General features: G+C 47.1%; 5 protein-coding genes across 8 annotated transcripts in view; 3 read left to right on the plus strand and 2 right to left on the minus strand.

Annotated features, from left to right (window-relative positions):
- The window catches only part of LOC136496424 (serine/threonine-protein kinase PBS1-like), a 7965-nt gene extending 2083 nt beyond the window's left edge, over nucleotides 1–5882 (plus strand). The window contains exons 3-5 of the mRNA XM_066492091.1: nucleotides 2401–2590; nucleotides 4132–4523; nucleotides 5146–5882. Coding sequence (XP_066348188.1) covers nucleotides 2401–2590; nucleotides 4132–4523; nucleotides 5146–5625 — 1062 coding nt within the window. The 3' untranslated portion in view covers nucleotides 5626–5882. The remainder of the gene's footprint in view (nucleotides 1–2400; nucleotides 2591–4131; nucleotides 4524–5145) is intronic.
- A 26045-nt stretch (nucleotides 5883–31927) lies between these two features.
- On the plus strand, nucleotides 31928–34708 carry LOC136497525 (glycerophosphodiester phosphodiesterase GDPD2-like). The gene is made up of 7 exons (XM_066493358.1): nucleotides 31928–32478; nucleotides 33068–33127; nucleotides 33236–33316; nucleotides 33393–33593; nucleotides 33695–33790; nucleotides 33881–34080; nucleotides 34181–34708. The coding sequence occupies exons 1-6, from the start codon at nucleotides 32146–32148 to the stop codon at nucleotides 33953–33955; spliced, it is 846 nt and encodes a 281-aa protein (XP_066349455.1). The 5' UTR covers nucleotides 31928–32145; the 3' UTR covers nucleotides 33956–34080; nucleotides 34181–34708.
- Nucleotides 34709–39218: 4510 nt separating this feature from the next.
- Nucleotides 39219–39647, plus strand: LOC136495691 (uncharacterized). Its single transcript, XM_066491554.1, has one exon. It carries the CDS (start codon nucleotides 39219–39221, stop codon nucleotides 39645–39647), a length of 429 nt encoding a protein of 142 aa, XP_066347651.1.
- Nucleotides 39648–49877: 10230 nt separating this feature from the next.
- LOC136497898 (uncharacterized) lies at nucleotides 49878–50476 on the minus strand. The gene has a single exon (XM_066493786.1). It carries the CDS (start codon nucleotides 50474–50476, stop codon nucleotides 50042–50044), a length of 435 nt encoding a protein of 144 aa, XP_066349883.1. The 3' UTR covers nucleotides 49878–50041.
- LOC136497897 (cysteine-rich receptor-like protein kinase 6) lies at nucleotides 50436–55656 on the minus strand. Of its 4 annotated transcripts, XM_066493785.1 has the most exons (8): nucleotides 54259–55652; nucleotides 53980–54144; nucleotides 53654–53874; nucleotides 53349–53559; nucleotides 53015–53243; nucleotides 51555–51708; nucleotides 51188–51468; nucleotides 50436–50511 (listed from the first exon to the last, which is right to left on the minus strand). In XM_066493785.1, the coding sequence occupies exons 1-8, from the start codon at nucleotides 55454–55456 to the stop codon at nucleotides 50436–50438; spliced, it is 2535 nt and encodes an 844-aa protein (XP_066349882.1). In that variant the 5' UTR covers nucleotides 55457–55652. The 4 variants fall into 4 exon arrangements, with proteins under 4 accessions (XP_066349882.1, XP_066349880.1, XP_066349878.1 ...); XM_066493783.1 differs by lacking the exon at nucleotides 50436–50511 and having other exon boundaries at nucleotides 50604–51468; nucleotides 53015–53189; nucleotides 53349–53571; nucleotides 54259–55656; XM_066493781.1 differs by lacking the exon at nucleotides 50436–50511 and having other exon boundaries at nucleotides 50604–51468; nucleotides 53349–53571; nucleotides 54259–55651.
- Nucleotides 55657–70585: the final 14929 nt, after the last annotated feature.

Genomic DNA, 70585 nt, shown 5'->3' on the forward strand with positions numbered 1-70585 from the left:
TCTTTACGTTACTATCCTAGCTTAGGATTTCACTACGCACTGGTGCCTCTGGAGGTCTCCGTTGGACATGTCCAAACCATCTCATCCAGTGTTGGATAAGCTTTTCTTCAATTGGTGCTACCCCTAATCTATCACATATATCATCGTTTCGAACTTGATCCCTTCTTGTATGACCGCAAATCCAACGCAACATACTCATTTCCGCGACACTTATCTGTTGAACATGTCGTCTTTTCGTAGGCCAACATTCTGCACCATACAACATAGCAGGTTTAATCGTCGTCCTATAAAACTTGCCTTTTAGTTTTTGTGGTACCCTTTTGTCACATAGGATACCAGATGCTTAACGCCACTTCATCCACCCTACTTTGATTTTATGGCTAACATCTTCATCAATATCTCCGTCTCTCTGTAATATTGATCCTAAATATCGAAATGTATCATTCCTAGGCACTACTTGACCTTCTAAACTAATATCTTTCTCCTCCCGAGTAGTAGTGCTGAAGTCACGTCTCATATACTCAGTTTTAGTTCTACCGAGTCTAAAACCTTTGGACTCCAAAGTCTCCTGCCATAACTCTAGTTTCTGATTCACTCCTATCTGGCTTTCATCAACTAGCACTACATCGTCCACGAAAAACATACACCAAGGGATGTCCCCTTGTATGTTCCTTGTGACCTCATCCATCACTAAGGCAAACAGATAAGGGCTCAAAGCTGACCCTTGATGTAGTCATATCCTAATCGGGAAGTCATCCGTGTCTCCATCACTTGTTCAAACACTAGTAACAACATTGTTGTACATGTCCTTAATGAGCCCGACGTACTTCGTTGGGACTTTATGTTTGTCTAAAGCCCACCACATAACATTCATTGGTATTTTATCATAAGCCTTCTCCAAGTCAATAAAAACCATGTATATGTCCTTCTTCTCCCTATACCGCTCCATAACTTGTCTTATTAAGAAAATGGCTTCCTATGGTTGACCTTCCGGGCATAAAACCAAATTGGTTCATAGAGACCCGCGTTATTGCTCTCAAGCGATGCTCGATAACTCTCTCCCATAGCTTCATAGTATGGCTCATCAACCTAATTCCCCGGTAATTAGTACAACTTTGAATATCCCCTTTATTCTTATAGATCGGTACCAATATACTTCTCCACTCGTTCAGGCATCTTGTTCGATCGAAAAAATTTCTTTTTTAGTTTTTATTACATTCCTCCCCCTCTTGATTCTACTACTATACCCAAAACCTTCGTGAACTGCCTCGAAACCTGCGCTTGTAGTACCTACATGTCCATTAAGATCCCCTCTTATAAAAAGCTTCTCACTACTAGGTACAGCTCTAATCAGACCATCTAAGTATTCCTAGAACTGTCTCTTAGCACTCTCGTCGAGGCCTACTTGGGGGCATACACACTAATTACGTTCAATACCATATCACCAACGACAAGCTTGACTAAGATAATCCTATCTCCTTGCCTTTTCACTCCCACCACACCATTCTTGAGGCTCTTATCAATCAAAACTCCTACTCTATTTCTATTCGCGACTGTCCCTGTGTACCAAATCTTAAAACCTGTATTGTCCATCTCCTTCGCCTTCTGACCCTTCCATTTAGTCTCTTGAACACATAATATATTTACACGTCTTTTAGTCGCGGTATCAACTAATTCTCTTAACTTACCTGTAAGCGACCCTACATTCCAACTACCTAAACGGATCTTAGTTGGTTCGACTAGCTTCCTTACCCTTCGCACCCGTTGACTTAGATGTGAAGACCCATGCTCATTTTTCACTACACCCTGGGCGCCGATGTAGCGCGCCACTAAGGAAGCGACGACCCGATCCTTGCTCACTTGACACCATGCCCAGATCGCGACACGGCGAGTCACCAAGGGGGTGCTGACCTGGCCCTTGCCCATTTAACACCATACCCGGGTTCCGATATGGCGCGTCGCTAAGAGGGTTACGCCCCAACGGTTTTCTTTCGGGTTTCATCTCCATTAGAATGGCTAGATTTAACGTTGGCTCGCCACGCCTATCATAACCCTCCTCCTTTACCAAGGCTTGAGACAACATAGGCGGAGTTATTGATCTGTCTAGGACATTCAAGAAAAAGCAGCTGTATGCACTCTGCACATGTGTAGTGGATGCCCATAGGCACAAAAAAATCTGTGTTCACTTATAGCTGATCCAACTTATACTGACCTGATAAATGAGGGCACTTTAGACTGTTTCATAGGTCCTTCATTTTAAATTCACAAGATGAATGACATGAAACAGACAAACAAGTTTTATGCATGCCATTTGATTCGTATACAATTACTTGAAATCCTGAATTGTAAGATGAGGCACTGCATTAGTATTTTACTGAAATGATGAATAATCTGTTGCAGGTTGTTGCTATCAAACAGCTGAATAGGGATGGTAATCAAGGAAACAAAGAGTTTCTAGTGGAAGTTCTTATGCTTAGTTTGCTGCATCATCAAAACCTTGTCAATTTGGTTGGTTATTGTGCTGATGGAGATCAACGCCTTCTCGTGTATGAGTACATGCCACTTGGATCATTGGAGGACCATTTGCATGGTAAGACTGTTCGTTTCTTTTCTATATTTGTCTTTTGCATATTAGTGCCTGTTAAGTTTCCTGTTTATGGTTACTTGCTGCTACTGTGTGCTGTTCAGTGCATGCTAGTACTTGTCTTTCACATGCCTATTGGAGTATATGCTGCCAATCTGCCATGCTGTCTGGCCCCATCTTTCTGCCAATGTGTTTCATTTTGTCCATGTGCATTAATGCATATTTCCATGATTGTGAGACACTTTTCTCCCATGTCCTTTTGTCCATGCAGCAGAACATAATGTACCCAGTAGCCAATAGTTTTTTTTTTCAATAGTCAATCATGGCCGTGCCTTCCTAATTTCCATCGTTACCTTATTTGGGTGTACTTTTCATATTTGCATCTTGATTACAGGCACAGTAGAATTAAGTGCAGTAGTAGCTCGTTTACATCAACCATTTGAGAGGTTTTCTACATGGCTCTTTATCACAATTTATAAAACAAACAAAAAAAATCAGGTTCCAATAGAATCTCTTAACCACTCTCCATCTCTTCCGCTCTCCAAAACCACCCTTCTCGCTCTCCACTAATGGAGAGGTTGTATCATTCTCTAAATTCAATACATGGTAGTTCTCTTATGATTTTTTCATAGAAGGAAAATTTGATAAACCATTGGAGTATAGAGAATGAAACTGAGAGAGTCCGTTGGAGAGACGGGATATATAAAGAGAATATTCATGGGATCTCTCTAAATAGAGAAATAGAGATTGAAGTTTGGAGAGACTCATAGAGTTGCAACTATTTATTGTACCTTTCTAGGGAAATCTCTAAACAGAGTAAATAAGGGAATTATATCATTTTTCTGTGGAATTTGTTTACAGATTTGGAGTTAAAACTTCAAAAATTGTTCACTTATATATGATTATACTACCGATGGCATATCCTTATTCTTCATGTGACTGAAAATGTGTTCGAAAAATTACCTTTGTTTAGGTTCATTTTTGTTGCTTATTTCATTTCCCCCTTTATAATTCCTTGGATTGGAATACAATTACTGCTGTGTTACACTTACGTGATAATTAATTTGATTACTCAGATAAAAAGGTCATGTATAATTACTTAGTTGACAGACAGAAGGCGCCTCCTGTTACATAAGAATACAGTATTTATAGCAGTTCTGTCATGGCAGTTATTGGAGCCTAGGAAAGAAATAGATCACCAAATCAACAGTAACCCAATTAAGATTTCTTGTGAACTTGGTGTGGTCTACCAATATTGTGCCCGGAAAGGTCATATTTGAACTTTGTCATATACTCATGTCAGATGTTCCCAAGAGTGTAGTGGCAACTGTGCACTAGAAACATTTTCTTTTGGGTCAATATTGGGAACAGGAACCAATAATCTGCCAATGTTTGAAGTATTCGTTGTGCAGATCTGCAGTTTCTACAAAATCTGCTGAGAAATTCATTCATATTATAAGCACTTTGACTTTGTTGCAGTTAAGTGTTGTAGTACTATCAGCAGTGGTATATTTTCTATCTCTGAATCAACTTAGCACTTAATGCAGATCTCCCTCCTGACAAGGAGCCCTTGGATTGGAACACTAGGATGAAAATTGCTGCAGGTGCTGCTAAAGGGCTGGAGTACCTGCATGACAAGGCACAGCCACCAGTTATTTACAGGGATTTCAAGTCATCAAATATTCTATTGGGTGAGAGCTTCCATCCAAAGCTATCAGACTTCGGTCTTGCTAAGTTGGGTCCTGTTGGTGACAAGTCTCATGTCTCAACGCGTGTTATGGGAACATATGGCTATTGTGCCCCAGAATATGCTATGACAGGACAACTTACAGTTAAGTCAGATGTTTACAGCTTTGGAGTTGTCTTGCTTGAGTTGATTACTGGCCGGAAGGCCATTGACAGCACCAGACCAGCGTCAGAGCAAAACCTTGTGTCATGGGTAAGTTTGTTCAAACTGTTCATGAATCATTTGTTGAATACGCTAAACTGTTGGGTAACCAGTATTTTCTTTGTTGATGTTGGCCTTCCAAGGATTTGTTTGGAAAGTGTATCTAATTTTGATATGGAACTTGAACTGGAACTGAAACTGAATCTAGGAGGTGTATAAGAATAATCAGTCTTTTATATGATTAGGCATAAGTTCTATGATTGTGATAGCTCTTCATTTCGATGTTAAACTGTTGGATCTGATTGTGATAGAAAACTATGTTAGACTCTAGAAATGCAGTCTGAAGTTCTACCTTTAGTTTTCTTAAAAAATGTAACGAGTATATTTGGTAGTTAGGATTGTAATCAGATATTGGTATATGTATCCAGGGAGGTGAATTGCGCCTCAAATCTCTGTATTATATACTGCCCAAGAGGCTCAATGCAATACATCCTGCTTACAGTCTCAAATAATATCTGGTTGCTTAGATAAATATATGCATACAAGCACATATTACGTCTTGGAAGAGAATGAACATTAGCCATCCTTCTATGATGGTCAATGATTATGATCTTCCATATGCCTTTTTCAGTTGATTGATGACAATGTAATGAAGTTGATTCTTTATTGGCAGGCACGGCCCCTTTTCAATGACAGGCGGAAGCTCCCAAAGATGGCTGACCCGGGCCTGGAGGGGCGATTCCCTACACGGGGGCTTTACCAGGCGCTTGCGGTGGCATCAATGTGCATCCAGTCAGAGGCTGCATCGCGCCCACTCATTGCCGACGTTGTGACCGCTCTGTCATACCTTGCAAACCAGATTTATGATCCTAGCTTGGCGCACACATCCAAGAAAGCAGGCAGCAGCGACCAGCGGAACCAGGTTGCTGACAGTGGAAGGGTGCTTTCCAAGAATGACGATGCAGGCAGCTCTGGCCACAGGTCGCCGAGCAAGGACCGGGCCGACTCCCCCAGAGAGCAGATCCCAGGGGCCGCTAACAGGGGCCAGGACAGGGAGCGAATGGTGGCCGAGGCAAAGATGTGGGGCGAGAACTGGCGGGAGAAGCGGCGAGCTGCTCAGGGGAGCCTGGATTCTCCGACCGGAGGTGGGTAGCGTCGGTCACCAAGGACTGTTTCGCCTGTGCGTGCTGTCTGACTGTTTTTGCCTTTGTGTGGTGAGGATGAAGACAATTGGGTTTCCCCTTTCCCGTGTTTGTTAGGTGTACATTTGTAGGTGTAAAACAAAAGAAAAAGGAACGTTGGGGGGAAACGGAGGGAGAAGGATGCTTGTTCTGGATGTGTATGAGTCGTGCCTGTAAATCCTCGGAAAATTTTGCAACGGTGAAGGACTAGTTGGAACCCATTCTGTCACATTCGTCCTTTGAGGTCTTCCCCTCTGCCTGTTTAAGCAGTGTCTTTTGTTGTTCTGTCGGAAAAAAATGTCGGCTTGGCTAGCACTGATCTAAGTGGGCCAGCTTCACATCCATTTGCCCCTGATATGTCTTCAGTGACAGCGCTATGTACGGCGCTATGTGCTTGTTCCAGCGTGTGGACACCGGTTCTAGAATCAATCAGAAAGTTTGGGATTCGGGTTCAGGAATCAATCGGAAATTTTGGGATCCAACTCGAGGACCTGGCCCTGGGTTCCTTGCTCAGGCACGTTGAAGAGGCTCTGAGAGCTGCTTGGCCAGGTGCTGTTCCGAGATCACAAGCAAACAGGGGTATGTACTTTCTTTTTAGAAAAAAGTTGAAGCCTTTATTAATTATAGTATTTTAGAAAGGACGTGGCTAGCGCCCGGACTTTGGACACTGTCCCCCCTTTGGCCGGCCGCGCTGCTGCCCCCTGTTTCGCATCCTGCACCTACCCATCCACGTCTCGCTTACTACGCTCGCCCGCAAGCACGTGGGGGCCTGCCCGTGCCAGTGGGGACCACCTTCGCCTTCCCGCGTCTGACACCGAGGCGAGACAGCAGAAAGGCGAGGATAGATATGCAACACTCAATCTAGTTTTTGAAACATCCAGATACAACAATTGCAACATACGTGTGAAACAAATGAAATATGTGTCTGGAATACTTGCAAAACACATAAAACACTTGAAAACTATTGAAACATATGCAACATCAGCATAAAACACTTGTATCATATGTGTGAAAAGCATATGCAACATCGAGGTAAACACACTTGTAACATACGTCGAAAAAAACAGATAAAACATTGAGAACAGAAGCTTGCAACATACGTGTACAACCATTGTAACATGTGCAATATCCCGATCTACACTTTGCAACATACCTCTGAAACACTTGCAAAATACATCTGAAACATTTAAAACAGGATGCTTGCAACATATAGTTTCAACGCAAACATCTCCTTGCTGCTTGAAGAATGGAGGCTCGTCGGCATATGGAGTTCACCTGAGGCAGCAGCCCGGCGATGCTTGTGGGCAGCCGCGTGCTGCATCTGGTGGGGCTGGCAGTCGAGCGCCGCATGCGGGAGCGAAGAAGAGCGCTGCGTGTGGGAGCGAAGCAGAGCAGAGCAGAGGCGTGCAAAAGTTGATTTGGTTTTTTATTAGGTGAGCGACGCATGCGGTAGTGAGTGGAGTGAGGCATCTGACCGAACGTCTTAATGGTAGCATTGTTGTTTTAAAAATAGCATACAAATACAAAGGATGCAACATAGGCTTATTTATGTGCAGATTCCTATACAATAATTCTTTCTTTTTATTGAGCAATATGTGGATGTTAAAGCCCTCTTAGTGTCGGTGTTTTGAGTTGCCACCAACAAGTAAATTTATATTATCGCGCATTTGGCTCGGAAGGTGTGCTAAAAGGACACAAGGTTTATACTGGTTCGGGCAGAATGTCCCTACGTCCAGTTCGTTGCTATTGCTCGGGTTACTAGCACTGAAAGTTCATAGTAGGGGTTACAAACGGTCGAGGGAGGGACTGGTCCTAAGTCTCTGGTGGTGTGTAGTGGTGAGCTCTGATTCGAGTCGAGTCGAGTCAAGTTTGGATGCGGATGTGTTGCGATCGTTCGTTCGATGCCCCATAATAGGGATGCCCTGCTTTCCCTTTTATAGGCAAAGGAAAAGCAGAGGTTACAAGTAGAGGGAGAAGAGGAGAATCAGAAGGAGAAAGAAGTCCCCCAATATTCGACGGGTCCTTCTCTCTTCTATGCGGGTCCCACCGACCCTAGTAGACGTCAATAGGGATAGCTCCACGTCGCGGCCCTATCCGTCACTAGCACCATGTGCAGGCATCGTCTGCCGGTCATAGGCGCTCCACTCCGTCCTGGCAGTCGTGATGAAGGACATCACTTTTTCAGAGGTACCCGCTGATCCTCCAACCGTCATGCAAGGTCCAATGACCCTGGGCTCGAAAGCGACAACTCAATTTAGAGGCGAGCTCGTTCTTAAGCGATACTTTTCATACTTTTGATAATAGACTACTACCTAATGATGTTATCTTGCTTAGAAACATTGGAGAGGGTCATGAAGGACTTAGAGGAAGTGGTGGAGGTGATGATGACCAGCAAGGACGTTCAACACAAGCCGGAGGCCCAGTCCAACAAGAATTCGAGTCTGTCTCGGCCTCCAGGACCAGTCTGCCTTAAACTGGTCACCCAGGACGCATCCGAACTCCGTTTTCGATGATCCACATATGGATGGAAAGCTAATTTGATAAGAAAGCCAATACAAGTGGTTTCACATCAAAAGCTATTCGTAATCAACGGAAATCATCGAAACAAGTCAGTGTCCAGAATCTGCCAGGGTGCTGCGGCACCATTTTTTGGTCCGTTGGACCATGTATCGAGTTTGGGCCATTAGGGGCGCGTCCAGGGGTCTTGCACGACCCTAAAGTCTTCATAAACAACCGCCGTCCCTCCATTAGGGTTTAGGTTTTGCTTACATTAATCTGTCAAGAACAGTTTCGCTGTTCATCGGTTTATGAGACCCCAACTTCGTGAGATTAATCATTCATCTATAATTTGGTTGCGTTCTTTCTTATTCTTGCTTGTGTTCTTCGTTGCGCAGGCAGGGATTAGCCTTCTTAGCGAGGTCAACTGGATCCGTGTCTTGGTTGATAACCAGAGGAGTTGTGGTGCTAAGATTACAGGGTTTGATCTTTCAATCTGAAGCCGGATCGGTGTGTCATTCTCTGCCACAACGATAGTTACCTCTACCTGACGAAAGATCAGGATCCCATCTCCATTAAGTGGTAATCAGAGCTAAGGTATACCGTTAGGTTTACATTTATTTCCTAGTTTGAGTGTTTCGCATTCGTCCCATAGTCCAGTGCCATACTCGTTTTTCCTGTCCGAGAACCTTCCGCGCCATAGCTTTTGCATATTTCAGTTTCAGAGTCCGTCGTGTTGAGTTTGTGTCCTGGTCGAGGTCTTATTGCTGGTTAGGTCGTGTTTGAGTCCAGTTCGTGTGTTTTCTCCCATCGTTTCCATCAAATCTTTGCTGTTGTGACCAGTTTTGCGCACATTGTTCCCGTTTTGTCCTCTAATTCGAAGCCAATTCTTAAAACTGGTCTAGTTTTCGCAAATCGATCAGAAAATCAATCAGAAAAAAATTTTAGATCCGTCCATCCCCGGCAACACCGGGGTTTGAAAATTTTAGATTGGTCAAAAAGGGGTCACAAGATCCTCTTTTCGTGGTCACAAGGTTTTTGTCGATTTTGAGCAAGTTTTCTGAAAATTCCACAGGCCACGTCTTACACTTGTTTGAGCTCATATTTTCTGTGGTTACTTCTTTTGTGCTCCTAAGTAAAGGAAAAATATCAAAAAAATAAAATAAAAAGTCAAAATTTCCTAAAAAAACAACGACAACCCAAAAAATAAAAAAAAGAGAAGGGCAAAAGATGAACAATATCTAGAGAAGCACATAGAGAAGACCAAAGTGAGCTGTGTTTGCGTGTGTTGTCTGGTTCCTTGTTTGTGTTGCTATTTCCATCCACTATACTTATTTTTCACACACCTGTCAGCTTGCGTTCCACCATACTTTTGTCACACACCTGGTACTTGGAATATTTTAGACCAGCAACGAGAACAAGTACTTTGGACTATAATTCAGCATTACTTTTCTGTTACTGACTTGTGTGCTAGATATACATATTACTCTTTGTGTACCTTCCAAGCTCCACAAACTCTTCAGATCAGTACAGACAAAGGGCCTTGCAATCTCGGTACCACTGCCTCATAGGTATCATGAACCAGCCGCCGGTTGTACCGCCCACTGCTTGTGTTGGTAAGAACTTTGTAAGAGCTTGGTAAGACGCTTCCACTTGTTGTGAAAAGTGACACCACTACAACCATGTAGTCATTTGGTAGGGATAACTTTCATCTATTTGTTTCTGTTTTTGTGTTTTCAATGGCAGGAGGTGAACAGACTGGAGATAACAATCCTAAGGGTTTCAGCGAGTGTGTCAGCCAAGAGCAACTACAAGCTATTATAGAGGATGCCTAAAAAAGGATGAATGAGGCCGTCAGAAGGCCGTCACTGACTGCACTCACTGAACTCAACATTGGCAATAGCATGGAGAGATTGAACAAGCTAATTTCCACGCTAACCGACAAGGTACTGAGTTGGAAACCTTTATGGCGGGCAACAACGACGTCTCCGACAGCAACACCGATGGTCAAGACACTGGTGTATGATGCCAACGAGAACATAGGTCGAGCAGCTTTTCTGACAAGAGAGATTACGACAACAGTCTTCGCCGCAACACGACAGGTATGGGTGGTGTCCACCACCACCACGTCAAGGTAATAATCACCGTGTGCCCGATGATCCTTATGCTAAGATTAAGTTCACAATACCATCTTTTTCGGGTCATTATGATGCTGAGGGATATCTTGATTGGGAGATGATGGTAGAACAAAAGTTTAGTGCCCACCTTGTACCTGAGCAGCATAGCGTTAGACAAGCTACTAGTGAGTTTAAGGAATTTTGCCATTATTTGGTGGAATGGGCTAGCTGCACAGAATGCTTTACCTGATACGTGGGAAGAACTTAAGGTAGCTATGCGTGATCGTTTTGTTCCTCCTTCTTATCATAGAGACTTGCGTAAGAAATTGATGCGTTTAGAACAAGGAGATAAATCTGTACAGGATTACTATGGTGAGCTCCAAAAGGGATTGATGCGTTGTAGTGTTGTGGAGGGAAACGAAGATGCTATTTGTCGTTTTTATTCAGGTTTAAGACGTGAGATTCAGGACATTGTTGATTATAAAGAATTTAACACTGTCAACCAGTTGTTTCAGTTTGCTATGCTTGTAGAAAAGGAATTGCAGGGGCGTGAACAGCAGAGCAAGAGCAAGGTCAGCACCAGCACATACACTGCCATGCTCGGCACCATCTTCGGGGCTAACCAAGCCAACCACTTTTTGGGCGCCTCCACCAGCAAGCAAGCGACTAGCAGCCTCTAGAGTTTCCTGCTACACCTAAGGCACCTCCCTGCACGACCTTCAGATTCAGGTGAAAATTCTTTGCAGGTGCCTACCAAGAGTTCCTCATCCGTTGCATCGACGGGACGCACTTCGGGTATTCAGTGCCACCGCTGCCATGGCATTGGCCATGTGTAGAAGGACTGCCCAAGTCAGCGGGTATATATTGCTACAAAAGATAGTTACATCAGCACCTCTAACATTGAGGATGAAGAAGACCATGATGCAGATGAGGACGACGGCGAAGTCCTTGGTGATGAGGCCACGATGTCCTATAGGAGCATCATTGTATAGTGGGTGCTCAGCTCACAAGTCCAGCAACCTGAGAAGCTACAACGCCATAACTTGTTCTAGATTTTCTTCATCATCAGCGACCATCGAGCACGTGTCATTATTGATGGAGGTAGCTGCAACAATTTGGTGAGTTCTGATTTGGTCAAGAAGCTTGGCTTGACCACATGCCCACACCCACGTCCATACCATATTCAGTGGCTAAATGATTCTGGTAAAGCAAAGGTAACACAAACTTAGAGTTTTATTTTCCATTGGTTCTTATGCTGATTCTGTTGATTGTGATGTGGTATCTATGCAAGCTTGTTCACTCTTATTGGGTCATCCTTGGGAACATGATAATGATACTACACACCATGATAGAAGTAATAAATACACTTTGTGCATAAAGGAAAGAAAATTACTTTGGTACCTTTGACTCCTGCTCAAATTGTATAAGCTGATAGAGAACGCGCTGCTAGTTTCAATGATGTTCAATCTAAAAATCAGCAAGTTGCTAATTCTATTTTCCCACCTAAAAAGGATAAGTCTACATCTATTTCTAAGGCTGAGGGGATTAAATTAAAGGGTGGTGTTATGCTTGCAACAAAATATGACTTTGCTGAAATTTCTGATGATGATATTTGCTATGCTTTGGTATGCAAACGAGCTATGTTTTCGCTTGATGATATTGTTAGCTCGGTACCTTCTGCTGTCACTAACCTTTTGCAGGAGTATGAGGACATTTTTCCAGCTGAGATACCCCTGGGGCTGCCACCTATGAGAGGGATAGAGCATCAAATCGATTTGATTCTGGGAGCAACCTTACCCAACTGAGCTGCCTATCGAACCGAATCCTGAGGAGACTAAGGAAATTCAGCGGCAAGTCCAAGATCTTTTGGACCGTTGGTATGTACAGTGAAAGCCTTAGTCCTTGTGCTGTTCTTGTACTTTTAATTCCTAAGAAAGATGGAACTTGGCGTATGTGTGTTGATTGTAGAGCCATCAATAATATTACTATTCGGTATCATCATCCTATTCCTAGGCTAGACGATATGCTAGATGAGTTGTGTGGTTCTATAATTTTCACTAAGATTGACTTGCGAAGTGACTACCACCAAATTAGAATGAAACTTGGAGATTAATGGAAAATTGCGTTTAAAACCAAATTCGGGTTGTATGAGTGGTTAGTAATACCTTTTGGTTTAACAAATGCACCTAGCACTTTCATGCGCTTAATGAATGAGGTTTTAAGAGCTTTTATTGGACATTTTGTGGTAGTTTACTTTGATGATATATTGATTTACAGCAAGTCTTTTGATGAACATATGGATCACTTACAGTGCTGTTTTTAATGCTTTACGTGATGCACGTCTATTTGGTAATCCTTGAGAAGTGCATCTTTTGCATGAATCGAGTTTCTTTTCTTGGCTATGTTGTAACTCCATAGGAAATTGAGGTGGACGAGATAAAATTGAAGCCATAAAGAGCTGGCCGGTTCCCCAAACTGTCACATAGGTGAGGAGTTTTCTTGGTCTTGCAGGATTTTACCGCCATTTCGTCAAAGATTTCAGCACCATTGCTGCCCCATTGCATGAGTTGACGAAGAAAGGAGTGGTGTTTCATTGGGGAGAGGCACAAGAGGAGTCCTTTAACACTTTGAAGGACAAGCTTACACACGCACCATTGCTGTAACTTCCAAATTTTGGTAAGACTTTTGAGCTAGAATGTGATGCTAGTGGAGTTGGCATTGGTGGTGTTTTGATGCAAGATGGTAAATCAGTTGCTTACTTTAGTGAAAAATTGCATGGTCCTATTCTTAATTATTCCACATATGATAAAGAATTGTATGCACTTGTTCGTTCTTTAGAGACGTGGCGTCATTATTTAGTGGCCTAAAGAATTTATTATTCATTATGATCATGAATCGCTTAAGTATCTTCGCTCTCAAAATAATCTGAATCGTAGGCATGCTAAATGGGTAGAATTTATTGAATCTTTTCCTTATATTATCAAACACAAGAAAGGGAAGGATAATGTGATTGCTGATGCTTTGTCTAGAAGATATACATTGCTGTCCCAACTTGATTGCCTAGATTTTTGGTCTTCAATCTATTAAAGAACAATATGCAGTTTGATCCTGATTTTAAGGAATGTGTTGCTTAATTGTAGAGAGAGACTGCACATGGAATAAGTTTATGATCAGCGATGGGTTTTTTTTAGAGCTAACCGCCTATGCATTCCAGTTGGTTCTGTTTGTCTTTTGTTGTTGTAGGAGGCACATGGAGATGGATTGATGGGACATTTTGGTGCCAAGAAGACGGAGGAGGTGCTATCCACACACTTCTTTTGGCCAAGGATGAGGCGAGATGTAGAGCGGTACGTGGCTCGGTGTGCCACATGTCAAAAAGCTAAGTCGCGGTTGAACCCGCATGGTTTGTATATGCCTCTTCCTGTTCCTTCTACTCCTTGGGCAGATATATCTATGGATTTTGTGTTGGGATTGCCAAGTACTAAGAGGGGAGAGGGATAGTATTTTTGTGGTGGTTGATCATTTTTCTAAGATGGCACATTTTATTCCTTATCATAAGAGCGACGATGCTGTTCATATTGCTGATCTTTTCTTTCAAGAAATCGTTCGCTTGCATGGTATGCCTTCTACTATTGTTTTAGATCGCGATGCAAAATTCTTGAGTCATTTTTGGCGCATGCTGTGGAATAAATTGGGGACCAAGCTACTGTTTTCTACAACATATCATCCCCAACTGATGGGCAAACTGAGGTTGTGAATCGAACATTGTCCACCATGTTGAGAGCCATTTTGAAGCATAATTTGAAGATGTGGGAAGAGTGTTTGCCGCATGTGGAGTTTGCATATAACAGGGCGGAACATTCCACCACCAAGGTAAGTCCTTTTCAGGTAGTGTATGGTTTTAACCCCCGTGCTCCTATTGATCTTTTGCCTTTACCTACCACTGAGAGAATACATAGTGATGCTAGAGAGCGTGCTGATTTTATTCGTAAGTTGCACGAAACAACGAAAGCAAATATTGAAAGAATGAATGAAAAGTATAGAATTACTGGTAGTAAAGGTAGAAAAGAGATTAAACTTGAACTGGATGATTTGGTTTGGTTATATTTGAGAAAAGATAGATTTCTAGAGCTGCGTAAGTCTAAATTAATGCCAAGAGTAGCTGGTCCTTATAAGATCAATGAGAAAATAAATGATAATGCCTACAAACTTGAATTGCCACCCGAGTTCGGGGTTAGTCCCACCTTTAACATTGCAGATTTGAAACCTTATTTGGGAGAAGAAGATGAGCTTGAGTCGAGGATGACTCCAATTCAAGAGGGGTAGGATGATGAGGACATCACTTTTTCAAAGGTACCCGCTGATTCCTCCAACCATCATGCAAGGTCCAATGACCCGGGCTCGAAAAGCGACAACTCAATTTAGAGGTAAGCTCGTTCTTAAGCGATACTTTTCATACTTTTGAGAATAGACTACTACTTAATGATGTTATCTTGCTTAGGAACATTGGAGAGGGTCATGAACGACTTAGAGGAAGTGGTGGAGGTGATGATGACCAGCAAGGACGTCCAACACAAGCCAGGAGACCCTAGTCCAACAAGAATTCGAGTCTGCCTTGGCCTCTAGGACCAGTCTGCCTTAAACTGGTCACCCAGGACGCATCTGGACTCCGTTTTCGATGATCCACATATGGATGGAAAGCTAATTTGATAAGGAAGCCAATACAAGTGGTTTCACATTAAAATCTAGTTCGGAATCAACAGGAATCGTCAAAACAAGTCAGCATCCAGAATCTGCCAGGGTGCTGCGATGCCGTCTTTTGGTCCGTTGGACCATGTATCGAGTTTGGGCCATTAGGGGCGCGTCCAGGGGTCTTGCACGACCCTAGAGTCTTCATAAACAGCCGCCGCCCCTCCATTAGGGTTCGGGTTTTGCTTAGATTAATCTATCAAGAATAGTTTCACCGTTCATCGGTTTGTGAGACCTCAACTTTATGAGATTAATCATTCATCTACAATTTGGTTGCGTTCTTTCTTGTTCTTGCTTGTGTTCTTCATTGCGCAGGCAGGGATTAGCCTTCTTGGCGAGGTCAACCGAATCCGTGTCTTGGTTGATAACCAAAGGAGTTATGGTGCTAAGATTGCAGGGTTCAATCTTTTGATCTGAAGCCAGATCAGTGTGTCATTCTCCACCACAACGATAGTTACCTCTACCTGACAGAAGATTAGGATCTCCGTCTCCATTAAGTCATCATGGTGAACTGACTCACCTGTCAGTGTTCGTACAGGGCTTTGGTAGAACAATACTGCTACGCCCGACGCTGTTCCTGACATGAACCCCTAGGTATGGCCCGTCGAGGGTCGCGAGCTATGTCGTGGCGTGCCAGTCTCTTCCATGGTGTCAGAGCTTTAACCCAAACCCATACGCTTGGACTTGGATTGGTTGGCGGTGGTATGGGTCTTCGTCGAGCGGAGCCCCTAGCCTCGGGGTCGGGCGAGGCGCAGTCCTCCCCCAGAGGCTGGGCGAGGCGAAGCATAGACCCAGGGGGTCGGGCAAGGCGGAGTCCTCTTTGAGAGGCCAGGTGAGGCAGAGCGCAGACCCAAGGGTTGGGCGAGGCGGAGCGTAGACTCAGGGGTTGAGTGAGGCGGAGTCCTCCCTAGGGGCCGGGCGAGGTAGAGCCCGCGACCTCAGGGTCGGGCGAGGTGGAATCCCCCCAAGAGGTCGAGCGAGGCAGAGCCCGTGGCCTCGAGGTCAGGCGAGGCAGAGCGCAGACCCAAGGGTCGAGCGAGGCAGAGCATAGACCCAGGGGTCGGGCAAGGTGGAGTCCTCCCCCAGAGGCCGGGTGAGGTAGAGCCAGCCCTTAGGGATCGGGCAAGGCAGAGTCCTCCCCTAAGGGTCGGGCAAGGTGGAGCATGCATACCTAGGGGTCGGCAAGAGCTATAGTCACGCTCTTGACTGCTTGGATGAATTAATGTTGATGGTTATTAGCTCCTCCTCTTTGGGTACCCTTGTATTGGTCCCCGATAGTAGCCCTGAGCCTGTGAAGGAGTAGAATACTCCTTCAGAGGTTCTTCCAAATGGGAGGACTCTGAGGGCCCTGGCCTTCTTTTGTGGCCCATGGCATGTCCCGGGGATGGTGATTCCCTCTCGTCGAGGTCAGACCCTTTGTGGGTATGGCCATGAGATTTGGTGGGTTGTTAGCTGGCTAGTTTGAGTGGGATCCCGGCATCCTATTCGTGGGGATTCAGCCAGGGCCAGCTTAGTGATCAACTCTAGATTCTTGGCGGTCGATCCGTATAGGTCTTGGGTCTATTCGAGTGGTCCCGAGGGCTATGCGCCTTTCTTTGAGGAAACACCATGGATCGTGACCGGCCAAGACTTGACCGTGAGCCAGGATGTCCATGGCGCTCATGCGCCTAGGTGTTGGCCGCTTACGGGCCCATCACTTTCCATCCCTTACTCTAAGGGTGCCTAGAGCGGTTGTCAAATCTGTTGATGGGCCGACCTTCGAACTCCTAGGCCTAGGCGGGCCATAGAGGTGTTGTTTGATCCGTATTTCTCATACTTGTGATGAGTTGTGGCCTGTCCGAAGAGGCAAAATGTCCAGCAAGTTTTCCAAGGGGACGGACAGAGATTGCGTGTGCACTTCCCATGGCGGGACGTTGCGGCAGATCATGGTGGGCACAGAGATCCTAGCAAACAGTTGGTTTCCTCGCATCCGTCACCCCTATAAAACCAAAGGGTTTGCCCCCATGGTTCTATACCCTATATCCTTGCCTCCGCAGCCATGACCACCACCACCAATCACCTAGGGTTCCTTGCATCCATATCCCCAACGCCGTCGAGCTCACATCCAACCGCCCCCACCTCCAATGGATCCGTGGTGCCGCTCTAACATCACCTTCTAGCGCATGGAAGGTCTCGTCCATCGCGGTCTTCTCCGTGCACGAACCTCGGCCGAGGAGTGGCTGCTGCCCGGCGAGGAGGAACTGTCGTCGCCGCCCGATGGCTATGTGGTGTCGTTCGCCCACTTCCATGAGCATGGGTTCACAACCCCTGCCCATAGATTTCTTCGGGGGCTACTGCATTACTACAAGATTGAGCTACATCACCTCAATCCCAATGGGATCCAGCATATGGTGGTGTTTGTCGCCCTGTGCAAGGGATTCCTGGGGATCAGTCCCCACTTTGATCTGTGGAGGCACTTCTTCTCCATCATCCTCTAGAAGAAGAGGGAGAAGAGTGGCAGGCAGGAACTGCACACATCGATGGGGTGCGCCGGCATTCACCTCTAGAACAATTAGGTCGGCGAGTACCCGTCGATGCGGCTATCAACATCTAACAAGGGGTGGCATTCACAGTGGTTCTACCTCAAGAATGACGCCATGCCCCTCTATCGAAGTTCACCGGGCACCTGATCGAAGTGGCCCCAGAGTCGTGGAGGAAGTGGAGTGTCTTAGAGAAGGACAAGAAGAAGATTCAGGACCACATCACCGCCATCTAGATCTTGAAGGAGAGTGGCCTAAAGGGGTTGGGCATCATAGGGGCCTACCATGCAAGGAGGGTGGCGCCATTGGTGATGCGCGTGCTACCGCTGTACGCGATGGCACTCGCCGAGGGGGTGCTCCCCAACTCTAAGATCATGCAACGCATTAAGGAGGCAATGGAGCCCTCGTGGGACAGCGCAGGTGCCCCCTCGATTTCGTTTACCCAGTGCCGAGGCATCCTTCGATGTGGTCGGAACTAGGCCACATCATCTTTGTAAGTTTCCCCTCCTTATGACTCCTCTTTGATTGATTTCCCGACCTCTTGATACTAACCTTGAGAGGGGCGAGACCAGCCAAGGGACCTCGTCTTCATGGATCACCCGCCTCCATTGTCGAGGGATTCATCCATGAGGGCGACGAATCACGTCGAGGGCGAGTGGCTAAGGAAGGCGAAGGAGGACAAGAGGAAGAAGAAACAGCAAAAGCTGTAGGCGCAGGAGCGAGGGGAGGACACTGACAGTGATGACGATGATGATGATGGAGATGACGATGAGGTAGTCGACGACATCGAGTGGGATGACCTAGAGAACAAGGATGTGCTGACAGGTATCGGTTCGTCCTTGCAGGGGTCGGCACCCTTCCCATTCCACGGAGGGTAGGGTACGTCTGGGGAGCCCATGGAGACAGGATGTACCGTCGGCCTACCCCAGGAGCCAAGAGGGATGAGTGGCTCGGTAGCCACACCTGAGGTGCTGGTGGAGGCAGGTGGCTCCGCTATCGCGCCCCAAGATCCAAGGGGAGCGAGCCCCTCTGCCTAGGAGCAGGGGGTGCGCTCTAAACAGCCTCGCCCCAACGAGGTGGAGCAGAGGTCTGGGGGTTCACCCCCCAAATGTATCTGCCATCTGATGGCGCTGAGGTGAGTCATCAGTTCCTCTGTTTTCCCTATTTTGGTCGGATTTCATCGTGACTTATGCTTTTTGTGTTTTGCAGCATCGGGAGGCAGCATAATCCTTTGGCGCTGGTGTCAAAGAAGAGCGTCGCCCTTCAAGCAAAGTGGTAGCCATTGGCTGGCATCGCACCTGTTCCGAGCGGGAGCGGCGCTAGTGCAGCTGTGTTGCTGGTCGGTCAGACGCCGCCCATGGTGGCGCCCGTACCCTCGATGGGACGGGAGGACGTGGGGGCATAAGGGGCACCTTCGGAGGTCGCGGAACGGCCGGCAATGGCGGCGATACCACTGCCGATGATAGGGCGGATGGGGCTACTGACTGCGTTTGTGGCGCTGACCGTGGCAGGCGCGACGCAGCCAGTTAGGACCCCACCAAAGTAGGCGAAGGTGGCGGTGGCTGTGATAGGCGAGCCACAGCTGGGTGCTATCATGGCGAGCCTAAGGAACTGGCGTGACCCGCGCCATCGCTGGCCTAGGTGACGGAGTCTGGCATGGGCCGGATGGAGGGGGCCACGGCTGACGGGTCCCCAGAGGTCATGGTGCTGGGAGCGGAGTCAGCGTCCGTACCCCTGACCCCTTCCATCGCCGGAGGTAGCATCCCGGCAGGGATGTCATGTCAAGGAGGGTTGGCGGTGATCAGGGCCGATGCGGAGCCATCCCTAGCCCTGACGCTTATGGGCAGTGACTCGCCTACGTGGAAAGAGCCCATGCTTCGATGGGCGAGTCTGGAGGATCCAACGTCGACGCTCTTTACTCTCGATGACGCCGCTGAGAGCATGGAGTGGGAGAGCCTTGATGTGGGGATCGCCTCTGTGCTCGAAGCCCTGGACCACGCCATAGGTGCCTTGCATGAGGTTATCATTCCCTCCGGCTAGTTATTCGCTTGACCCTGCTTCTCACCCTTTTCTTTCTCTGTGTGTTTTTTGTGTTCTGACCATCGTCTCCTTTCAGTCCCTTATCGCTCACAGCCGGGAGAAGTCTCGGTTCCTTCGTGAGCATAAGGAAATCTAGGACCGCCTTGTCGAGGAGGCATGACTGCGCAGGGAGGTGACCGCTCAGCTTGCTGCCGCCCAGCAAAGGGTGGCCAGGGTGACTCCCCTTGCCGAGGAGGAGGGTAGTCTTCGGTCGCGGGTGGCCGCTGTAACACCTCTGGTGTTAAGAGCTCACTAAGCACTGGGGTTATGGCCTGTGAGGTAGATCTATAAATATAGTAAGTTAGTTACTCAAATGCAATAATGAAAATTCTAACAAGAAAATAAGAAAAGTAGTTTTAATTGTTTGGCATGAAAAGCAATCTCTATAAACAAGAATAAAACATAACTTGTATTTAGTACTTAAATAAAAATTGAAGTACAAGTTTAGTAGATGGAAAAGCAACATTAACTTTTGAAAAATAGATGTTGTTAACTAGTGTTGTGGGAGCTCAAAAATCTAACTTGACATTAAGATAAGCACTTTTCGTTAAATCGGCGAGCACTTGAATTTATGTTTAAAGTACCATTTTTAGTGAATTATATAGAGTGAATTAGTTAAATGGTGCTTAAATATTTTGCTCCTACAGGTTAGTATAAGGTATGGACTATGGCATGAAGTATTTGTTGGTTGAGGTTAGCAAGGTTTAGAGCTATTAAAAATTGTGACAAAAGAGTTAATGGTTACTTAGTCCTAACTAAAACCTTGACGTTTCTAAGTATGAAGGGTGGTAGACAATGCTATTTTGACACTTAATTTCTAACAAAAATGCCTAAACACTAACTTTATGTTTCCGTGTAGTTGGTTGCACCAAGGCGAGTACACGAGCAGGGTGTAGGTCGGCATTGTGTTGAATGTCATGTTGTCCACTCTAAAATTGCTCTAACATCGCAAGAACGCGTTGCAGTTAGGTTTTGGCGCTCTGTTCGTGAACGGGAGTTCAACGCGACGAGCTCATATTGGCATCCATCTATCTCCTTCCCTGGTTGCTCTCTGGTCTTGGCGATGGTGTTGCTAGGATGTTGGCAAGGTGGACTTCACGATAGGAGAGTTAGTTGGACCTCAACTGTGATCGTTAGCAACTTTTGCTACTGCTTTAAAACACGTGCACGTCACCTAGGGCAGCCGTTCGGGCAGGTATTCACAATCACCTGCGCGCTGTGGGCTGCTTCCGCTAGCCATCTTGCATGCTCAGGGTGATGCCGTGCAGCGCCTATGGCCTGGGCATTGGCCGGTCCCAGCTGGCTGCGACTGGTCCCGCCGTTGCACTGCACGCCACGCTCGCACGGCTAGCCGCTGGCCGCACAGTGGCTGCTGACTGTGTCATGCGACGGACAGTGGTGCTCATCCCACCCCTCATCCTACCTACCCCGCATGGTCCTCAAGTCAGAGCCTTGCCGACGTGACGAGTCGAGGGTCGGACGCAGCGACGATGGACATTTTCCCTGCCTCGCCCTATTCCACTAGCTGACGCTAGTGGGCCGCTCAGGTGTTGCCACTTCATTCAAGCGCGTCATGACAGGCCACCTGATCACGTCACCCATGTGCACGTGCTCTTACTATAAGCTATCGGTCGAAGCCACTATCTTAATCCACTCGAGCTCACTCGTGTACCTCTCCACGGCACGACCTTGGCTAGAGCACCGTGCTGCCGCCCGGTGGTTCACCGAGCTTAGGTCCCCACAGTCTGATTCCTCGCACTAGTAAGAGGCATAGGAGGTCCAATGCCAGTCTCTTTTATAGGCCAAGGGAAAGTAGGGGTTATAGCAGAGGGAGAAGAGGAGAATCAGAAGGAGAAAGAAGTCCCCTAGGATCACCGGGTCCTTCTCATCTATGCGGGTCCCGCCGACCTTATAGACGTCAACAGGGATAGCTCCATGTCGTGGCCCTGTCCATCACTAGCGCCATATGCAGGCATCATCTACCGGTCATGGCGCTCCACTCCGTCCTGGCAGTCGTGGTGGTGAACTAACGCACCCGTCAGTATTCGTACATTGTTCGATAGAACAATACCGGTATGCCCGACGCTGTTCCTGACATGAACCCCTAGGTATGGCCTATCGTGGTTCGCGGGCTACATCGAGGCGTGCCAGTCTCTTCCCTAGCATTAGAGCTTTGACCCAGACCCATACGCTTGGACTAGAGTGGTTGGCGGCGGTATGGGTCTTCGTCGGGCGAGACGGAGCCCCCAACCTTAGGATCGGGCGAGCCGGAGTCCTCCCCTAGAGGCTGGGCGAGCGAAGCGCAGACCCAGGGGTCAGGCGAGGCGGAGCGCAGACCCAAGGGTCAGGCGAGGCAGAGCGCAGACCTAGGGGTCGGATGAGGCGGAGTCCTCCCCCAGAGGCCGGGCAAGGTGGAGCCCCTAGCCTCTAGGTCGGGCGAGGCATAGTCCTCCCCCAGGGGCCAGGTGAGGCGGAGCCCGCGGCCTCGGGGTCGGGCAAGGCGGAGTCCTCCCCAGAGGCGGGGCGAGGCGGAGCGCAGACCCAAGGGTCGAGCAAGGGGGAGCGTAGACCCAGGGGTCGAGCGAGGCGGAGCCCTCCCCCAGAGGCCAGGCGAGGTGGATCCCGTGGCCTTGGGGTCGGGCGAGGCGAAGTCCTCCCCTAGAGGCCGGGCGAGGCGGAACCAGCCCTCAGGGATCGGGCGAGGCGGAGTCCTCCCCTAAGGGTCGGGCGAGGCGGAGCCCACGTACCTAGGGGTCGACAAGAGTTGTAGTCGTGCTCTTGACCGCTCGGATGAATTAACGTTGATGGTTATTAGCTCCTCCTCTTCGGGTACCCTAGTATTGGTTCCCGACACTTAGGCTATAGAGTTTCATGAGAATTAATACATTTTGCATTGCCACTCACGGAGTCACGGTAGGCCAGAAGTAGGTCTTAGAGCATCTCCAATGATCAGCTCTTGTCGTTTGATAGGGCTCCGTATTCTCATAAAAACATTTTAGATTCAGATTTTCTAGAGAAATATTTCTCAATTTGTTTGGTAGAGCTCCAAATCCTCATATAAACATTTTAGATTCAGGTTTTCTGGAGAACCGTTTCTATGAGAAATAGAATTACTTGCTGGAACCATTTGGCTGGTTGTCTGAATTCAGATTCAAAAAAGAGAAGAATATGGTGGAATAAACCAAAGTGCCCTTGACATGTGATGAGGTTAGAGCAAAATCACTTGCACTGAGGTGAGTGTCTCCTTGCTCATTGATCTGCTTCCCCACGTGGGTTCGGAGGCTAGCATGACGGTGACTACCTCACGCGGCTTGAAGCTCGCGCGTGCAAGGGGAGGGACCAAGGCCAGGGAGCCGTGGGGTTGGCTTCTTCGGCGATGGTAGCAATCGCCCTATCGCCTAGTGCTTGTGTGGCGGGCTAGGGGGGTCGGGCTAGCGGAGCCATGGGGTTGGGCTTCTTCCATGGCAGCGTCGATCACCCCACCCGCTGGAGTTCCCCATGTGTGATGTGAATGAATAAAGGAGACCTTGGATGGGGCGGTGGCAGGAGTGGTAATTTCCACCAAAATAGAGGAGGCTTGTGTGTGTTGGGTGGGATGCCAAAACGGTGCGAAACCAGCCTTTTTGTCGTTCCGTGTTTTAACAAAGAGAGAGTGAAACGTTTCGGCTTCGACTAGGTGCCAGTAACGCGTTTGGATCAGATTTTGCTGATTCTCCTGAGAAACAAAATTGTTTTTTCCTCCTAAATGGGCGTTAAGTTAGTATTAGATCTTACATTTAGGAGAGATAAAAAATCTTTGAGTTTACGAGAAAATAAGCTATCTTTGCGCATCGCAATGCGTGAGAGACATAGCTTATCTATCTCTCTTGATAGGAGAAAAGTATACGAATAAAGAACACCTTACATGTGAAACACATAGGATGAAATGGTATCTAAGAGTTGGTAGCTACCTCTTACTACTGGAGTTATCCTTACAGTGTTGCTACAGCCGTCAGGGCTCTTACTTTTAATTTGAGCGTTTCTTCTGCTTTGAGGATTGTGTTTTCTAAGCTCAATTGCAGAAACCCCAAATTAAAGTCCCTACTTTCCGCATTCTCTTTTTCCTCACTTTCTCTTTGCATTGTATATATTTAAATAATTTCAAGGTAGGCGTCAAAAGGTAGAGTATAATTTTTGAGAAAATATGAAACTGATATCATAATTTTCCGATTTAAAAAAGTTGTTTACATGATTTTTCTAAGACTAAATTGGATTTTAGGAGTGGAGCTGCTGCACTGGTTGGATGCTTGACGGCGGGCTACTTGCTCCTGCCGGGTCTGGTTCGGAGAGACGTGGAGGTGGATGGGCCAGGCGGCCATCTGACATGAGCTTGGCATTGGGCCGTGCGGACGGCCGGAGTCTCCCCTCCTTCTTGTAGTTATGCAAGCAGTTCCACTAAAAAAAAAGTTATGCAATCAGATGTTGATGGGCCGCCGGCCGCGACGATCGTTGGCACATCGCACGTGCGTCGTCGGAGGTGACGAGACGATTCGGCAGATTTGCATAGTACTGTACCTGCATTGGGACATTGGGTGAGTCCGTGCCGTGACAGGAGAGAGACACTAGTCCTATTCATACGGGGTGTGCCAAATGTGGGTGGCGAACCTTCCTTCCAGCTGGTAGAATACGCGTCGACAGTCGACCGAATGGGAAAAGTACATGTACCTCATCCGTAGAGTATGGTTGACATTCAAAATTTATCATGCTAAAGATTTTGGCAAACCAAAAGTTGGACAAAAACATTGTCATAGATTTGGCAAGCCAATGTGAGACTTTGACAAGTTTCGGTAGCACCAAATACATACCAAAATCATGCTTGCCAAATTATTAGCATGATAAATTTTGAAAGCCAACCAATCAGATCCTGATGTCTCGTGTAGCGCTCGCTATGGCACCTCAACTGCCGGACAGCAGTCACCATCGCATATTCGCATCAATGGGCATATGAGATAGATGGTTTGAGAAATGGTGGTTAAGTATAGATAGCTTTTGTAAAGTAGTGCAGAAAGCCTGGTCTACTCCTTGCTCAACCTCTAAAAGTATTGATGTGTGGCAGTTTAGAATGAGGGCTCTTAGACTCAATAAGACCAAAGTAGAGTTATCTTTAGAATACAATCACCTTGATATGGAGAGAGTGTCAAGAGATCTGACCCCTTCTGAGTTAGAAAGGTTACATAGTGTAGAGAAAGTGTTGGATAAGATTTGGGCTTTAGAAGAAATCAAGGCTAGACAAAGATCTAGAGATATGAATGTTTTAGAGTGGGACAGGAACACTGCTTATTTTCATGCTGTGGCAAGTCATAGAAACAGAAAGAAAAATGTTTTAATTTTGGATGGGCCTAAGGGGCCTTTTGTAGAACAAAAAGCCATGATGGAGGTGGCTGTTAATTTCTACAAAGATCTTTTTAAGAATGAAGGTAGACCTAATATTCATTTAGCTGATGATTTTTGGAGTCATAATAAAAAAGTTACTGAGGAAGAAAATAATGTGCTTACAGCTCCCTTTACTGAGTTAGAGATCAAAGAAGCTGTTTTTAGTTTGTTATGCTGAAGGGGCTCCTGGCCCTGATGGGATATCTTTTGTGTTTTATCATAAATTTTGGGATCTTGTTAAAGGTGATTTAGTGAATATGTTCAATGAGTTTTTTAGTGGGGAACTGGATCTGTATAGGTTGAACTTTGCCATGATTAGTTTGATTCCAAAGGAAGAAGGTGCTAGGAGCATGAAAATTTTTAGACCAATCAGCCTTATTAGTTGCAGTTTCAAAAAAATTTCTAAAGTTTTGACTCTTAGATTAAGTAAAGTAGTGAATAGACTAGTGTCACCTCACCAAAGTGTTTTTATACATGGGAGGTATATTATAGAAAGTGTAGTTAGTGTTCATAGTAATAAAGAAAGAGTTGCTATTCTAAAACTAGATTATGAAAAAGCCTACGATAGGGTCTGCTGGGATTTTCTTTTCGAAGTACTTCAATCTAGAGGTTTTAATCAAATTTGGATTGGCTGGATAGAGAAAATAGTCAAAAAGGGCTTTGTTGGAGTTTACTTAAATGGTGAGGAAAGTTCTTTCTTTAAGACTGAAAAAGGTCTTAGGCAGGGGATCCTTATCCCCTCTGCTGTTTAACTTAGTTAATGATGTTTTAACTAAGATGCTCCTGAAGAGGGCAAACCTTGGTTTGGTGAAAGGTCTAGCTTCAGGTTTTAGAGAAGAGGGCATTATAGCACTCCAATATGCTGATGATACAATTGTGTTCCTGATGTAGAAGAGAGTCATCTAGTCAATCTAAAAGGTATCCTTTTATGGTTTGAGCAGATTTCAGGCATGAGGGTCAATTTCCCTAAAAGTGAGATCATTTCTATGAATTTGAGTGACTATGAGGCCCATGGTCTTTCTCACTTTTTCTCTTGTCCTTTAGGAGAGTTTCCTATTAAATATTTAGGTATTCCTCTGCACTATGATAATTTAAGGAGAGAGGACATTCAACCTCTGGTAGATAAGATGCTTAAGAAGATAGCAGGTTGGAGAGGGAAGCTTTTGTTATATGCTGCTAGATTAGTTCTTATTAAGGCTTGTTTGGCAAGTATACCAGTTTACCTTCTCTCTTTTATTAAGTTTCTAAAATGGGCAATTAGGATCATTCATACTCATATGGCCAATTTCTTATTTTTTTTTGAACGTACTGGCAGGAGCTCTGCCTTTCAATTAAGATGGGATAAGAAAGTTTATGTACAAGCAAAGTCAACTAGGTTAAAGTCCCCCCCCCCCCTTAAGCATGCGAGCTAAATGTAATCGAATGCTCTCTTCCTTTGCTCAATGTCTTCCTTAATCCTTGCGGCTACCTGCGGCACCGTTTCACTCATATTGTCGAAAATTCTCCTGTTTCTCTCTTTCCATATATTCCAAAAGGTGTAGATAGCTACTCCGTTAAGCCTACGACGCTCCGCTCTTGGCGCTTTTGCCGCCGCGTCTTCCCACCATGACTTGATATGGGTGGGGTTTGCATTTTGCTGTTGTTGGATTTGAGTGAAGTTTTCCCACGTGAGGATTTGATTCCAAACCGCCTTTGCAAAAGGGCAACTAAGGCATAGGTGGAGGCTTGTCTCTAAAGGTCCATTGCACATCACGCACTGTTGTTGGTGAGGCCACCCTCTTTTTTGTAGGTTTTGTGCCGTTAGAATTTTGTCTTGTACTAAGATCCATGCGAAGATCTTGCATCTGTTCTCCACATGCGCTTTCCAAATCAAGTCCGTACCAAAGTGGAGGAGCGAAGCCTCTGAATTGTATTCTGTAGGCCGATCGGGTGGAGTAATTCCCATCGTTGGTCCAACGCCAGGTGATGGTGTCCTGGACGCCCTGTTGCAGGTGCACATCCTGTATGCGTATCCAGAGGGACACAAACTCCTCTATGTGGATGGGCGAGGTGATTTTCCTTCCAAGTTTATGCATCCAATTGTTGTTTCGGAGCTCTTGCTGCACCGTTCGGTTTGTCCTTGAGAGCAGGCGGAATAAGTTGGGGGCTAGGTACTTAGGAGCTTGATCATCGAGCCAACCGTGGTGCCAAAACTTTGTCTTTGCACCATCCCCCAAGGAAATAATGATTGAGGAGTTGAAGAGAAGGCGGTCATCCTCAGTACATGGAAGCTCTGAGCCGCTCCAAGATTTGGAGTCGTCCACCCAATCTTGCCATAGCCATCGTAAACGGAGGGCTCGCCCAAATCTTTCGAGGTCCGGGACCCCTAACCCTCCCATGTCTTTCGGCCTGGTAACCGTTTGCCAGTTAACTAGACAGTGGCCGCCATTTGCATTCTCGTCCCCCTTCCACAAGAAAGATCTCCTGATTTTGTCTATCTTTTTCTTAGCCCAAGCGGCTAGAGGAAACACTGTCAGGTGGTATGTTGGCATGGAGGATAGGACAGAGGTTACAAGAGTGAGGCGTCCCGCTCTGTTTAGTAGTCTTCCTTTCCATTTGGGTAGTCTTTGCCCAATACGGTCTATGAGAGGTTGCACGTGGACCCTTTGCAGTGTTCTAATGTGTAGTTGAAGGCCCAAATATTTGCATGGGAATCCCCCTCTAGTGCCGGTGAAAGGTGCCAGGACTTGGTCTAGGTCCACGTTTGCACAACCAATAGGATGTACTGAGCTCTTTTGTAGGTTAATATGAAGTCCGGAGAATGTGCCAAAAGCCTGCAGGATGATTTTGACGGCGTCCACATCGTCGTACGTGGGGTTGACGAAAATGGCCGCGTCATCTGCATACATTGAGGTTCTCCATTTTGCCGCCGTGATTGGTAATGGGGTGAGTATCCCCTGTTGGGTTGCCAGGTCAAGTAACCGTTGAAGCGGGTCCATGGCTAGGATGAAAAGCATGGGGGAAAGCGGATCCCCTTGGCGGACGCCTCTGGCATGGCTAAAAGTGGCCCCCCGTCTTCCGTTCAGGATGGGTGTCGAAGTGGATGTACGTAGGAGGATGGAGATCCACTCACGCCATCGTTGTCCGAAGCCCAGAGCCTGAAGAGTCTCAAGCAAGTACCCCCAATGCACCGTGTCAAAGGCTTTATGGATGTCAAGCTTCATGAACAAAGCCGGAAGCTTATGCTTGTGTAGTCTTTTTACCGCGCCCTGGACGTACAGAAAATTATCATGGATGCTTCTGTGTTTTATAAAAGCGCTCTGGCAGTTCGAAACAAGGGAGTTGAGTCGAGGGGCAAGTCTGTTAGCTAACACTTTGGAGAAGATCTTTGCAATGGCATGGACTAAGCTGATGGGTCTAAAATCAGTGACTCTTGTCGCATCGGTTTTTTTTGGTAGAAGGATTATGGATGCCGAATTTAGCCACTCGAAGCCCTGTGCATTCAGATTGAATAGACTGATCATTGCCGCCATAACATCTTCCTTAATGGTTTCCCAGCACGCTTTGAAGAAGGCACCCGTGAAGCCATCCGGTCCTGGCGCTTTGTCGGAAGGCATTGAATATATAGTGTTTTTTATTTCTTCTTGTGAGAAAGGCACCTCCAGCTCGGAGAGGTCATGTTGAATGTAGCCAAGGGATTGCCAGTTTATGGTGGCCGCTCTCGGGACCACGGAGCCGATGTGGTTCGTAAAATAATCTTGTATCACCTTTTCTTTGTCTTGCTGCGCCATCGCGATCCCCCCCTCCGTATGTAGACAATGTATGTAGTTCTTTCTCCGTCGTGCATTGGCTCTACTGTGGAAAAATTTAGTGTTAGCATCACCACATCGGATGTAAGTTAGCCTCGATCTCTGTCTGATTCTTGATTTTTCAATAGCGGCGAGGCCAATGCCACGGGATTTGAGGCGGCGACATAGGTGAAGCTCCATGGCAGTGAGCAACCTATGCTCTTGGGCTGCTTCTAATTGTAACAATACTTCTTTTACTATGGCGAGTTGTATCCTTGTATCCCCTATCTTGTCTTTCTTCCAACGCTTGAGCGCTTTTGCCAGACGCGCCATTTTGATGTGCAAACGCTTCATAGGAATAGCCGAGGCGACCGTCCTATTCCAAGAATTATGGACAAGATCATGAAAGCCTTCCATCTTTGTCCAGTAATTCTCGAAGCGGAAAGACGTGGTCTGATGGTGGCTAAGCTCTCCCTGAAGTAGCAGCGGGGTATGGTCCGACATGAGCGATGGGAGGGAGTGTAAGAAACACGCGGGGAAGAGCAGATCCCATTCGGGGGTGCATAGTAGTCTGTCAATTCTAGTGAGTGTCGGGTTGTCCTGTTGATTGCTCCAGGTGAAGCGGCGCCCATTTAGCTTAATTTCTTTGAGCCTCAAATGATTGATCGCCGCTCTAAATGCCCCCATGAGACGCTGGTTTAGGTTGGAGTTGTTCTTGTCTTCCGCCTGGTAGATGAGATTGAAATCCCCCAGGATGAGCCATCTATTGTGTTCCGGCGGTGGAATGTTCTTTAATTCATGGAGGAACTGAAGTTTGGCTGCCTCTCCCTGCGGGCCGTATACCACCGTAATCTGCCATCTTGTTCCATCGGCCCTCATAGTGATCTGCGCAGTTATGGCATTCGAGGTTAGTAGGATGTCGGAGAGATCGAAATAGTCTTCATTCACCGCAAGGAAGATGCCTCCTCGCGTATTGTCCGCCGGTAGCACAGTATAGGAGTTTACGAATTTTGTTCCGACCGTTCGGCACACCACACTATGGTCCATGATTTGCATCTTGGTTTCCTGTAGACATACGATGGTTGCCGCTGTGGTTCTCACTAATTCGTATACGGAGTCTTGCCGCGCTCCATCATTCAAGCCCCTGACGTTCCAGTTCAGTATCTGGCAATTCAACTGTGCCATAAGAAAACCAAAAGCGCCCTTTTTAACAAAGAACTGGGGAGGGAGGCAAGCTGGACGCCGGTCTAGCGGTTAGGACATTGGCCAATTTCTTATGGAATGATAATCCTGAGGCACATAGGTACCATCTAATTAACTGGGATACAGTCAGTTTGCTTAAAGAATTTGGAGGTTTAGGTGTCCCAAATCTAAGAGATTTAAATATCTGTCTATTGGCTTCCTGGATTAAGAGATATAGTCTAGATGAGAATAAGCTTTGGAAACAGGTGATTGATCATAAGTATAGTACTGATAGGCCTAATATCTTCTATAGTAACACAACTGGTAGTTCTAGTTTTTTCAAAGGTATGATCTGGGCTGCTAGGGCAGCAAAGATGGGTTACAGATGGCATATTGGCAATGGTAAGAAAGTGAGATTTTGGGAGGACAACTGGTTAGGATCATCTAGTTTAGCTATTCAGTTTTGGGACATCTATGTGTTAGTCAATGAAAAAGCTCAGACAGTTTTCGAATTATGGGATGGAGTAGATCTGAAATGTACTTTTAGAAGAGGAGTGGATGAGAGACTTATGATTAGATGGCAAGAAATCATCCAGCTAGCCTCTACTATTGTGTTTTCAGATGAGGAAGATTCCTTGATCTCGACTTTTAATTCTAGGGGGATGTACTCTTCCCAATCTCTTTACAAAGTCATAAATTTTAGAGGAGTAAAGTTTGTCCATGTTCCTGCTGTATGGAACCTCAAAGTTCCACCTAGGGTACATTTCTTCCTCTGGCTTTTTTCTAAGAATAAGGTGTTAACCAGAGATAATTTAGGTCTTAGAAGGAAAGTAAATGATCCTTCTTGCCTTTTCTTAAGTGAAAAAGAATCAGTGAATCATTTATTTTTTTATTGTGCAGTTACCAAACAGATGTGGTGTTATTTGTCTGACATTTTGGAAAGGAATGTAGGGATGGACTTATTGTCAATTGGCCAAATGTGGATTAACAATAGTAGATGCTTAGTTGATAATATGTTTTGTGCTGCTGCCCTGTGGGGGCTTTGGAAACTAAGAAATGACACGTGTTTTCAGGGTGTTGTATGGAGGAGTGTGCTTTCACTACTGATTGCAATTCTGAATATGCTCACAAGCTGGACCCTCCTATGTCCAATGGAGAAGAGACCGGAGTTCAGTCTCAAATTGGAGAAGCTGAGAAGAGTGGCAACCAGTCTGCCGAGGTTGCTTGGCTGAACAAGGTGGAAAACGAGTGGGAGAAACTAATGTACAAGTCGGCCTTGGACCGGAAGCAGAAGACTTATCCTAAGGAAGTTCAGAAGAGGTTGGTGGTTGCTTCAGATACCTGTCTGGAGCCCAAAGGAAAATGGATCAGCTTCTTAGGCTTTGAGAAAGAGTAGAACATGTAATCCTGAGAGCTGTAGTTATTCTGTGTTTTGCTGTTGAGAGGGAGCTAGGAGTGCTGTTTGAGATTGAAACACCAGTGTTTAAACTGTTACTCTGCTTCTTGTGATAATGCAATGACCGGGGCAATGCTGGACCTGGACCGCATGGAAAATGGATATGCCGCGGCATAAACCCGGACGCGGCGAATATTCTCTCTGGCCATGTTTAGATTGCAAAAAATTGCAACCTGATGAATACTAGCATTTTCGTCTTATTTGGTAAATATTGTCCAATCGTGGACCAACTAAGCTCAAAAGATTCATCTCGTAATTTTCAACTAAACTGTGCAATTAGTTATTTTTTTTACCTACATTTAGTGCTCCATACAAGCGGCTAAAAATTGATGTGATGGAGAGAGAGTAAAAAAACTTGGAATTTGGAGGTGATCTAAACGAGGCCTCTCTTTGGCGCGGCCGAATTCTTTTCCCGTTGCGAAGATGCCGTGTTCCGCACTCTTTCATCGTGGTGTATGTATCTCGCACGCACAACACGCGATGACAGGGGACTTGTGTATAAATAAATAGCTAGCGTTCTCGCTCGTCGCCTCCGCAAATTAGCAAATCCGCGCGCGCATTACATACAAATATACAGCTGGACATATATAATTTGGCCGTTAGCCAGCGCTGATAATTAATCCTTCTCTTCATCGCTAGCTCCATCGTCGTCTGACCCGCCGACTCTGCATCGATCGCCGGCGCGGCTGCCGGGGGAGCCGCGGACAGCAGAGACATGGCTATGCTCAAGGCCGCGCGCGCCACCGACGTCGTCCCGCCCGCCATGCCGGAACCGGACATCGCCGCGGACCTCGACGGCCTAGCGGCCTCCGCCGCGTCGTCGTGCTCGTGCATCAGAGGTACGACGTGCGGGGCGGAGGCGACGACGACGACGGCCGAGGGACGCCAGCCGCCGCTGGTGGTGATAGGGCACCGCGGCAAGGGGATGAACGCGCTGGCGTCGCCGGACCCGCGGCTGCGCGGGGACGTCAGGGAGAACACACTCCGCGCCTTCAACGACGCCGCCACCAGCCACCCCGCCGTCGCCTACGTCGAGTTCGACGTCCAGGTAATAAATCATCATGGACATCAAACATAGAAAATTGACTATGCCGGCAATGCATTCACTCGATCACCGGCGTGCGCCACCTCTGTGTGTGTGGCGTCGGCGTTCGTGAGCGACGGCACGGCACGTCACTGTCGTCTTCTGGGCCCTTAAGCCCGATTAGGAAAAAGGTTTCTACTGCCTGCTAGTTCCTGGACCGGGGGCCCAGCAAGGGAAGACCGCTTGCTTGACGCGTGGTGCGGTCCAAGCAGCGTCCTTCGTCCAGAAACATCACGGGGATGGTGGAATTCCTCTCCGCCTCCGTTCCGTTCTAGAGCACCCGACCTTATTATTAAAAAAAAATCCCTCGCTCAGAAAGCCTGCCTTGTGGGTCCGTCCGCATGAACCTAGAGTCACGTTATAATTGGATTTTGACTTTCAAATTGCCTACCTATACATAAAGCAAAAAAAACTCTGTTTTCGGGTAAGAAAAAACTTGTATGAATGTGGAGAAAGTAAAGGTTCTCTTAATTAAACCCTCTTATTTCTGCCTCTGCAACTGCAACTGAGAACGAGCAAGCAAGCGCTCTAACCATGGCTATGAATCTTGCAGGTGACAAAGGACGGCTGCCCTGTCATCTTCCATGACAACTTCACCTACACCCAACAAGAAGTAAGTTTATCAATTGCTCTGTTCAACTGTCCAACCACAAATTAAGCATCTCGCATATATAAACATCGTCTCACAATCGTCATGCTCAAATATTGTAATGTCATTCAGGGCGAAATCTCAGGGAAGCGTGTCACCGACCTTGATCTGGACGAGTTCCTCTCCTACGGGCCCCAAAGAGAGCAGCGGAAGGTACGCTCGCTAAACAATCTCAGGCCTTTCTTTCTTCAAAATGTAACGGGGTTGCCCCTTTCATCAACATTCTCAGGTCGGCAAGCCCCTGCTCCGGAAACTCAAGGACGGGAGGATCCTCAAGTGGGACGTGCGGTCCGAGGACGCGCTGTGCACGCTGCGTGAGGTCTTCCCGGGCGTCCACCGCCGTGTCAGCTTCAACGTCGAGCTCAAGTTCGACGACGACCTCGTCTACACGAAGGAGAGGCTGACCTGCATCCTACAAGCCGTCCTCAAGGCACGTGGCAACGCTAAAGAGGCCCAAGCAGCTTTCCTTGATTCCTTCTGTAACATCTCTGAAGAGAATGCCTACTGATTGCTCTATTACTTGGTGTTCAGGTTGTCTTCGAGCACGCCGACGACAGGCCCATCATCTTCTCCAGCTTCCAGCCCGACGCCGCGCAGCTCATCCGCAAGCTGCAAGACAAATACCCCGTAAGTGTCACTGCCACAACCCTGAAGTTTTCGGACCGTGAACAGTCAACACTCGATATTGACTGATGGGACCTACCCTGCTACGAACAGGTGTTCTTTCTGACGAACGGAGGGACGCAGGTGTACGCCGACCCGCGTCGGAACTCGCTGGAGGAGGCCGTCTAGCTGTGCGTCGCCGGCGGGCTGCAGGGGATCGTGTCGGAGGTCCGCGCGATACTCAGGCAGCCGTCGGCGGTGGCCAAGATCAAGGAGGCCAACAAGCTGTCACTGATGACCTACGGCCAGCTCAAGTGAGTGATCGATCACTGTTTGCCCACAGCCTGCTGCAGCCCGTGATGGGGAACTGAACGCGTGCTCGCTGTTTGTGCTTTGTGTGTGCCGGTCTCGCAGCAACGTGCCGGAGGTGGTGTACGTGCAGCACCTGATGGGGGTGGACGGCGTCATCGTCGACCTGGTGCGGGAGATCGCCGAGGCCGTGTCGATGTTCACGGTCACAGCGGCAGTGCACGAGTCCGGTTCCCAGGACGGCTGCGGCATCGTGGTGGGCGAGAGGATGGAGATGGCTGCCGGCGCGGTGGCAGGGACGCCGAGCTTCTCGCCGCGGGAGATGTCCTTCCTCCTGAGGCTCATTCCGGAGCTAGTGCAGTAGCGTGTTGTTCTTGCTGGCGGAATTTCTGCCATGATTGACCCGGCCCATTGTATATTATCAACCAAAGTCGTTGACTTTGTTTTTGTTTGTCAACTGAAATCGAAAAGGTTGTGGGTTGCATTTGTAATATCCCCTGTACATGAATTAGAAACACTGTAGCTTGCATGAGTGAAATCTGCAGTCCTCTCTGATATCTCCGTACAGGGACTGCAAACTATAGCCTTGCCTGTTGTCAAAAAAAAAAAACTATATCCTTGCCCAGAGGTCAATATACTACAGGAGCAATTGTACAGTGACATTTCCTCTCGTACTAGAAAACAGCGTGGCTTAGCCGCGCCTTATATAGAATTTGGGCCAGTGTTTGGCCACCTTCTGATGGAACATGCAAGCGTATTGTGCACTGGTTATTTAGGTTGAACCTTGTGATGGATATACAGTTCGTATATGACTGTCAGATATAGATATATTTGTTAACATATTATGTATATAAAATAGTTTTACGCTGCCATAAATTGTACATTTGAAGTGATGTTGCTTCGATTTAGGTTTGCATCATTATTTTTTCTATGGATTTTAAAATTTCTTGTATGAACAAGTACATACACACCGAATTATCTAGGTTGTTCTATTCATCGCTTTGAAGCATGGAGAGGCTTGGATGGCCGCTTCAGCACTGCTTCCCTGGCGGTCAGCAACGACACTGCCTGATCAAAGCAGGGGAGAGAAGCTTCACAGGCGACCATGCAGCGGCCGGCTCTGCGTTCTTCGGTGAAGGGCTAGCTTGTATGTGCAAGCTCCTGAGCCTGAGCCTGTCACTTTTCAGTCATATACTATTCATAATAAATTAATAGCTACGCAACCTGAATAGAAAGGAGGAAATGATCGAACAATGCTTGTTGTGTATTACAGAAGTTAGCAATGGTGTCATCCACTAGTTCCGCTACTGATAACAATGGTCGCTATACATTTAGTTTTGTTCAGGGCTAAATAGATGCTCTATCTGAGTAATTTAAGAATAGAGGGGAGGCGGATGATTTGCAACTGCTGGTAGTGATTTTCAGGGCTCAAATTAGATGATCTAGCCAAGTAAATTAAGAACAAAGAGGGGATCTTGATGGTTTAAAACAACTGGAATCTGACTTATTTATAAACCCAATTAAATAGATGAAGAGTAGGAGTTGAATGAGGATTGTTTAGCTTCTAGTTTCCCACACTCTTGTCTCACCCACGGGAGCCTCTGAAACCAGCAGTAGGGCTTAAGGACGGTGTTCGACGATAATGCGGTTGTCAATTCGATCGCAGGAAAACTGGTCGTGGATTAAGGGTGTCGGCCAATGATGATGGACTTAAGATTAGGCTTGTAAGCTCGCTCTCCACTTGTAGTTCTATCTTACAAAATACATGTTATATTCTGCAAGTGTAGTAAAGAAACAGAGAGGCCGAGAGGGTCATGGAATTAGAATTAGGAGGGAGCACTCTGCAATGACCACCTACTGTAGAACTTGCTATCATATAGAAACATGTTCCCAGAAGAGAAATTAGGATTAAAACAATGCAGTTGAAACAGTTAAGATCCAAGAATATACTTGAGGTGTGGAGCAAGCGGTAGCTCAGCATATACGGTAAAGAAAAGTAACTTGAAACCAACATGTACTTTGAAATTATAACAAGATTAATGTGATTAATGCATTGGACAGCCTGACAATTGATTGACAAGTAGCCGCATAATTCATGTAAAGCCATATTTTTTCAGTGGTGGAATAGTGTTTTTCTCTCACAACAAATCAACGAACAGTACTTTTCAGCTTGTTTTTTCAGCGACGCGCAGGGTTTCTGAAATCGGCATTGATAAATGCAAAGCTGAGGTAGAGAACTGAACATTGTCTGGTTATTTATTGGTAACGTTACCTACTAATGGATGTTTATGTACATGCATACTGAAGACATGGAGACAGTAATGACAAAATTACCTCCGTGTGATGTGACTGATTTACATGAGTAGGTGTCCGCCTAGAGCCTTCGGCTGCACCCGACGAAACTACTACACAGATAGCTGAATGATCAGGTACGGGATAGTATGATAAGCTAATGACGGGAAGGCACCGAACGGATGCAAAATCAACAAGCAGAGCCCTTTGAACATTTCATCGAACGCTTGAAGGGCACAAACAACCAAGAGCAAAGGAATCAGCAGAGAGGGCCCTCACGGTGCTCAAAGACGCAGTGTATGCTGAGATTGAAGCGCAAGAGAGGGGAAGTGGAGGCCAGATCGGAGCGCCGGTGTCAGTCGCGCCGCCTGGGAACATGGTCGCTCCACGTCAGATATGATTTCTAGAGGCGGCTAATGAGCATTTGTAGGGGTGATTCGGTCAGCCGCCTCTACCATACCGTCTCTACAAATCATGTATTTATAGGGGCGCTACAGTACCAGCTGCCCCTATAATATCTATTTGTAGAGGCGGCTACAGTACCAACCGCCCCTACAGTATATTTTTCCGCCAAAAAAATTAAATTACCAACACATGCTCCCCTAAATCATCCTGTCACGAGTAAAAAACATGATCAAGTATCCTGGCAAACTTGATTGTAATATTGTGGCCCAAACAATATTGTTTAGCCAAAAGTTTCTAAACATCTTCTATAGTACAAGAATCACAATAATAACAAACATACTCATATTATGACAACAACACATATATCTATATCACAAAAAGACCAAGCAAGCACTCAAGTGCTAACAAAACAAAAAAATAGAGGTAGTATGTGTAGTACAAGTAGATATGTCTAACATGTAATAAATTGGCAAAGAGGGTCAGAAGTTTCTTCTCATTTCATCAAGAACTAATAATTCAAACATTGAAATAAGCCCGGAGATGCAGCAAGTGCAGGTCGACTTTGAAGGATATCACACGGCTGAGCTCCGCTATTGCATCGTTCTCCTTGTGGCTATCCATCAGCACTGTGCAAATCAAAACGAAAACAATGTTTTAACCAGATTTATATGCTGTGCAGAGCAATACATGAAATACATGAAAAAGATGTATCATTGTCTAACATGTTATTCATCTTAGCACTTTCACAAAGACACGAGTACATGACATGAATAAGGAGTACTTTCACAGGTATGAGAGTTTTCACAAAGATGAGGTTGTTATGCCTGTGCATATTTTTATCCTAGCACAGGGTGGCTCTAAGTTTAGCATAATCTACTTGATTCTCGGCTGCTGCACTAGTCAAAGTGGTGCAGGGTTCAAAACTTGTGACCAATTTATGTTAAGAAGAGGAATTCTGCAAAGTGATACAATTCAGGATAAAGGACAAGTGTTTGCAGCGATAGTCCAATGAACTTCATGTTGAACAATAAAGAGAAGGTAATCACCACCGGGGCAAACAGATTAAAAAATGAGTAATTAAGTGCACTGTGCTTAAAACAAAGTTTCACTATTAAAGCTATATTTGAATGATGGCTACAGTATCAGACATTTTAGATAAGAAACATAGTAGTTCCATTTCAGGGAAAGAACATCACTTTTAGATTGGCATAGCCACAATAATCTCCTTGTTTCCAAATCGAGTAGACCGGCACCAATGTACGGTGGAAGAAAAGTATATAGGTATACAAGTACCAAAACAAGAAGGTCTTGCTATATGGATTCAATACTCAACTGTCAAGTTTAAATCCTCAAAAAAAAATTCAGGAATGCTTATTCGGTAGCAAAATTGTCAGTGAATGCATCCAACTTGATACTGGTTGCAAAGCGGTCATCGCATAGTAATTTTGCCTTTGGGATGTTGGCGAAGCATAACCATAACAATGTAAGCATTATGCTTACTCATCGAGGCCTCCCTAAAGACCCTAGGGAATTAACAACTGAACTTCCACACGGAATTGCAGCAAGACAACAAGTACCATAAACATCTTAATCAGAACTGATTCCAACTTCCCAAATATGAACATCTCATCAATCAAAACTTCCAAAATCTGTTAACAAGTACCTAGCGTGCACAAATACTACTAATTCTGATGGAAGTGGTCCTACAAATTCATTCATGGAACATTCCCCAATGCATATCATATGTAATCTTTCCTTCAGTTGGAGTCTAGGTTGAGTCAGTTAGGGACTGGGTGTGTTTGAAGTCGTGCCTAACCACGACATGGTCCGGGCTGGAGTTTGTCATGTTCACGCCATGGCGTGCCTGGCGCACGGGACAAGCATCGCGGTGAAACGGTGTTTGTACTCGATACGGCATGGCGTGGGATGAGGTCGTAATCCTCAGGTGTCTTATATATACATGAATAAAGGACTCAAAGGTCTGTCACGCTGGCAGCGCCGAAAACATATCTTTCTCACAAGTTTTACATCTGTCCTAGCTCTAGTTCTCGCTGCGATCACTGTGCCGTCGCCGGCGTCCACGTTCTGGCCATGTAGCTGCGTCGAGTTCCAACAAGTGGTATAGGAGCCGAGAGGTTGCCGGCAGAGACGTGTTCGGTGAAGAGAAGCTGCAGGAAGGCAACCTGGTGGTGGTGACCACCGTATTCGAGAAGATCAAGTCGTGAAGCCAGCCATCGCCATGGGCAGCAGCGGTGACAAGGAGAAGGAGCTGATGGAGCGAGCTTGGAATTAGGCCGTCGGTAATCTGGTATGGCCGATGCTATCTCATTCCAATTACCAAGAGTGGTCGGCTCATGTGCAATGCAATCTCAAAGTTATGTACCTATGGGATGCAGTAGAATCTAACAAAGTAGAGCGTCGTCGTGATCGGCTTGCTCTTGGCGCCATGATCCATGGCGTGCCCCCGGAGATGCACTCAATGTTGCTGAATAAGAAGTCACCCAAGGAGGACTGGGAGGCGATCAAATCTATGTGTTTGGGTGCAGATAGGGTGAAGGAGGTGAATGCACAGAAGCTGCTAGCTAAATTTGAAGCAATTTTGTTCAAATCTGGCGAGACAATCGAAGACTTTGCAGTAAGGATCAGGAAACTTGCAACCGATCTGAAGGGCCTAGGTGAAATGAGTGTTGATGATACTCGTATCGTGAAGAAATTCCTCAGGGTTGTGCCACCACGATACAATCAAGTGGCATTTACGATTGAGATGTTCTGTGATCGAAAAACATTGTCGGTGGAGGAGCTTGTTGGGCGTCTGCGTGCGGCAGAAGATCGCTTCGAGCCCTCAGTGGAGGAGGTGACGAACAAGGCAGGATAGCTCATGATGACCGAGGATGATTGGGTCGCAAATCACAAGAGCCGTGTGATGACGGAGTCATCAACTTCATCAGGCGGCAAGAGTGGTTGTAATAGCCATTACTCTAAGAAGGGCAAGAACGGGGCGCGTGGAGGTGGCGGTGGCAACCATGATCCACGTGACTCTAGAGGCAAGGAGCATACGTCCATGGGCACTCCTTGTCGAAAAGGACGCTGCAACAAGTGCAAGGTCTATGGCCATTGGGCCAGGGAGTGCAAGAAGGTGAAAGAGCCGGCAGAGGCAGCTCACCATGCCAATGTTGATGCTGATCCACATCCCGCTTTCCTTGTGGCACAAGTTTGCAATCTAGTGAGAACCACGGGCATTGCAACTCCTTGAGTGTTCTTGAATCAGGAACGGGTGATCCCATCCAAGTATGAAGAAGGGTCATAGGTGCTAGACACTGGAGCTACCAACCACATGATGGGGTGCAGGGCGTCACTGACTAGGCTTGATGAGTCAGTGAGGGGAGCAGTAAGGTTTGGCGATGGATCCATGGTAGACATCTACGGGATCGGGGCTGTTACGATCGCCAGCAGGAATCAGGACCATCGAGTGCTCTCTAAGGTTTACTACATCCCGTCTCTGAAGTGCAACATAGTCAGCCTTGGTCAACTAGAGGAAGGTGGATGTCGTGTTGAAATAGACAAAGGCGTCATGGAGGTCCTAGAGCGTCAATAGACAGGCAGCCAGAACCATAGTGTTTTGATCAGGGCAGAACACAAGAACCGCCTATACATCATGAAGGTGAAGCTGACATCGCTTGTATGCCTACTGTCGAACATGGACGATGTCGCTTGGCTTTGGCACGCTCGGTATGGACACCTAAATTTCAGGTCGCTATGCGAGCTAGGCGCCAGGGAGATGGTGGAGGGCATGTCGTTGGTTCGGTGTGTCGAGCAAGTTTGCGATGGATGTGCGCTTGGTAAGCAACATCGAACGCCCTTTCCAAAGGCCTTGGCATATCGTGCATCAAAAGGCCTTGAGTTGGTGCACGCGGACTTATGCGGGCATGTCACACCACCTACACCAGGAGGGAAGCTGTTTTTCCTCCTCATCGTCGATGACCATAGTCGCTATATGTGGCTCGAGCTGATGGCCATGAAGGACGAGGCGCTGCTGCAGTTCAAAAGATTCAAGGCAGCAGCCGAGCTAGAGTCAGGATGCAAGCTAAAAGCGTTCAGATCCGATCATGGTGGAGAATTCAATTCAGGTGCATTTGTGTCTTTTTGTCAAGAGTATGGCATAAAGCAAAACACTACTACGTCGTACACACCGCAGCAAAACGGAGTGGTCGAGCGACACAATCAAACGGTGGTGGAGATGGCAAGATGCTTGCTCAAGAGCATGGGCGTTCCAGCCCGGTTCTGTGGAGAAGCAGTTAAGGTGGCGGCATATCTGTTGAATTGCTCACCAACGAAGAGCCTCAGCGGCAAGACACCCTATGAAGCCTGATTTGGGAGAAAGCCAGGAGTCAAGCATCTTCGCACGTTTGGTTGTACGACGTATGTCAAGAGGGTTGGTCCTGGCATCAGCAAACTCTCTGACAGATTAGTGCTAGGAGTATTCCTTGGTTATGAACCGGGAACGAAGGGGTATCGAGTTTATGATCCCGTGAAGGATAAACTGATGGTGAGTCATGATGTGATCTTTGTTGAGAAGATGGCATGGAATTGGGAGGGGAAAGGAAGCAGGCCGCGCGGTGAAAGCGCAACACCTGAAACCTTCTTAGTTCAGTGTTTCGATGACACTATTCCCGGTCCGATAATAGGACCAGATGCAGATGATGGGGCAATTTCAGATTCAGATAACGGGGAACCAGCTTCGCCTGCTGTCTCAATTCCATCCTTGGGGGATGCATTGCCTCCACATACACCACCACATCACCAGATTCAATGGGCAACTCCTCCCATAGGTGCTTCTGAAGATTCTGAAGGTGTGCCACTTCGATACAGAACCATCCCCAATCTGCTTGACACAACAGATGAGGTGCAGGGGTTCGAGTATAGTGGACTGTGTTTGGTTGCAGCTGAAGAACCAAATACTATTGATGAAGCACTTTCTGAAGATTGTTGGAGGAGGGCTATGGAGGTGGAGATGAAAGCTATCGAAGACAACAGAACATGGGTTGTCAGTAATCTTCCTCCAAAGCAGAAAGCCATCGGCCTCAAGTGGGTCTTTAAGGTCAAAAAAGACCCTGATGGGAAGGTTGTCAAGCACAAACCTCGGTTAGTTGCTAAAGGATATGCTCAGTGCCAGGGAGTAGATTTTGATGAAGTGTTTGCTCCAGTTGCTAGGATTGAGACTGTAAGAGTGTTGTTAGCATTGGCAGCACATGGAGGATGGCAAGTTCATCATATGGATGTTAAGTCTGCATTTTTGAATGGTGATTTGACAGAGACAGTCTATGTGCAGCAACCTCCAGGTTTCATAATTGGCAAGGGTGACAAGGTGCTAAAGTTGAAAAATGCTCTGTATGGTCTTAGACAAGCACCTCGAGCATGGAATTCAAAGTTTGACAAGGAACTTATTGCTCTCGGTTTTGTGAGGAGCAAGTTAGAACATGCTGTCTATAAAAGGCGCAGCAGTGATTCCTTTCTTCTTGTAGGAGTGTATGTTGATGATCTTATAATCTCTGGACCAAATATCAGTGATATCATGAAGTTCAAATCAGAGATGAGAAGAAAATTCAGCATGAGTGATTTAGGCCTTCTCAGCTATTACTTGGGAATTGAAGTCAAGCAAGGAGATGGTGAAATCACTTTGAGCCGGAGTGCATATGCTCAGAAGATTCTGGAGAATGCAAATATGAAGAATTGCAATTCATGTGATACTCCAATGGAGTGTAGGCTCAAGCTCAGCAAGTTGAAGGGAGAAGATGCTATAAATCCTATAGCATATGGAGTCTGATCGGCAGCCTCAGATACATTATAAACACAAGGCCAGACTTAGCCTATGCTGTTGGAGTGGTGAGCAGGTACATGGAGGCACCAGGCAAGGAACATTGGGCTGCTGTCAAGCATATATGAAGGTACCGAAAGGGAACTGTTGGGTACGGCTGCAAGTATAGAAGAGGAGGAGAGATGCAACCTATGCTATTGGGTTATAGCGATAGTGATTATGCAGATGATGTCGAGGATAGAAAAAGTACAACTGGCGTTGTATATTTCCTTAGCAAGAGTATGGTGACTTGGTCATCATCTTGTGAAGCCGAGTATGTCGCAGCAGCAGCAGCGTGCCAAGGGATTTGGCTAAGCCGACTCATAGCAGACATGTTGGGAACGAAAGAGGCGACAGTAAAGCTACTCATGGACAATATGTTCGCAATTGCTCTCAGTAGGAACCCAGTGCATCATGAACGAAGTAAGAATATAGACACGAAGTATCACTTCCTTCGTGAGTGCATTGAAGAAGGCAAGGTGGAGGTAGATCACATTGGGACAGCAGAACAACTGGCTGATATTTTCACCAAGTCGCTGGGACGAGTTAAGTTTGTGGAACTTCGGAGTGCTTTAGGAGTCGTAGAAGTGCATCAAGTTTAGGTGGTGATTTGTTAGATAAATTGATGCAGATCATATGTAATCTTTCCTTTAGTTGGAGTCTAGGTTGAGTCAGTTAGGGACCGGGTGTGTTTGGAGTCGTGCCTGACCACGACACGGTCCGGGCTGGAGTTTGTCATGTTCACGCCATGGCGTGCCAGGCGCACGGGACAAGCATCGCGGTGAAACGGTGTTTGTACTCGATACGGCATGGCGTGGGATGAGGTCGTAATCCTCAGGTGTCTTATATATACATGAATAAAGGACTCAAAGGTCTGTCACGCTGGCAGCGCCGAAAACATATCTTTCTCACAAGTTTTACATCTGTCCTAGCTCTAGTTCTCGCCATGATCACCGCGCCGTCGCCGACGTCCACGTTCTGGCCGTGTAGCTACGTCGAGTTCCAACACAAGCGAGGCGGTAGGATTTAGATCCAAATTCAGACCAGGTCGCTCAATCCATCCGGCCTACCACTTGCCCTCTTTCCTACCATCTAAAGAACACCTGACGCAATCACCACCCAAGGGCACCTAGCTACAAGCTACTACATCAAGCAAAATGGACGACAGTTCTTTTTCCCAAATTTCCGAGTGGACTCTGCAGCCACACTAAAATGTATGCCCCTTTCCACGAAAACCACCCTAGATCTAGGCGATCCTAGCATCGTACCAGTTAGAGGCATTCACTGTGTGCAAGTAAGCAGTACCAAAAGCAAGCAAGCAAGCGATTGAGGTAGCATAGGATGAGAGAAGAGGAGTGGTGGGGCAGGCGGGGTAGGGTACGTACTGTTGAGCTCCAGGAGCCAGCAGACGATGTTTTCGAAGGTGGAGCGGCGGGAGATGTCGTAGACGAGGAGCGCGCCGAAGGCGCCGTGGTAGTAGGCGGAGGAGACGGTGCGGAAGCGCTCCTGGCCGACAGTGTCCCAGATCTTGGCCTTGACCTCCTTGCCGTCGATGTCCATGCTCTGCGTCTGGAACTCCACCCCGATGGTGGCCTTGGAGTGGAGGTTGAACTCGCTGCGTGCGTACCAGGACAGCAGGAAGAGGTTAGGTAGAGACGTGCCTAGAGTTGGAGCCGGTAGCAGTGGAACGGGGAGACGAGATCGATCTACAGATGAACTCACCACCCCCGCCCATGCGACCAACGCTGCGGGCAATGGGGGCCGCGACGTGGGAGGCGAGCGGCACGGGTGCGATGTGGCTACAGGTCGAAGGCGCGGCGCGGCGTTGGTGCGGGCTCGGCAGCAGCGGAGGGGAAGGGTCCGGGACGGAGGGAGACAACTGAGGGGAGAGAAGTGGTATAGACAGACTTGGGGTTTGGATGGATCAGGAAGCTCCTGGAATAGGAGGCAGGCCGGCCTATTTAAAAGGCCTGGATTGATGGTTGATTTTAGTAAAGTTTGAGGTTTTTTTGAAAAAAAAAATGAGAGGAGGCCTGAACTGCGGGTTGATTCGATTAAAGTTCGAGGTTTTTTTGAAAAAGACCAGGCCTAGTACGATCTGGGCCGTCCGCGCGGCCGATCCGATGGCCGGGAAAAGCGGACGACGTGGCCACGCTGCCTGGCCCTCTTTTGGTAGCAGGATTCATATGGTAAGATCCCTCATCCAATGGTCATTTTTTTTAAAAAAAAAGTAACTAAGCATCACACTCTGGCACCAACCAAGCAAATAAGATACAAATAATGTAGCTGCCAAGATGGAATGAGTGGAAGCAACAAGCTTAGGTCCAGTCTTGTCTTGTCAACTACATCAATACTATAGCAGGTGCTGGAGTCTCCTTGTATTAATCCGTAGAAGCAGAAGCCAATTAGCGCTACAGTACCTGTGTTCAACTATGCTCAATAGTGCATCCGGAGCCAGAGCCAACAAAAGCTTGGCTAAACCGTGCTCACTGCTCAGCATTAGGTGGCGACTTCAAAATTTACGCGCCACATGATCCTTGTTTTAGATAATGGAATAATATCGGGCTTCATCGCCACAAGTGAGGATTCATACCAAAATTATTACAGGACATAAATACTTAAAACAATAACAGTCTCAGAAGCCAAATAAAATTACTTTGTAATCCTAAATACATAAGGCCACCCATGGAGACGAAGAAGACCATTGCCATCAACTCTAACGTACGACAAGAAAAGGTGATGCATTCTTTCTTGCCATCACAATACTTAAGTTGACTCCAAAGTCGACGCTAATAAATTCCACTTAATAAGACTGTTGTGCTATTGGCGTCTAACGTGGAAGCGATTGGTTCAATCTACCTAGACAAGATGCTCATGAGAGATTGCACACACCACACAGAAGACACAATGGCCCCGTTCGGCTTACCTATAAATCGGCTTGTTCGGCTTCTTTTTTCAGCCAGAACAGTGTTTTTCTCTCACAAAAATTTAGTCAGAATAGTATTTTTCAGTCAGTTTCAGCCAAAATTCAGCGAGCCGAACGGGACCAATATTTGGTAATGAGGTTCGGCCGAAGCCTACGTCCCCGGGGCATGCTTACGGGCTCTACTCCCCGAAACCGCGACACCGGCCGCCCGGGGCGCCGGCCAAAATCGCCAGCACCCCTCGTGAGCCTGTCACCTTTGTGTTGCTACTCTCAATTGGTGGGTTACAAGTGCAGCCCCCTCCTCCTTTTATAGAGGAGACGGGTTACAAGAGCCAACACCAAACTCACATAACCCTATACTGCTAATTACAACACAAGTTCACTATAACTACCATTGATACAAATAAATATTCGACACATTTCTAACAATCTCCACCTTGATGAATATTTCGCCACCTTGATAGTCTTGTCAATTGCGAACAACCATGTACTCTGGACTCGAGTTGTCGACTTCGCCGCTTCACGAAGAGCAGCCCGACGAGTTTGACTTGGTCTCAAACCCGCCGCCTCAGGAAACCCCACTATCCTTGCAACTTCATCCCAGTGACTCCACATATACCCGTGTGTCCTTGCAACTTGTACAACTGCAAATGTCCATCTCTAAACCGACTAGAGAAGATTACTGTCACTGTCAGAGTCACCCACTGATATTGCAACATTAGCACTTGCCTCCTTCTTTCTTGGACACTCCTTGACATGTCCCCACTCTCCGCACTTGAAACACCGCACCTTCTTTCGCTTGCTCTTGGCCTCTACCTTCCTCCTGCTAGATTCCCCACTGACCAGCAAACCTTCAACCTGAGGTGCTTCCACTGCATTGTTCTTCCTCCTCTGTTCTCAAGCAATCAATGTTGCAGTAATATCCTCAATCTTGATTGTTTCCTTGCCATATGTCAGTGTAGTAACCACATGCTCATAGGATGGTGGTAAAGAGCACAAAAGAATTATTGTCTTATCTTCATCATCAATAGTTACCTCTCTATGTGCCATATCAACAACCAACTGATTGAAGACATTCAAGTGCGCCACGAGATCCGATCCCTCCTGCATCTTCAGCCCATACAACTTCTGCTTCTTGGTGGTCAGTGTCTTGGACATGTATTAAGTGGCCAGCTTGTCCCATATTTCCTTTGGTTTGGTTAAATCCATGACATAGAACATGACCTGACCTGAGACACTGAGCCGTCGGCCTGTTCGCTTGGTCGTAAACGATCGTAAATTTCCAGCCAGAACATTATTTTTCTCTCACACCAAACTGGCCAGCAGTAATAATCCACGATCGTATACGATCCTATCAGCACTAGCCGAACAGGCTGCGTATGGTTGCGGCTGCTTGCAACTGCATCTCCTCTCAGTCTTCATCCTCCATCTTGCCCAACTTCTTCTCCTGCCCTTCAGGACCCTTTGCTGAGCCAGCAAATTCTTGACCCTTGTTTGCCACAGAGCAAAGTTGCCGCTGCCATCGAACTCCTCCACCTCAAATCTGGTACCTGTCGGCGCCATCTTGCCGACCAACGGTTTGATCGATCTCTTGACGATCTCACTAACCGATTCGTCCGCCTTGAGAACAGGCTCAGATGAACCGTCCTTCTCCGAGACCCCCTTCCCGGCATCTGCTCCAACGACGTCTCCTCGTCAGTCGCCAGACAGCTAGCTAATGATCACCTCCGAGCACTCCTGGCCACCTCCAAGCTGAGCCTACTAGCTCTCACCTACACCGCCACCCGAGCAAACCACCTACTCCAGCTCTCACTGCCAAATATCTTTGGCTAGTCTAGCTCTCTGGTTTTTGCTGTCTTGCGATGCACTCAACTAGCTCTCTCTACTAGTGGATTTATTTCACCGCGTGCCCACGAGTTATGTTCTAAGGCCTCGTTTAGATTGTCTCAAAATTCCAAGTTTTTTCACTCTTTCTCTATCACATCAATTTTTGGCCGCATGCATGGAGCATTAAATGTAGGTAAAAAAATAACTAATTGCACAGTTTGGTTGTAAATCACAAGACGAATCTTTTGAGCCTAGTTAGTCCATGATCGAACAAAGTTTGTCAAATACAAACAAAACATGCTACAGTGTCTAGATTGCAAATATTTACAATCTAAACAAGGCCTAACGTCCAATGCAAGGTTTCTCCTCTGCACACCATTGCGAAAAAACAGCCAATTTTATGGACTCGGCTCCCAACAAACTACTGGAGTACTCCACTGCTACCCGTCCTGGACACCTTGACTTCCAAGACCTGTTGCAGCTTTGCAGCTCCTAGCCTTGCCAGATGTGCCTGCACTCCCCAGCTCATTGTGTGTGAACGAAAAAAAAGGCCAACATATGCACGCTCCCTGACATATACTATTGACGGATTTTTTTTTTTTCCTCTTATCTTAAGTACAACTGTAGAATCTGTTCGGATACAGACACACACCACCACACACAACACCACCACACACACCTCACACACACGGTATACGAACAAACCTACAACTATACCTAGATAACGAACGTAGCTGAGAGATCCTCGAAGAGCACCAGACTCCGAGTGTGGCGGGCACGTCACTTGACCATTGTGGCACATCTGCGCGAGAGGCAACTGAAATTATTTAGGAAACTACTGTTCCCGATGAGACACCTGCGTCGAAGCCAGGCTTCGAACGCTGACGGGCAAGACGCACACCAGCGATCCTTGCCATCTGAGCTACCGCTCAGTTCTCTACTATTGACGGATTTGGCCTGGTGGCTGCATGCATATGCACAATTTTTCTCCTTTTCACACACCACCAAGCTGCTTGCTTGCTGCACTCTTTGCTGTTCAATTGAATACACCACACCCCCTCCCTCCTGCTGCTTGCTACTGCACCGCATGCACTTGCTCAGCAGCCTGCTACTTGCTCAGCAGCTCACGAGAGCACACTCGGCGCACCAGCAGCGGCAGCCTTTGGCGCACCAGCAGCGGCAGCACCGCATGCACATGTTCCTCTTTTTTTTCTTCCTTTCACACAATTGCTATCACTGCTGGGTCATGCATTCACACGAGCAACTTTGCATGCACACCTTGTTGCTCCTCCACAGCAATGGCACGCCTTGCTACGCAGACACTGCACGCTGCTCCTGCTGCTCGCTGCATCACGTAGCACGCCTTGCTACTGCTAGGTCATGCATTCACACGAGCAACTTTGCATGCAGCCCATCGGACGGTCTAGACCTTTTGCCTTGAGTGTCTGACACCCTTGAGTGTCTGACACCATTGACCGGAGCACCGGTCGCCACCATACTCCATCTTTGTACCGCCCTGAGCAGCATCGCAGCAACTGTCAAGCATGATTCTCGAATCTCCACATCTTCCCTCGCCTCCTAAGATCCTCAAAACAACCAATAGTTCTGATACCAATTGTTGTGCTATCGGCGCCTATCGTGGAAGCGATTGCTTGGATCTACCTAGGCGAGATGCTCATGAGAGATTGCGCACACCACACAAGAGACTTGATATTTGGTAATGAGGTCCGGTCGAAGCCTACGTCCCCGGGGCATGCTTACGGGCACTCCTCCCCGAAACCGCGACACTGCCCGCCCGAGGCGCCGGCCAAAATCGCCAGCACCCCCCCTCGAGCCTGTCACCTTTGTGTTGCTACTCTCAAGTGGTGGGTTACAAGTGCAGCCCTCTCCTCCTTTTATAGAGGGGTAGGGTTACAAGAGCCAACACCAAGCTCACCTAACCCTATACTGCTAATTACAACACAAGTCCACTCTAACCTCCATTAATACAAATGAATCTTCGACACATTTCTAACAAAGACTTCATAAAGTTGTGAATGGGCTTGTGGTCCAGTGGTAGGGCTATCCAGTGGGACGCTACCGAACCCTGGTGATAGCACCTTTTTCTGGGAAATTTTCTAGAAATTTTAAGGTACACGCATGCATGCGCGTTCGGTGATACTGCGCGTTTCCAAGCACCGGAGGTGACGTGCCTCCCAATCTCTTCTTTGCATGTGCATGGATGCACACGCTTGTGTGTGCGTGTGGTGTGAGTGTGGAATGTGTGGATTGTGTGCGTTTAAGTTGTACCCGATAAATTTTTTTTATAAAATTGTTAGATTATAATTATCAAAAATAATTTGTTTCTCGTTAAAACCATCCCTTAGAGTGAGCTGCACTTGTTGTATATTAAAATCGAAAGGCATCTGCTCCAATATAAACCTTATCTGTGAGGGCCGCTTCTGGAGTTTATTTTAATTTTTATAATGATAATATATACTGCAAAACAAGAAATTGCGTAGAAAGGTTTGCAATGGGCCTGGCCCATGAATGAGTATGAATGCTCCGAGGTACAAATTGGTCACAAGATACGTGATGCATACATGGAAGTTTACAAATACAAAAGAAAGATTATGCAGCTCACACAGCCTTTTTTGAAGCCAACCATTTCTGTGACAGATGATTACTCTCCCAGCGCAAAGGCAGCGGCATCGAAGGTGTCGGAGAGGCCAGTGCCGGTCTTGAAGGTAACCTTCTCTGGCGATGCTTCGGGGACGTACACCTCGACGACGCTGAGCCAGAGCATCAACTCCCTTGTCTTTACACCGGTAATCTTCCTCAGCTTGCCCTTCTCAGCGAATGCCGTCACCTCGGCGGCGTACGACACGGTCTGCTTGATCTTCTTGAAGGTGTGCTCCACCTTCTTCTTTCCTTGCACCAGCCACATGAACCCTGTCTCGTGGTTGTAACCGAACTCCTGGATGTCCTCGAGAGGCAGGAAGCCTTTGGGGAGGCCAAGCTCCTCCAGCAGCTCGATTGACTTCTTCCTGCAGATGGCGTCTCCTCCGGTGACGACCTCAGCGCCGGCACGGTGGCTCTCGATGGCCTGGGATGCCATGGTCGTTCACTAGATATATGTCCTGTTGTGCAGAAATGTGTGAGCAAGAGTCGGTCGTAGTAGCTGATGCTGCTTTAGGGGGCGAGGGAATGTTTATGTGATGGGAGAAGGAGCTGCAACACATCTATATAGGCATGCAGCTTCTACAGAGAAGCGATGCAGGGCGGACAGTCTTATTTGACTTCGTTGGCAGAGCGCTTCAAATCTGCAAAGTCAGCATTGCCACCCCTAAATTTCTTTTGCGACAAACAAAGTCAACATTGCCGCTCCTGGATTTTGGATTTTTGCTATGCCCTGTTTCTCTTCTCATTTAAGAAAACCTAGCATGAAAAGGAAGAAGAAAAAAATCAGTTCAAACGAAGTTTAGTTTAAGAAAGTTCTGAGAACCCTTCAAAACTACAAGTACACACGATCACACAATTCTAAGCTTGGCGCGCCGAACTACAAGTTTGACCATTTCTCTTCATATCCATCCACATGCCTGAATTACTGGAGCCTAGCAGCTAACAAAATAGAAGAATTCAGTAGAGAGGTCAAACAATGCATACTCTTACTCGACTGAATCACATTCTCCCAAATGGCTGGTTTAAGTTTAGCCGAACAGATTTTTTTTTTGTTTGTCAGATTCTGCTTTTCAGAATTTTTGACCAACCAAATACCACCAGTCAGATCACCTCTGGTCATGGCTCGTACGTCACCCGGCGGCGCTACCTGCACCCGAAGCACAGCTGGGCACCTGACGCCGCCGTTGGACGGACGACGTACCCGGGCAGAGACGGCTCCGGCAGCTCCTCCGCCACCCCGTCGTCGCCACTGCTAAGCATGGCGATGACCTGCCCCATGGTTGGCCGCCTTGCTCGGTCCGACTGCACGCAGAGGAGCGCGACGTGCACGCACCGCAGCGCTTGCCGTGCCGCGTGCTCCTGCCCTTCCACGCCCAAGTCGCCGTCCACCACGTCGCTCCCTCTCTTCTCAGTCCAGTGCTGCCACACCTGCACGCGCATGACCACGGTTACTAACCTTAGCTTATGAACCAAGCTAGGAAGGGATATGCCAACAAGGTTTCTGCACTACTCACGTATTCGACGAGGCCTTCAGAGTCTTGGCCTTCGAACGTGTAGATCTTGTGGCCGGTGATGATCTCCAGCACCAACACCCCGTAGCTGTACACGTCAGACTTGATCGAAAGTAGGAACTTTCGGCCGGAGGTGCACTCTGGTGCCATGTACCCGCTTCACAACAAACAATACACAACACACAGAGAGCGAGGTACGTCAAAGAAGTGCTTTGAGTCTTTAAACGATCTTAGATAAATGTACCAACTACAAATTATAGATCATGTGTCGAAAAAGCTACAACTTTGGTCTAGACCACATCAACATCAAAGGTCGTTTGAAAATTAAAAAAAAATCAAAATTAGAAAAAATTAAAACAAATATTTGGACCTCTAAATGATTTCAGATAAAAAAAGTTATCAACTAAAGTTGTATATATTACAAGGAACTTCAACTTTGGTATACACTGTATATGTCAACATCCAAGATCCTTTGAAAATTTTAAAACTTGAACTTTAAAATCTGATAACTTAAAATGAATATTTGATCCTCTAAAATATATGAAACAAAAGTTATCAACTACATAGTCGTAGATCGTCTTGGGCACTATAACTTTAACATAATAAAGTCTATATTCATATGACTTTCTATAAAAAGGTTATGTTTTTTATATAAGAAAAAGTGTCTAGACAAAATTATAGGAGGGCTCCACTGCCACATCAGCAAAATCACCCAATAAATCAGTTTGAAATGGTTAGCTAAAGGCAGGGGTATTTTGTCTGATTCTAAAAGTTAAGGTGTGTATATTTACCGGTATTGAAATTCGAGGGGATCATTCAAATCTAAAAACACTTTGAAAGCAAAAAAATTATAGATGCATAATGTCACTGAAAGTGATGCGACAAAAGCTTACATAGCTTAACCTTATGTTTCAACTAAATTCTTATTCAAGACCTTATAGAGGTGCAATGAAAAATACGACAACGCATGGCCTAATATTACTAATAATGTGAGGCCCTCAATGCAACCTCCACTTTAGGCCGCTCTTAATGGAGTTCAATTTTCATTTAAAAGGGTGCTACATAAACAATTTTGATAACATGGCAAAGTATTAAGGAAGAGGGATGGTGTAAATATCATTTAGATGAAACCCCATGGAAATTGTTTTCAAGTCTTAATTTTTCATAGAACTAAATGCAATGAGTGCATATGAAACACAAAGAATGGAACTATGCAGTGTAGAAGGTTATTTCAACCATCATTCACGTGTTATTAGCTGATTGGCCTTGTCCTCGAAAAGCATGAACAAAGCATGTAGAGCCTATTCGGTTGGCTGGATCGTATCGTTGCTGGTTCGTTTATGTGAGAGAGAAGTACTGCTGGCTGATTCACGTGAATAGTAGTCATGTGAGGGGGCTGGCCAGCCAGCCCCAGCCCAGCGATCGGGCGGGTAGTTGTGAGCGCTGATTGCTCATGTACTTACAATGTTCCAGCGACCTTCTCAGTGCTCTCATGTGTTTTCTGTTTATCGTACATCCTCATGAGATCAAAATCGGCGATCTTTGGGTTGAAGTTATCGTCGAGAAGTACATTGTGTGGCTTGAGGTCCCGATGAATGATCCCCTTGTCGTGAAGAAACGAGAGGCCGTGAGCAACCCCTAAGATGATGTTGAACCATGTAACCCACTCTAGCTTCTCACACTGAAAAGATGCTGCAATTGCAAAAACCTAATTTTTTGTGTTTTATCCTTGGTAATATATTTACTACCTGTTAATAAATATAATCAATAGTGGCTAGTGTGGAGAAATGAACTTACCTTTGTACCAAAATTTATCCAGGCTGTTATTAGGTACGTACTCGTAGATGAGGAACCTCCCTTCCTCTTGGAAGCAGTACCCTAAAAACCTCACAAGGTTCTTGTGGCGCAAGTTAACCACAATGGAGATCTCCCTCTCAAGTTCTTGTATAGTCCTCTTGGAATCCCTCAGTCTTTTCACTGCTACTTCCTTCCCATTCTCAAGTGTGCCCTGCACTTCTCCCTTCCATTATTTATGTTCCAAGCTAAGCTTTTTCTAATAACAAACTAGAATTAATGATAAACATGTTCTCGGTAACTGTTACCTTGTATACGGTTCCAAATCCACCGCTCCCTAGTTTGTTTCTACTTGAGAAGTGACATGTAGCAGCTTCAAGAACCTGGTAGCTGTAGAGTTGGCAGCTCGTTCGTCCTCCGTCGTCCTCTTCTTCTTCTTCTTCTTCCCTGCTCAAATGCTTATTATTTCCTTGCCCATGTATAGTCTCCTCTGGCATGCCATTTGCTTGACGATTCAAAACAAGGGGTTCTACAAATAAATAATTGTGAAACGTCAGCATATAGAAGAGAAAGCAGAAAGTACAGAGAAGAAGAAATCCTGAAAAAAAAAGAGAACGCCGCCGGCTTGAATCACCTATGACATGTCCTCTTTGAGCGGGTCGCCGACGTCGGTACCATATGGTGAGTGCGAGGATGATGGCGGCAATCGCCAACCCAGTTGCAAGAGAAACGATCATCCCTTTGGATCTATGCGACGTTTCCTTCCCTTTGTTTTCTGATGGTCCGGTGGCCGTTTGATCTAACGAACAAACCAAAAGAGGAAGCTATTGAATAGTAACACAGACAGTTGGCAGTACTGTACTGAAACAGGGATGAACAGTAACACGCTGAAGTAGAAACCATGATTTTTTACCATTCGGTGAGGCAGCAGCAGGCAGTGGGGTACGACCGCCAGGGGGCGCCGGCACAGCAGGTGTAGCAGCCGGACGGGTTGCCCCAAGTGCGTCTGCTGGTGGAGGCGGTGGGGTATGACCGCCAGGGGGCGCTGGGGTGGGATGTGCAGCCGGACGACCATTAACAGTCAGTGGGGTATGTCCTCCCGCTGAAGCATTAATGCTGAAGTACCTGGGTGCTGGTGCTGGTGGAGGCGGTGGGTTACGACCGCCAGGGGGCGCCGGCACAGCAGGTGTAGCAGCCGGACGGGTTGCCCCAATTGTGTCGAGCCCGCTCCCGCTCCTCGCATCCGCGAGCAATCGCCGGGCCAGGGACTCGGTGTTGTAGAAGGGGTAGCTCTCGTACCTGGCCATGCAGCTGAGCCGCAGCATCTGCATCCCCGCGCTGCCGTTGTACTCCCTGTCCACCACCTGGAGGGCGCCTCGGAGGCAGCGGCGGCAGTCGTCGCACGAGATCCCGGCGGCGCACCGCGTGAGCCCGTAGACCAGACCGCCTGCCGCAGTCCTAGTGGCGGCACCGACGCTCCGGCACATGTGACTGCTCGTCGTGCTTTTCCCCGCGGCGGCGAGGAGGCGCCTCACTACCGCTTTGGCGGCCACATGCGGCGACAGAGCGCGGCTCGTGTTGAACACGGTCGCCGTGTACTCGTCCTCGCGGAATCGACCCGGGTCGTCGTGGTCCGAGTAGCGGAGGAAGCAGGCGTCGTGCCAGACCGCCGACGCCGCGCACGCCGTCCCGGAGATGAGCTTGGAGGACGCAGCAAGGCAGGCGGTGCAGTCGGGGACCGAGACGTCGGGGCGGCACTGCGCGACCCCGTACATGGTCCGGTTCTTGGTGACGACGTACGAGGACATGTTGTGGGACATGTGCGCGACGCCGTAGGCGCCGGCGCACACGGCGGCGAGAAACCTGGTGACCGCGCTGCTCGTGACGGCCGGGGAGTGGCCGAAGCAGAAGATCGCGGTGGGCTGAAGACCGGCGGCGTTGGACGACGGCGACGACGAACGGGTCGGGGTCGCCAGTAGCGCCGCCAGGAAGAACAACGCCAGCATGTTTGCTGCAAGTTGGAAGGAACTGGCCGTGCACAGCACGGTGGCTGACGGTGACGCCATCCCTTCACGGTGGCTGTAGGGAAAAATCATTTGGCATTTCATCATAGCAGTCAGCACAGCAGGTACAAACTTTCCACGTACAGTTAACCGTGACAAGAAAGTGTACCGGCCCGCGGCCGGGCGAGGGGACTTGGAGTGACGACGAGGTAGGAGTCCAGGTCAGGGCGCTGGATGATGGATGCGACCATGACGGGTAAAGTAACGATGACCATGTTGTTGTGCTCACGTAGTAGTACGTTTGTGAAAAAAATGACGACAATGCAGTCATTCTGGCACGTTTTGAAAGCGCAATGTGTGGTCCTCCGTGATCAGTACCCCTCAGCCCCGCGAAGGCCCCACCAAGGCAACGTAAGATTTTTATGATACACGTAGCATGTCCGTGCATTGCTATCGACTTATCACCCTTAGTATTGGAGTATGACTAATCTTTCAACTTATAAAATAATTTCAAATACTCCCTTTTATGGACCTATCTTGGTGAATCTAAGTATTTCAATAAGTATAAGAAATATCACCAAGATAAACTTATGTAATATCTTATAGTCAACAAGACAAAAAAAATAATTAACTTTGTACCTAAACTTGTGTAAAACACATGGATCGTCCGATAAGATAACTATACTGTGAAATTGAATACCGACGTTAAAGTGATATTTAATCCAAAAAGCAAAGTTCGTAAAATTAACATAGTCACGGAGAGCACGGCGTCGCAGACTCACCAACTCTAGTATGTAGACCTTTCATACTTAAGAAGTCACATATCTTGAAATTGCAACAGAGCTACTCACCCCTTTCTAGAACACAAGTAGTTACAGGAGGCAAGCAAAATTTCAACATGTTTTGTTTCTATTATAAAAAAGCCATTTTGAGCATGATGTTTGTAATATTCATTTTTTAGACAACCATCACAGTTAATTGCCCCGTGCAAAATACCAAATTCTTTCCTAGTTAGACATAACCATAGTCTTATGCTCGTGATTCTTCCTAATCAAAATGCGCTGCAAAATACCAAATGTTTTAAACTTGTATTTGCCATCATCTATTTCTAATTTCTCGCTATTCAAAGATAGGTCAAAACTTGCTAAATGTCCAAGCAAAATAAAATAAATTACCACCATTTAATATGGTGGAGCATGGTTGTCTTCTTGGATTATACATTAATAAAGTCGTCATTTCGGCCGAATTTTTTTACTATTTGGCCCTTTTTCGAAAGTTTCTCATAAATAGACCCCTGGCGGAAAGAATTCCGGAAATGGACCCTTGGCTCGGTGCCAGAGTGACTGGCGCCGAGCTCCTGGGCATGGGAAATGGCCTGCCAGGGGCTCGGCGCCAGAGTGAATGGCGCCGAGCCACCTGCATTTAACCCAGCCCACCCTTCTTCCCCAAGCGTTCTTCCTCTTCTTTCTCCTCCCTCTCGGGTTTTTCTCTCGCCACTTCACCCTACCTCACGAATCGACATATTGGACCTTGAAAACCTTGATTTGATCCGTAGATCTTCGAGAGCAAGGTATACTCGCTCACCTCCTTGTTTTTTTCGCATCGATTCGGTACATATTAGTCGGATTTTTTAACCTAAGAATTGTCATCACTTAGGGTTTCATTGTATCCCTCAATATATGTATTATACAACCATGGGTTGATTCCAAGGCATGGAAAAAGCTAGCAAACCAAGCCGCATGTAGTTATGTTATGGGTTCATTGTTGTGGATGAAATGAGAAACCCTAGGTTTAGGGTATAATGTTAACTGCTTTTGGTTCTTAGAACGAAATTGGTTGTATTGTAGTTATGGTTCTCATTGATATTTTTTTGTGATGTTTTTATTTATGTTTGTTAAATTATATCTGTTTTGTTAGATGCAAGAAATGTTTCGGGAGGAGTTTTGGCGAAAACGGGGTTGTCCTCGAGAATTATACCCCGATGCATCTAGCAAAGATGCCCCTGTCCCTCCTGACCTTCTTGTCCCTAACTGTAACTGTGGTTTCCCGGCCCATGTTTTTCAATCGAAACATCCGGACACAGTCGCACGTTGCTTCTACACATGTAGTCGGTTTAATGTAAGAAATTATTTATACTATCCTTTTTCTTTATTTGTTTAAGTATGGTACTAATATTTTGTTGGAATCTCATTGTGTAGGACCATGAGAGGTGCCTTTTCTTTCAGTGGATCGATGGTGCAGACAAGTTTGATCCTAGGTACATCTTTTTCGACGATTGGTTTAGAGGGAGGCATCCACGTGAGCACTTCAAGCGGTGGGTTCCACCCCCCCTAACCCTCCGCCAATGACGGCTAAGGAGAAGCACCTAGCCGTAGTTAGACGACTCGAGGAATCTTCTCTGTGCGATTGCGGAGATCGAGCTATGATAAACCCTAAGAATACGTTGAAGTTTGTGTGTCCAAACAAGCATGAAGTAAGTGCAAAGTATATGTGTTAAAATCTTGAGCTATATGTGTTCATGTACTAATGTCTCATTATTTAGGTGTATTCAATGGCGAAGTGTCGTTTCAAGGAGTGGTTGTATGGTCCTAAGAACCAATGGCCAGAAGAACCGCGGAGGGTTAAGGAAAAGAAGAAAGAACGGGTAATCTACAAAGCACCTCCTATCATGTGCGAATGTGGTGTAAAATCCAACTATGGCCTAGTCCCTTCGAAGCTTGGAATAGGCCATTATTGCGGCCATATGATTGAGTATGATGAGGTTCGTTATTTTTTTGGTAAACATGAAATCGTATTTTGTTTGTTTTGCTAAGACATATATGATATAATATTTCTTTTGAACAGAGCACTAGGAAATGCAGTTGGGAATGTTATGATGGTCAAGCTAAGTTCTTGGATGAACTGAAGAAGAGGCAACTAATTGCATGAAAGAGGGGATATGGACCTGACTACGTCAACCTATTCGTTAAACATCACAAAGAAAAGATGCGTGAGTTTGCTAGACAGCGCGGTATTTGTAACCCAATCGATGTTGGGCTTAACAAATGGGGATTGGAGAGGCGGATGATGTTAGAGGAGGAGAGGGCAAGGAATGAGGCAAGGGAAGAGACAAGAGTACAAATGCAGGTCTTGAATGAGCATGTTGCTACATTATGTGCCAGTGAGTGCTTGAAAACCTTTTTTTCGTTGCCTGGTTTTAAATGTAATATAGTCGCGTTGCTAACTGATTGTATTTTATACATGAAGGGATTGGTTGCAGCAGGGAACATGCTACAGAGGTGGCTCGTGCAAGGTATGAGGAGAAGAAGTTAGATGGCCATAGATCACGAGCTGGTCGCACCGTTCAATCACCGATTATGTTGTGTGATGACGGAGACGAGGATGAGGATGACACTGGCAGACTGAGTGAGCTCATTGCTCTAGCAGAGGTGGGCATACAGGCGTAGGAGGCTGAGGACAACACTAGTAGACTGAGCGAGCTCATCTCTCTAGCAGAGGCGGGCATTCAGACGCAGGAGGCTGACGACGACACTGGTAGACTGAGCGAGCTCATCGCTCTAGCAGAGGCGGGCTTACAGGCAGAGGAGGATGACGACACGTTCTTCACTCAGGCCATAGCGGCCGCAGATGAAGCGGAGGCCGCTTACTACAAGTGACAGGCAGGTCAGAGTAACGCAGTTGGGCCTAGCCACAACAATAGGGTTGTAGTAGAGGACTGGTACTCGGATGATGAGTTGCTTACTCAGTACGTTTTAGACTGAGGATTTGGAAGTGCATTTGCCCCTATGTCTACTGTCGGCACGTAGTTGTAGTATTAATATGTTGTGTAATGTGGCATAGTATCAAACTTTTCATTATGTGGTTGTTTTCATTATCAATGGTCTTAATATTCTGCTTAATGATACGGACGTATTTCTATTTGAACACGTGCTGCAAAAAACACTTAACGACGTACAGCATTATAGAAATCAACACACGAAACACATTAAATGGAATGTGACTACATGTACCGAACCTGGGTACAGAGTTTTCTTTGACTAAACCTAACATGCCTTAGGTAATTAAACCTGGGTACATGTGAAAAAGATAAAGTCATCCTAGTAGTGTGGCCACATAGCAAATTGTGTTGCACCTTCTCCATAGTAGCCTCCCATTGTTGTTGGTGGTGGTGGCGGGGGTGACGGGGGAGGCCCTTTTTTCTTGTGGTTAGGGCAGGTGCAATATGGATCATTTCAGAGTGCCTCCTGTGAATCGGCACCATTGTTGTTGTCGTCCTGTTCGTCGTCCTTGTAACCGCTGCTAACTTCCCTTTCTAGATCGAAGATATGGTCTTATAGGTAGTAGATGTACTCCGTATGTGGATAAATAGGTCGAGGATCGACCCACCTCTTGAACCCATAGTTTTCTTCGGCCAAGGAAGACTACAAAAAGTATGTCGTGTAAGTGATATACAAGACAAATATATTGAAGAAACAAATAGTAATAGCAATTACTCATGCTCGCGGGCATTTGAAGAAACGACGACCTCCATCTATTCCCTTGGTGAACATCTGCACTAGACAGTCCTCACCATGCATGCATTTTGGCCACTCTTCTTTTCTTTCATCGTATCCTCTCAGTGGTGCCTCTTTGGTGAAATCACTTTTGCTCTCAACTGGGAACCTCTCATAAAGAGCTTCCTCAAAGAAATTGGGACCAAGAGGACCCTCCCACCCCTAGGTAGTTTTCTTCCCCTTTCCTCTCTCTCTGGACGACTCTCCAGACATTGGTACTACAACGAAAACAAATGCTGAGGAGTGTTCTTCTTCCTTGTTGTTTGTGTGAATGAGAGGGAGTGAGTGGTTATTTATAGGTTGAGAGGAGGAATGGAGGCCTGTCAATGTGCTATGTCAGCGATCCGTGTGCCTCTTCACCTCAGCCCTTAGATCAAACAGTCATAAGATGGATGGTGGAGATAGAGTTGAGTTGTGCTTCCTTGCATGTTGTCCGTGTATCTAAAAAGTCTATATTAGTGATGTGATAATTCGATGCTATCCGTGTATCTGAAAAGTCTATGTTTATTGTCTGAAAAGCATAGATTCGTTCACTGTTGCTTGGTAATCCTAGATTCTTCTACACAGCGTATGTATAAATATTCCTAGATTATACACGTAATAAATTTATAGTTAATCTATGTACTACATTTGTGCCTTTGTACAAGTGTAGTATGATTAAAGGTTCACGCAAAAAAATCACAAGATACGGTCTTGTATTAGGAGCATCCACAGTTACAAACAGAGACATCAATATATATTCTAAACATTTAATCATCCAACGAGCATAATGCAACCACAACGAATATCACAACCAACATAATATGTCATGCAAAGTCCAAATAGTCCACAATGTCCATACAGTCCCGAATAGTTACAGAAAAGTAAATACAAAATTCACAATAGTTTATAGTAACACCTACCACGTCCCTCGCTGTCTCCTACTCTTGCCCCTACCCTTGTGACCCAGAGCGCTAGTGCCTGGAGTTTAAGGGTCATGCGAATGGCGTCGCCTAGTGCCTAGAGGCGGTGTAGGATGAGTCGATGGAGCGTCATGGAGCTGAGAGGGCCCAAGCTCATCGTGCCTCTTGTCCATGTCATTGTCGTCGTCCTCCTCCTCATCCTCGTCCCCATCCCCTGTAGCTACTTGACTAGAGGAACCCAAGGCTCCTCTTCCTGTGGAAGGATCGTACACGTCATGCGTCGTGTTTGTCCTGCAACCACAACGACCAGCCGCACGGCGTAGACGACGTGACAGCCTCTGTTGTACAAAACTATGTTAACTGAAAGAATATAACAAATTAATGATTTGTTTGAAAGAATATTTTAAATCTTACGTCTAGAAAGCCAAGTATGTAGTCGTCATTGACTCTCGGCCGAACGCGCTCGATCTCTTCAACTGAGCTTCTCAGTGTATTGCCCTGCAACAAAGTTTTCAATAATAAGACTTCTGAACAGATAGCATTTAGTTTTGTTTTCTTTTGTACAAGAATGTAACTTATTATAAGGGCTATACGGCTCGAAGGTTGCAATAACTACAACAGATAACTCATAATGTCGGTCCAAGAACGCCTAATGTATTGTTATGTAACTCAACGTAACAAAATAAGGCGATTGGCTTACCACTCTGTCCAAGATCGGTCCTGCCTCCACCTGCCTTCCTGCACGAGTGGACCGGTCGTACGTCGTGTCTTCATCATCGGAGGACTCGATGTCGGCGTAGTAAGTTTTGGTCCACTGTAGCCTGAGCCTGCACCGTGTCAAACGTTGGTACCAAGCTTGGTACCGCCTGAACTCACGGTTCGTGTGCGGCTCATTGTTGTCGTCCAGGTTGTCATGCATCTCCTCCCATTCCTCAATGTAGGACTGGTGGTGCCTCTCCTAGTCAAAAATCTTCTTGTTCCTCTAATGATCCAACCTGCACGTATGTCATCATTACATTAATCCACGTACGTGGCACCATATTATAAGAAATAGACCATCATCATGAGACATTTGAAATATCAAAACACTTACTTGTGTAAGTCAATGCCAGTCGAGAATAGAGGCATAGGCCAAAGCTGTCTCACTCCAAATTGGCGTGCAACCCTATCTGGCAGGTGGTACTCGACAGCATAGAAGCAGATTAGAGGGCACCTCATCCTATAGAAGTAGTCATCGGCCCCACAGACGTTGCTCAGCTGAAAAGGAAGTGCGTCCACTCCACCATACGGCTCCCACTCCACCTGCAACATGTCCAAATAAGATGTTAGATGGTATACTAATCCTTTTCAAAGCAGCATGGAAAATAAAATTTACTTACACTAGACGCTGTCAGCGAATCTAGCTCGTTCGTGTACTCAATGTACGCCCGGTCTATCCTCGTGTGCGGAACCCTGACCTAGTCCCAAAGGTACGCCCACGTCGACTAGCGACTTGGAGGCTGACCTTGGAACCACTCACGACGAGCCAGAACCTCTAGACGACCAACTAGAAAACAAACCCACATCCACAGCTGTAACAGGTACACGCATCCACCAAGTGACGGGTTCACCATAGACCGACGACACCCCTTGCACAGCTGCCGGTATAGAAAACATAAGACTGTAGAGCCACAGCTGTACTGACCCGCCTGGTCCCAGTCATTGAGGCAGTGGATCCACATCCAGGACGCATTGTCACCCGTCACGTCGAGAAAGAGAACACAAGCAAAAAGGTGTAGGATCCACACCCGGCAGTAGTACCCAACCGTCTCCTCATTTGCCTCCTTGGGGCACTGTGCGAACTCTGTACGTAGCCATGAGATGGGAACTCTAGAAGTGCGAGGCCCTTGCTCGCCAAGCTCACGCCCAAGGAAGGCCTCCACTCGTGCTCTCCAGCCCTCTGACCTGCACTGCCTGGTGACTGGGTTCCCATGAATCCTTAGGCCTAGCATCTTCTGACAGTCCTAAAGCGAGACTGTCATCTCCCCGAAAGGTAGGTGGAAGCTGTGAGTCTCCGGCCGCCACCTATATTTAAGACCAAGCAAGATTACTTGTCAAAAAGTCAATCGCATGAACAAATGGCCATGAATGGAGGCAATGATTCACTTTAATACCTGTCTACCAACGCAGTTATCGCCGCTGAGTTGAACTTGGGCAACCCACGACAAACCTGAAAGGAGATGACATCTAGGCCAGCTCTTTGCAGGAAAGGAGTGTACCTATCGTCGTACCGAATGTCCAAGAACCCACTGTGGGTCCTAGAACGAAGGTGCGGAAGGTCCTGCATCGAATAAAACATAGTCACATGTTACTTTACGAACACATGTACGAATAAAACTTATAGATTATTACCTGCCCCAGCGCAACGAGACGTCCTCGATGGGTCTCCTCGTAGGTCGGGTCGAGCAGGTGGAATTGCTCCATCCTACAAAAAAGGTGAATGAATTAGAATTGCAATGTACAATGAAACATGAACTTATAAATGTATAAGTAATTGACACAAATACAAGCATAAATTGAGACATGCATAATTAAATATATGAATAAGACAAATATAAAATAATACTATAAACCAATAGTCCTACCTTACTAATTTGCCAACGGCAACTTCATGAGTTGTGGCCAAGTCTACCGCACTTGCCGCACTCGTACTGCTCGGGATCAGTAACAAATGGAGTTCCTCTCCCACGCCTAGTTCTTCCGGGTATCTGATCCATAACCATCCTATGCCTCGTCCTCTGCCTTGATCCACGCTTGTTCCAACGGTAAGCTGGATCCGCAATGTACTTCGGCCCATCATATGGAGGCCACTCTCCAGGATCCCAGAAAGGCACGAAGCGGGGGCTCCATGTGTTCACAAGCGTGTTGACACTGAACTCGTGAGGTATCCTCCTCTCAATATTATAGTTGCGATGCCTAGCTGCTGCCACCAAATGCGAACATACAAAGTGGTATTACCTTGGTTTACCACAAGTGCAATTGAAATCTTGGAGGACAACCACATGTATCCTCGACTCTCGGACCTCGCCGTCGGACGTTGTACCGCCTCTATGCTCGACCTGATAAGTCCCTGTGGCGTGGTCAAAGCATGCAACCTCATGTGTGCCAGCCCTTTCTCTTGCCTTCTCTAGGTGTGCCTTTGGTTTTGGAGCCCATATCTCTCCATCACTCCTCAACTACAATGCATGGGCGTGTCTATCGTTGAACCAGACAACAAGCTTATAGAAGGTGAATTGAACAACTGCATTCACGGGCATACCACGTATCTCCAATAGCAACTTATTGAATGACTCTGCCATGTTGCTGCACTGAAACTCGTACCTCCAGCCACCGTCGTCATGAGCTCTCGTCCATTTCTCCAAATCCCTCATCAAACCTGTGAGCCATTGTCTACCTTCTGCATTTGATGCGGTTCTGACCTGCTCCAACTTTTCTCTAAAGTACTTGTCCTCAAGCTGTCGAGTAGCCTCCTGGAACAGATCAAAGTTTTTCTTGACACCGTTCTTCCGTAGTAGATTCTCGGCAAGGTGTCGTGTACACCAACCATGGTAGTCGTCAACAATGTCGTCGTCCCGGTGAGCCTGAGGGTACTTGAGCGGCGGCAATGACGGCTCGTCCGTGGTGGCCAGGGAGCCCATAGCGACAGAACACTAAAGAAGCAACGCTCACGTACGCGTCAAGCGCAGAGCGAGCTGCGGAAGCACACAAACAAAGGCGGCGCAGGATAGATGACAACACTGGGCACACCAACAACACGATACATTCTCCTGGTTTTATAGAGCGCCCAGGATGTCATCATGCCGCGGACATTCCTTTCCATTCTTTTTTTTTGCCTAGGATGTCAGCATGCTGCGGGCATTCCTTCCCATTCTTAAAAAAAAAACAAGGTTAGTGTCCTTATGTTGCAACAGGAATAAAATAATGCCCGACCAGCTTAGTGCAGGTTAAGTGACAGCCAAAGTCAAGGTCTTGAACATACTCTCCCTCCAAAGAAAGCTTCTTCTAATTTTGTCGATGGTCCTGTTCGTTTCGCTGAAATGTCAGACTAAAAAGTACAATTCGCTAATTTATTGTTTGAAACACTGTACCATGGCTGATAAGCCAGACTGATAGCCTTCAGGGTGGTAGGTCCATAGATCAATGTGGAAGTGAGCTACAAAAGACATTATTTTATTCAGAATTTCTACCTACACAAAATGTCGATCCTTCTTGCTTTCTTTGCCTTGTTTGGATGAGCTAAAATCACATATAGCATGGACTTGGGAATAATTTGTAAATGTAATGTACACATGCTCAAGTAAATACAAATATTCATACGTATTATGATTTCAAATAATATTTCTCAAGCCCCCCGTCATAGATAATAAACTGTATACAATCCGTACATAAATTGTGTACCATCCGGCTACTCACAGAACCTATTCTTCTCATAGGTCACCCAAATTACACAACTTGATTCCCTCAATACTAACTCCAGCCATTAAAATGGATTACATTTTTCAGGTCATAGAGCTTAAGTTTGTAAAATGTTTGACTAATCTGATCATCATAGCATTGAAGACCATTTACACTGCAAGTCATCTCTCCGACCAATTTGGCTTCACCACCACACCGTCAGGAATGCATTATCAGTTACTTGGTCACAACAGCCCAGGGGCAGAGCCAAGATGAGCACCTTGGGGGGGGGGGGGGGGCTAATCAATAGAGATTTAGAACAAATGTCGAAAATTAATGGTGAAATCATGTTTTTTCTATAGTAAATACAAAGCAAAATCACTCTCACGGGGGGCTGCAGCCCCCCTAGCCCCCCGTGGATCCGCATTGATAGCCATAAGAAGTTTACAGCTAGATAGCAGGCTTTGAAATGATGTGTCTGTTATTTTCAAGCACGAGTCCATTCTCATGCTCCTTAAGCTGCTGGAGCACGGAAGAGCGAGTGCTTGACCCCCATAAAGGATTTGTTAAAAGGGTAGAAAATTAGCAATATTAACCATTGTTGGAAACTTGGAGATCTCAGGAGAACCTAACTTGGGTAACTAAAACAGCTACGCAAATAATATTATCAGAGTTGTAAAAAAAATTGGGTATCTGAAATAAATTAAAAGATGAGGCAAAATCTTTGAAAACTGTACATATGGAACTATTCCAAATGGAAAAAAGTTTGCACATGACTTTTTCCATTTTTCTTATAATTATCTCTATCTTAACAGTAATGAGAAAATTCACCCCCCTTATATTTAAAAAAAAGGAACACAACTTCACATTATCAAAAGGATGTAATAAACCCTGACAGGCTGCTACACATTATCAAATGGTACGTGAGACAACATTCTCGGAGTAGGATTGAATCAGTCTCTGATGGAATACTCCAAAATGCACTACAAGTACAGTTTCCCTTTTTTTTTTTACCTTGAAGCTATCGTATGAGTATGACTCCTGCAAAATATAGCACTTGTGTAGCATGATCTGCACAATCTCTGCAAGAAGCATTAGGAACTTGTCGCAAGCCACTGGTGACCTACAATGGCAACTAACATCTTTGTCAAGTTCAAGTTAGTACTACAATGTAAGCATCAGTAGAAACCAAAAAACAAAAAGATTCGGCTAGTGAGAGCCATGCAAAACATCAGCTGCAATAGAACATGCGATAAAAAATGGTTATAAGCTAATACTGGCAAATTCCAAATATCTTAATAAACTCTACAAAAATAAAGACTTATTCATGGAAGAAAAAGTAAGTTAAGGATATTCTTCAGTCATGTGCTAGGCAGAAGATGAAACCAACAAAATGTGCATTAAGGACCAGAATAAGTCAAACACAGCTCCTTCGTAAATAACCATAACTTGATACGAAAGCAATTTACTCTTAATCTAGCAGAAATCTAAATTCTAAACACAATTCTTGATTCACGTAGTCTGTGTGGAAGACAAAGGAGCTTTACGTAGTCTGTGTGGAAGACGAAGGAACTCTAAACACATAACCAGATCTTTTGTCGACAAGGATCTTTGTACCACGAATATGGAACTTCTCTACACAGATCTACCGATTTTTACATCACTCTGCAGTCTGCATCCATGAAGCCAGTTTCAGAGGAATGGTGAAAACAACATTACTTGATCTGGACACTGACAAAATAGGCACTGGGCATTTACTGAGCTATAATTTATTAGCATGTCTTTTTTTCAAACTTCAAAGCCCCTTAAATCCGGTAAGCACCACTTGTAGTTATACCTATGGGGATTAAGCACTATGTGATAAAAAAAAAGTACAGCAACAAGATAATTAGCCGAAGGTGAGAGGACACCCAAGCCAAACTGTCAATACATAAAGAACATGTAAGACCTGGTTACTTGTGTGCTATTTGTTCCATCTTGCCTCAGCATCCACAGAAAAATAAAACAGAAGAGAGAAGTGGTTAGGAGTTTCTTTGTCCACCGATCCGGCTCTGGTGGCGCTTAGGGATGAGCTGGCGGCGGGTACACGTGCGTCTCCCTGGTCGCTCCTCGACAGCCTCGTTGCATTCAAAGGGCGCCTCTACATCCCGCCGGCATCGCCACTGCTCCACGAGGTGATCACCGCCGTCCACGACGACGGACACGAGGGTGTTCAGCGCACTCTCTATCGCCTCCGACGGGACTTCCACTCGCCCAACCTTCACAAAACGGTGCAAGATCACATTCGCGCCTACGCCACCTGCCAGCGGTACAAGTCCGAGCACCTGCACCCCGCTGGTCTCCTTCTACCGCTGCCCGTCCCGGCGGCGGTCTGGACTGATATCGGCCTCGACTTCATCGAGGCGCTCCCGTGCGTGGGCGGCAAGTCTGTCATCCTAACGGTGGTGGACCGCTTCAGCAAGTACTGCCACTTCATCCCCCTCGCGCACCCGTACACGGCGGAGTCGGTGGCCCGGGCATTCTTCGCAGAGATTGTACGCCTCCATGGCGTCCCGCAGTCTATGGTCTCCGACCGAGATCCCATCTTCACGTCGGCATTCTGGCGCGAACTCATGCGGCTCACGGGCACCAAGCTCCACATGACATCGGCGTTCCACCCGCAATCAGACAGACAGACAGAGGCCGCGAACAAGATCATCGTCATGTACCTCCGCTGCCTCACCGGTGATCATCCTCGGCAATGGGTACGTTGGCTCCCATGGGCCGAGTTCATCTATAGCACGGCGTTCCAGACGACGCTCAAGGACACGCCCTTCAAGATCGTCTACGGCCGTGACCCGCCCAGGATCCGTTCCTACGAGCCTGGCGACACCAGGGTTGCAGCCGTGGCCAAGTCCATGGCGGAACGTGATGAGCTGCTCGCCGACGTCCGCTACCGGTTTCAGCAGGCTCAGGCGGTGGACAAGGCCTACTACGACAAGCACCACAGGGAGGTCCACTATGCCGTCGGCGACTGGGTCTGGCTCCGCCTCCGTCAGCGTGCCGCAGCGTCCCTCCAAGCTCCGACAATGGGCAAACTTAAACCCCGCTTCTACAGGCCGTACCGCATCGCCGCCGTCATCAACGACGTCGCCTACCGCCTGGAGCTGCCAGATCGCGCCCGCCTTCACGACGTCTTCCAGGTCGGCCTCCTGAAGAAGTTCGTCGGCACGCCCCCGACATCGCCACCGGCCCTACCACCAATCCACCACAGAGCGGCAGTCCTGGAGCCTGACCGCGTCACGCGTGCTCGCCTTAACCATGGCGTTCGCCAGCTGCTCGTTCACTGGAAGGGTGAACCCGCTTCATCAGCATCGTGGGAAGACCTCGACAGCTTCGTCGCCCGCTACCCCACTGTCGGTGTTTTGGACCGACGGTCCCTCAACCAACTAGTGAAAATGTATTGCGTGCCCCTAATCCCGGATGGTGATGCAAAGAGACACAAGGTTTATACTGGTTCAGGCAATAGGTGCCCTACGTCCAGTCTGAGAGATCGATCTTGTATTCCTTGCACTGAGGTGCTTGTAGTAGGGGGTTACAAGCGGGGCGAGAGAGAGAGAGAGAGCTAGTCCCAGGTCTCTGCGTGGAGCGGTGTGGGTTGCTTGAGATGTTGATCTCAGGCAGTGCGGAGGGATGCACGTATCACAGAGTGTTGCGTGTTGCTTGCGCGTGTGTGTGTTTGAACGCGTCTGTGTTCGTCTATGCGCGAGTCTGAGCGTGTGTCTATGCGTGGGTTCGTGAACTCATGAGCTCATCTGTCTATGTTTGTCCGTCTCCTCCGTCCCTAGAAATGGCCCCGGTCTCTCTCTTTTATAGTTAAAGGGGGGATAGGGGTGATACATGTGTTCGCTACGCGGCGTCTTGTGAGCGGAGGTGGCGTGTCGAGCCCTATAGCTTGCCACTGTGGTGGCATGGTCGACGGAGCGGTCTTGTCCTTGATGCACTAGAGCGACATGCCGGTCATGCCCGATCCTATGCGACGTGGGAGCTCCAGTGATAGCTTGACGCAGGGCATGGCGGGCAACGTGCCGGTCGCTGTATGTCGACAGCATAAAGAGCCGAGGCTCAGTTGGTGCAGAGGCCGAACCATCATGGGGGGCTCGGCGGGCACGAATCCCGAGGCTGCCAAAACCCTGAATTGGATTGCCGAGGCTCAGAGGGAGCAGTTGGTCCTGTACACTGATTCTGAGGCTACAGGGACCCGAACTTGACTCCCCACGCCGCGCTGTCCTCGGAGCAGTTGGGGTTAGGCAGCATAGTGTAGAACGGGCATCAGTCGTGGGCACAGTGCCAAGCATAGCGGCCGGTAACCCCTGCCCCGTCTCATCCCGGACGGCATGGTGTTGATGCGACTCCCATTTCGTCAGTCGCTCTGCTGTGTCGAGCCGTTGTCCGGTTGACGTCGCGGGAGTGGTTGGTCACATTAGTTGGACGTGACGTTCTGTCAGGGAAGTCGGTCGAGGCGGAGGCGACGGGGTTGTCGCCGAGCCGGCCTCGAGCGAGGCGGAGAATCGACACCTTGTCCGAGGCCATATGTGTGGGGCCTCGAGCGAGATGGAGAATCGGTACCCCGCCCGAGGCCTTACGTGCGAGGCCTCGAGCGAGATGGAGAATCGATTCTCCGTTCGAGGCCTTACGTGCGAGTCCTCGAGCGAGACGGAGAATCAGTACCCCGTCCGAGGCCTTGCGTGCGAGGCCTCGAGCGAGACGGAGAATCGGTACCCCATCCGAGGCCTTACGCGCGAGGCCTCGAGTGAGACGGAGAATCGGGTACCCCGTCCGAGGCCTTACGCGCGACGCCTTGAGCGAGACGGAGAATCGGTTCCCCGTCCAAGGCCTTACGTGCGAGGCCTCGAGCGAGACGGAGAATCGGTACCCCGTCCAAGGCCTTACGTGCGAGGCCTCGAGCGAGACGGAGAATCGGTACCCTCGGACAAGGTGGGGGTTAGCTAGTAGTTGTCTCTTGGCTTTGATTTTTGTAGGGTCTAAGCAATTTTTTTGGTTTTCGCTTAGGGGACCCCTTTTTACGGTACACGACAGTAGCCCCAGAGCCTTGGGGAGAGTGTGAGCGCTCTTCCCGAGGTTTTGACGAGACTTGGCTCGTGGTGGCTCCTGGTGGGACGGTGTTTCATACTCGAGGCCTCGGTGGGTGCGCGCGAGCGCACTGAGCCCATGAGTGTGAGTTTAGTTCGTTGGGTCTCGGCTTGGTTGCAGGAAGAGCCCCCGAGTCTCTGCGCGGAGCAAGAGGGCAATCAGGAGTTTCCCTGTCTTTTTTGTGCGGCCCTCACACATCCTTTTCATTTAGAAGG

Source organism: Miscanthus floridulus, chromosome 12 (assembly GCF_019320115.1).
Source record: "Miscanthus floridulus cultivar M001 chromosome 12, ASM1932011v1, whole genome shotgun sequence".
In the NCBI taxonomy this organism is placed as follows: domain Eukaryota; kingdom Viridiplantae; phylum Streptophyta; class Magnoliopsida; order Poales; family Poaceae; genus Miscanthus; species Miscanthus floridulus.

What these genes read in the sequence shown, in the direction of transcription:
- LOC136497525 (XM_066493358.1), top strand. Translation starts at nt 32,146, where the DNA reads ATGGCTATGCTCAAGGCCGCGCGCGCCACCGACGTCGTCCCGCCCGCC. An exon ending in ACGTCGAGTTCGACGTCCAG is followed by an intron (nt 32,479 to 33,067) that starts GTAATAAATCAT and finishes TGAATCTTGCAG; the next exon opens with GTGACAAAGGACGGCTGCCC. An exon ending in AGCTGCAAGACAAATACCCC is followed by an intron (nt 33,791 to 33,880) that starts GTAAGTGTCACT and finishes TGCTACGAACAG; the next exon opens with GTGTTCTTTCTGACGAACGG.
- LOC136495691 (XM_066491554.1), top strand. Translation starts at nt 39,219, where the DNA reads ATGATCCATGGCGTGCCCCCGGAGATGCACTCAATGTTGCTGAATAAG.
- LOC136497898 (XM_066493786.1), bottom strand. Translation starts at nt 50,476, where the DNA reads ATGGCATCCCAGGCCATCGAGAGCCACCGTGCCGGCGCTGAGGTCGTC.
- LOC136497897 (XM_066493785.1), bottom strand. Translation starts at nt 55,456, where the DNA reads ATGATGAAATGCCAAATGATTTTTCCCTACAGCCACCGTGAAGGGATG. An exon ending in TGCTGCTGCCTCACCGAATG is followed by an intron (nt 54,145 to 54,258) that starts GTAAAAAATCAT and finishes TTTGTTCGTTAG; the next exon opens with ATCAAACGGCCACCGGACCA. An exon ending in GGATAAATTTTGGTACAAAG is followed by an intron (nt 53,244 to 53,348) that starts GTAAGTTCATTT and finishes TTGCAATTGCAG; the next exon opens with CATCTTTTCAGTGTGAGAAG.